The sequence below is a fragment of the Anguilla anguilla genome, chromosome 14 (assembly GCF_013347855.1).
Source record: "Anguilla anguilla isolate fAngAng1 chromosome 14, fAngAng1.pri, whole genome shotgun sequence".
NCBI lineage: Eukaryota > Metazoa > Chordata > Actinopteri > Anguilliformes > Anguillidae > Anguilla > Anguilla anguilla.
This window is the reverse complement of record NC_049214.1, coordinates 30,170,026-30,242,114: the sequence shown is the minus strand read 5'-3', so window position 1 is coordinate 30,242,114 and position 72,089 is coordinate 30,170,026. Positions and strand designations below refer to the sequence as shown.

General features: G+C 43.3%; 3 protein-coding genes across 6 annotated transcripts in view; all 3 read left to right on the top strand.

Annotated features, from left to right (window-relative positions):
* Window positions 1-33,518: 33,518 nt before the first annotated feature.
* zbtb43 (zinc finger and BTB domain containing 43) lies at window positions 33,519-43,792 on the top strand. Of its 2 annotated transcripts, none has more exons than XM_035391721.1 (2): window positions 33,519-33,721; window positions 36,706-43,792. In XM_035391721.1, exon 2 carries the CDS (start codon window positions 36,724-36,726, stop codon window positions 38,032-38,034), a length of 1,311 nt encoding a protein of 436 aa, XP_035247612.1. In that variant the 5' UTR covers window positions 33,519-33,721; window positions 36,706-36,723; the 3' UTR covers window positions 38,035-43,792. The 2 variants fall into 2 exon arrangements, with proteins under 2 accessions (XP_035247612.1, XP_035247613.1); XM_035391722.1 differs by lacking the exon at window positions 33,519-33,721 and adding an exon at window positions 33,738-34,168.
* A 2,092-nt stretch (window positions 43,793-45,884) lies between these two features.
* Window positions 45,885-55,098, top strand: LOC118213277 (zinc finger and BTB domain-containing protein 34-like). Its single transcript, XM_035392126.1, has 2 exons — window positions 45,885-46,015; window positions 53,449-55,098. The coding sequence occupies exon 2, from the start codon at window positions 53,495-53,497 to the stop codon at window positions 54,947-54,949; it is 1,455 nt and encodes a 484-aa protein (XP_035248017.1). The 5' UTR covers window positions 45,885-46,015; window positions 53,449-53,494; the 3' UTR covers window positions 54,950-55,098.
* Window positions 55,099-62,353: 7,255 nt separating this feature from the next.
* Window positions 62,354-72,089, top strand: part of LOC118212335 (ras-specific guanine nucleotide-releasing factor RalGPS1-like) — a 123,065-nt gene continuing 113,329 nt past the window's right edge. Inside the window, exons 1-2 of one of the 3 annotated variants that reach the window (XM_035390099.1) lie at window positions 62,354-62,663; window positions 62,909-62,976. The gene's annotated coding sequence lies outside the window, so the exon portion shown is untranslated. The remainder of the gene's footprint in view (window positions 62,664-62,908; window positions 62,977-72,089) is intronic. The other 2 variants (XM_035390100.1, XM_035390098.1) reach the window with 2 other exon arrangements.

Sequence of the window (72,089 nt, the reverse complement as noted above, 5' to 3'; positions counted from 1 at the left end):
TACCGCGTGCCGCCTGATTAAAACAAAAGCTTTTCGCCGTGAGCAAATAAGCGCAATGAAAAAACGAATCCCACGCCTTCACTCGCCAGGACTTTGATGGGGGCTCTTGTTTGTTTGTTTGTTTGTTTGTTTGTTTGTTTGTTTGTTTTTTACGGAGGCGGGGGTTCCCCACATAGTAGGATAATTACCGAGCAAAGGCGGAGTAAATTAAGCACCATGTCTTTTAGGACTGCGTTTCCGTACCCGCTCAACACGATCTAAAATAACGTTCTGGTTGCACTCATGGGGTGGTGCTGAACTCGGCTGTGCCAGCTACCGTCAAGTATGCGATCAGTTTGATGTTGGAAACCCAGTTCATCAAAAAGCAGGTCAATGCATCCCGTCTGCTTGCGATATTAACCGCAATGGCCTTGGAACAGCAGATGGAACTGCTTCTGCAAAAAGCTTCTTTTAAGCCCAGTAAAAGAAAGTTATCCCAGAAGTGTTTTAAGAGTTAGTTCTTTTTCTCCAGTAGACCTCTTCATAATAATCGTCAGATTCATCCACAGTGTATTTGTATTATTAGGTATTCAGTTACTTTTGATTTGTTCAGATTTGATTTTCCTTTCCCTTTATAAAAAAGGGCTTTAAAATCCACACAACACATCTAAAACCCAATGAAATTTAACTGCTAAGCAGTGGCTCAGGCAAATTCCCATCGACAGCCATATAATACTTATCAGACAAATGGTGGGTGCTATAACAGTGAGTTTGAATTTAAATTGTCAACTTATTACTGTTATTGCTGTTATTCTTTTTACTGTGGTGGGAGAAATGATGATGGAGAGAGACTTACAACTCATCTAAAGATATTTAAAGTTAAAACAAATTATGGAGTGGCAGATTAAATTATTTAGAAGTATTTGATATGTAAATTGAGACAGGAATATTATCTCATGGGTCATTTTGAGTGCTGTGCAACTCATGTGAGGAGCAATCTGACAGGAGCAGGAGCAATGGTCCTTTCTGGGGAGCACTGAACACAAGGGTTTTATTTTGGGGAATCATAAAGGGAGGGAGGTTGTCCCTCCCCAGGGAAGGCCACTTTGGCTGTGCACACCTGGGGCAGTGGGGGGGTAGCGAATACCTCGCCCCATCCAATTGATGCAAAGCAGTAAAAAAAAAAAAACAGCCCTGTGCTGGGGCTACTTGGACTCCCTGTGGAATAGCTGCTAAACTGCCTTGCGGGAGACAGAGATATTAAAATCTTCTCAGACAGAGAAATGAAAACTCGCCCTGCGATGGTCTGGACCCTCTGCGCAACGCCTTGACCTCCGACTGGCCTGAGGGCCACACCACACATCACAGGGGATAACACACTTACACTACATTACATTCAGAGCAGACACACACGCACACACACACACACGCACACACACACACACACACACACACACACAAGCACACACAGACACACACACAGACACACGCACACACACACGCACGCACACGCACACACACACACACAAGCACACACAGACACACACACAGACACACACACACGTACGCACACACACACGTACGCACACACACGCACACACACACACAGCAGACACACACGCACTCGCACACACACACGTACGCACACACGCACACACACACACAGCAGACACACACACACGCACTCGCACACACACACGTACGCACACACACACACACAAGCACACACAGACACACACACACACACACGCACACACACACACACGTACGCACACACACACACACACGCACACACAGACACACACAGACACACACGCACGCACACACACACACACACGTACGCACACACACACACACACGCACACACAGACACACACAGACACACACGCACGCACACACACACGTACGCACACACACACACACACACACGCACGCACACACACACGTACACACATGCACACACACACACACACGTACGCACACACACGCACACACAGACACACACACACACACACACACACATGCTCACAGACAGGCACGCGCACACACACACACACACACACACATATGCTCACAGACACACACGCGCACACACACGTACACACACTCGCACACACACACATACACATGCTCACAGACACACACACGCACACACACACGTACACACACGTACGCACACACACACACGCATATGCTCACAGACAGACATGCACGCACACGTGTGCACACACACACCCACGCACGAACATGCACACACACACACATGCGTGCACACATGCACACACACCCACATGCACACACACACACACACACACACATGCATGCACACACATATACACACGTACACACACGCACACACACACATATGCCCACAGACAAAACACATACACACACACTATATGACCAAAAGTATCTGGACACCTCTTGGTCTGGAGCTGTTTTTCATTCTTTGGACTAGGCCCCTCAGTTCCTTTGAAAGCAAATTTTAATGACACAGCATACAATCACATTCTAAATGATTCTGTGCTTCCCCAACAATTCTGGATGAGATGTTGGATGTCAGGTGTCCGCATACATGTGGTGCGTATATAATACATATGCATATATACAGTGGAAATATATACATTGCGATATGTTTTCTGATATACTTCAATGCATTGGCAGCATCAATCCATTAATTCCATTTTTGCAAAGGAGTCAGCTGTGTGCGGAAGCTTGGAGAGCAAGAGGGAGGGGCATTAGAGCAGCCGGCAGTTCCGCTGCATTTGTGTGTTCCTGTGCAGCAGCAGGCATGACCAGTAACAACACAGCGCTCGCTAAATATCAGAGTTTACTCAGTGTAGGTTATCAAGGAGGGAGGAAACAGGAGCCTCTGGAATTTCCCAGTGCTCTGGAACATTCAGGTATGAAGTGGCCCATTCAGGAGTGTGTACTTAGGTCGGAATCAGTTAGTGCACACACTTACTTCTAATAATTAAGAAAATAAGAGGAGAAAATATGAATAAAAGGAAATTGTGAAAGAGGCTGTGTGCAGCTCTAGAATGCAGCTTCTATTTAGAATTCAAATTTCCTGGCGGTATCGTTATGTGTAACAGCGTGCCTACAGTTAGGGTGACTGTGGAATGATGTTGGTATTAGATCTATCTCTCTTATGCGTCTTTTGCAATATCATAATACATTTTATCTATTTTCCGTACGTAAAAGCATATTCAAATTGGAATGACATTTGCCTCCACCGTTGTAGCCTATGCTTATTTTTCTTTACTAAAAGCTTGGCCTACATTTACTGTATATTTTTAAAAAACTGAACATCATTACCTATTTTTATTATTTACTTTTAGCCTTATTTGTAGTATAATTTACACAGCTGCATCATATTATAACAACTACTCCAACAACTACGTCACAGACGTTTGGGACTTCGACGTCCTTTCCTTGCACCACTATTAGAAACGTTTTTTATTGTTTTTTCTGGTCGCTAGGCAACGACAGAAACGCGTCACTCGTCGATCGTGAGCACCGCACTTTGTCGGTTTTTCTGCGGCCAATAACTACCGTGCCAGCGGAGAAGGAGATGAGAAACGTTTCTCAGGCGAATTTCATTTTAGTAACCGCGGCAACAGTAACAACTGCGGTAAGCACCGAGGTTTGAAAGTTAATCATGCTACATGCGCAAAAGACTGGGACTGAGACTGCCTGTACAGGTGTCAGCCATCTTTAATATTTACGACCCTTTCCCTTCTGAATAATGTCATCAGGGTAATAGTTGAATAAATGCCTGGGTACTCCTGGCTGACCGCTGGGTGAGTTGGGACTGAAACGATCCAAAGGAGTCTTAACGAGTCCCGTAAGAGGGGTTTCTCTAAAACAATAAACTAATCAGCGCTGGAAACCGATGGGCAACTCGCGTTACCCGCAACCGGGGAGCCAAACAGGCGGCGCGCGATGACTGACGTTTGATTCTTTTTTCCAATTAAGAATCGGACCGCACGCGTTTGGAATAAACCCGTCTCCGGAGGGTCAGTCAGAGGGCGTTTAACAGGAGACAACTGTGTCTCTGTGTGCCTGTGAACGCTGATTGGAATAAGGAGTTTAAGCCGCGGTTTAAAAGTTTGTCTGTCTGTCTGCCTGTCCTCCTTCTCCTTGCAACCACAGATATACTGGGAAACCTGGTGGTTTCACTCAACACTGAAAGGGTAGTTGTAGATATTTGGCTAGGGCTACCATAACTGATCAGATGCTCAGCTCCTTAACACTTGCTGGAACTTTCTGTTTCACATCTGTTAACATTGAGACATTCCAGTTTGATGCATCTGCTGAAAATTAATTGAGGGACATGACAGTTTAATACAATTTCACTGGATGTTTGGAAACACTAGAAACTCCTGTAGTTAAGAAGAGGAGAGGACAGAAACCCTGCAGGAGCTCAACTGGTTTGTCTGTAACAATCTCTATGATGCTACCTCATCTAAAATTTTCCTGTTGATAATAAGGTTTAAAAAACGCACACAGATTTGTAATCTTTTTTTGTATTTTCTTTTTGTATTTTTCTGATTTCATTTTAGCTGCCGCCCAAAGTTTTTGTTCTTGCCTTTCTCAAGGGTCTGAACATTGGGTGTCAGCTAAAATGAAATGCAGGAAGTGTACTGCTGAAGTATTGGGGTGCAGTGGTGTTTTTTTATTTATTTTATTTTTATAGCTCAGTTGGTAATGAAGGCCTTTCCAGTTCTGTCTGTGATGCTGTGCTGGCGGTGGGTATTACTTCTTTGGCTACAACCCTTCATTAGCATTCTGAAAGCACTTTGCACAAATAGAGAATGACTCTAGAGAATGACTGGGATTCAATAGAGATTGAATCCCAGTTTTGCAGACATCTGAAAAGCTGCCACCCTCCTGTCTGCCATTGGTCAATTTTCGCGGCCAGCAGCTGTGGTCGCTGCAGCGATAATAAAACAGGGAAGGGATGCTGGCGTTACTTTTCTCTCTGAAACCAGGAAGGAGCTCTACACCAATTATGGTTTACATTGGCAAAAACAAATGGAACGAAGCCAATGGTAATTGGTGCATACCTTCTGGTTATGGCCCCTTCAATGATAAATAGCTTCCAGAAGTAAAGTCAGAAAGTATGCTCCACCTCACCGGTTTCTATGCAAAAAGTTATGACACCAAAGTCTACCCCTCTTTTAGTATCCCTGAATCACTGGAGGCCTTGAGGTTGGCATCGTGCCGCCGGAGCAGCCTGCTTCAGGGTCATGAAGCATTGTGAGCTTCGCTGCCTTAAAAGGAGAAACCAAAGTCCCAAGGCCTCTGCTCTTGACTTTTTTTTTGGCTATTTTTAGAATTCAATTATGCCATTGTGACAACTGTCATGGGCGTATCAGTGCTATCCCAGAAAAGTCTGCTTGCTGGGCGAGGTGACTCGGTGAACAGGGTCCCCATCCCCTCCCCTTGGACTGGCAGTGAACCCCCACATTCAGACCCACATCTCCAGTTACGCTGCGGGGATTAACACTGTCTGCTCAGGTCTGGGCAAATTCCTTCGGTTTGGGTATTTTTAATTCCTTTATTTATTTAGGTCTTCTCTTTCCCTGTCACTCCCTCCCCTCAGGGGGGCGCTGTGACTCCTGTGCGGTTTGTGGCTGCTTACCTGGGGCAGCTGTACCAATAGTTAGATTTGTTAGCATTGCCCTTGCTTTCTGTGTGTGCTCCTCGGGTGGGGATAAGTACATGATACACACTCATACATATGTGCACACACACACACATATACACACACACGCACGTACATGCACGCACTCAGAAAATGAATCTTGTACACAGGTGCACATATGTACACACACACACACACACACACACGCACACGTTTCACTCCTCATTTCCCAGTATGAGGGTAAAAGGAGGAGCAGAAGATTCAGATGGATCAGTATGTGTGGTACCGCCAGGGTTTATTCAGAAAATAAAACTGGTATAACTCCCCGAGTATCCTGAAGGCACAATGCACAGAAGAAACAATTTCATAGCGAGACAGAGAGGGGGAGATGGAGGGAGGGGGGGAGAAAGGGAATGAGAGAAAGGGCCTGGGAAAAGGGGACAGAGTTGGGGTGGGGGGTAGGGGGCGGGTGTTCCAGAGAGGTGAGGCATGCTTCAGGGGTGGGGGTTATGTAGCAGTCAGCTGAGAGAGCATGCGATAGTCACCAGTGTCCAGACCGGACTTGAATGAGGGTTGGGGAGGTTTTGGGGAGGGGTGGGGTCATATTGATCAGTTGAGGAGACGCCTCATGCTGGGGCGGGGCGGGGCGGGGCGGGGCGGGATGTGGCCGCCATGGCAATGCACCGCAGGCGTGGCTCCCCCAATGTCAGACGAACTGCACAAAAGGCAGGGGAGTGGCCCATTATTTCACGGTCCTCCCCGATCCTCCACGGTCTCCGTCCCACCTCCCGCTGCCCCTCGGCAGGTGCCACTGCCGCAGCAGGGGGCTGGCCACAGCATCCCACCCCATTAGGACCAGGAAGGGGGAGTGAGACTGGTGTGCATGAGGAAGCTGGGAGGAAGGGGGGTGGTTATTCTGGAGACATCCTTTACACCAGGAGGGTAGGGTAGTTGACAAGTTGTCAGTTGTGTGTGGGCTGGTTGCACTTGTCTGTTTTGGGATTGTACTAGGAATTACTGCACTTCAGTCCCTGATCATTGCACTTGTTTGCATTGTAATTGCACTTGTTTGTGAATCCTTATTTGAATTAATGATAAATTGACTAATTCAATAATTAAGAGCAGAAGTTAGCTTGAAATCCAGGAACAGATATGGTCCTCCAGGAGTCCTCCGGAACCTTCCTCCAGGAAGGTTCCCCATGCATGCTACAGGGCTTGCAGTAATGACATCCAGCTAGGTCATATTGGTGAAACAGTGCCATCATTTCTGCTTGGTAGATTCTAGACGTTCACTCAATCAGCAACCCTAGTAACAGCAGATTGTCCCACAACCATTATATTCGCTGAACGATGAACCTCCTTGAATCTAATGACTTAGCTCGAGGTTAGCCAGTAACTTCAACTCTAAATTGAAAACATGCCTTCTCACACAATAGAAGGTAAAGTGGGCTGCAACGTCCTCAGTGTGCATTTAAATAGATTAGTTACAGTCGTTCACTTTTGTACAGTACAGTACACTCATCACCAGCTTTTTGGTGTATAAATTAGACTGCAAGTAAATCTGCCAGTATAAAAAATGAGCACATTATTCCATGGAGTTATTTCCTTACATAGAAGCTCACATAATACCCCTGGGAAAAAGCATTCACACTGGTTGCCAAACCATGTTTGATATCATATGTACAAATATATACACATTTTTTTTTGCTGTCATGAAAGATAAAATAACAAAAAATAATTATTTTTAAGTTTGTTTATATTTAGTAAAATGTTTTTCACAAGGGGTCCTGTGTTCTGTCATCCTCTAGAATTGTAGAACTCCCCCTGTTCTGTACATTATGTGTGCTTGCCAGAACATTTTCCAACACATTAATGACTGGGTTGATCAGAAGATTTTCAGCCAAGCCAACTCACTTTTTTTAACTTGACCAAAATGCATTTACTTGTCTACACTTCTTTTTATTGCTAATCAGCAGTTGCGAAGTCATATAAACTACATTTTTTTGCAGTATTGCTTCATATTGATTATCAATGAGCTTGTGTGCCCTGTTGAAATATTTCATGGTACACTGATTTAATTAAATTAGGCTGCGCCAAGCTGTCTAGACTCTTTCGTTGTTGTAGGAGATCCCATCAAGTAGAAGGTCTTGAATGAATACCTCCATATTTTTATTGTCCTTCTCTCTACATTTTTTAAAAACACACAGACAAATCGCATACATTTTTCTCAGTGATATGCAGCAATAATTAACCATATTAATATTTTCTCCATTGATGATATTACTTATCAGTTTATTTCCCACGATTATCAATGAATGGAATAGCTTACCAGCATTCACAGAGGGACCAGAGACCTTTTACAATATTCAGGACTAGTCTTAGGTGCACTCTGTGGGCAAAGTGAAAAGGTTAGTTCAGCTGAACGGGAAAAGCATTATTTTTTCAGGTGCAAACTAACAATGTCCTTGGGTACTAAATTCAATCACAGTTTTTCAAAAGGCTGCATACCATGAAATAAAACATTGTACTATATTAACAACAGCAAAATACCAGTAAAAAGTAAAATGAATAAACAATTCATAAAAACCATGCCAACGGCTAGAATAATCTATAAAGCCTCAATTATGGAGAGATTAAAATTTGATTCTTCATATAAGCTTCGGAAACAAGTCTGACTGAAGATGGTCAGAATTACATTACAGGCATTTAGCAGACGCTCTTATCCAGAGCGACTTACACAACTTTTACATAACATTTTACATTGTATCCATTTATACAGCTGGATATATACTGAAGCAATTTCGGTTAAGTACCTTGCTCAAGGGTACAACGGCAGTGTCCTACCCGGGAATCGAACCTGCGACCATTCGGTTACCATCCCAGTTCCTTACCCACTGTGCTACACTCCGTCCTAACTGTTAACCGAATTAACTGTTGTCTTTGATTTCTTTGCACTTGCATACTTTTTTGTACTCTTACAATTGATTCTGTGCATAGGAAAATAAAGTACACCAAGCATCAAAGTAAACAGGCCTCATGTTTGTGTGTGTGTGTGAGTCCACTGCTTTTATGAACAAGTGACTATTTAATTTGTGCTTGCAGACCTGGCACATTCATTCAACATGGACTAGATTAAGAAGCAAACCTCTGGGGCATTTAGTGAGATTTTAATTTAAACGCTGCATGTAGGTTCTTTCTCAGTGTGTGTTCACCTGCCCTCACACGCACGGAGACACTCACACAGAACTATAGCTGGTAGTGTGCGAAATCAGAGAGGGTTATCTGACACGCTAATCTGAAAAGCCAGAGGCTACTCGCACATAATCATTTTCTGTAGGCTTCACAGAATGTCAGAAACTCTCTATGATGTCTCCTCCTCCTCCTCCTCCTCCTCCTCCTCCCCCTGCTCCTGCTCCTGCTCCTCCTCCTGCTCTCTCACACTGTTGTACATATATACTGCAGAATATCTGCAGATGCAGAGTGGTGCAGTGCTTCAGACAGGGTCGATTGGTGGCATGGACAATATAAATGATCACCTCAGGCACCATACATTTGGAGGGGGCACCAAATAAAGAGGGAAAAGAAAATAATTTTAAAATGTGTTGCACCCATTATAGTCGGCGTCCCACCCAGTCTGCAACTGCATCTCATCCCCCCCCCCCCCATGCCACAATCGTAAAGCCCACCCAGCCCCCATCCCTCCCATACAGTTATGAGCGATATGAGTATGTAAGTCTTCCCGAATAGGGTGTCTTGACAGAAAATGTTGTATTTAAATAAACTACTAAATAAAAGTAATTAATAAGGACAGGGGAGCATTCCTGTCTGACAGAATGGCTGCTTTGCCAAACTCATGTCATTCATATCTATTCATAAAGCAAAATGCTAGGGAATGCTACAAAGGTTATTTTTCAAGCTCCGTGAACAAAACTCTCAGTGAGGCACTGAAGTCACTGCCAATTCCTGAAAAGGCAGGATTGTTGTTTGCTGGGTTACTGGTGCCCGAGCAAAAAAATACACAACCCTTATTGGTCGAAATTGGAATATAGAAGTTGAGGAAGAGTACAAGGAAAGGGGGGAAGTTCCAACAGGTTCCAGAATCTTGGATGAATTACCGAGGGTAGACTTTTTTTTTGGGGGGGGGGGGGTGGGGGGGGGGTTAGGAGCTGTGGCAAAGTGAGAAGATGTTTTCTCACAGCATTTTGTCCTCAGGGATAAGGTTAGCAGTGATCTTTGATGGTTCACCCGGGGTGACCCCTCAGTCTTAAGGCCGCCCCGGCTCCCACACCGTCGACCCGCTGTTTCTCATTACTGACCATTTAGCCCCAATCACCCGGAACCCTGTGACCGTGGTGCGGTCATCACATTCACACTCGACCTAGGGTTGACCTAGACCCAAGCCCACTTCAGACCTTACATGCAGGCCCGGATTCCTGTGAGGTGACTGAGACTTCCAGTGGGCAAACTTTTTTGGACTTTGAAGCCATTTCTTTAAAAACTTGCATCATGTTTGTTATTCTGGTGACAGCAAATTACAGATTTAATCATCCGAAATTTTGAAGGTGGTGACAACTTGCGACAGCATCCTGTAAACGTGGACCCACCCCAATCCCTGCCCTCCAGTCCTGCCCCAAAGCCTTGCCCCAAGGCCTTGCCCCAAGGCCCCACACCACCCTGCAGGTTATTAATGAGACAGTGTTGATCCCGTCTGGGTATGGTGCAAGTTCTAAATGTATCTTTGAGTTGCAGTCTGGACAGTTAGTTAACAAGTTCAGCACTAAGATTAGTGTTGGATTAGAATCACGTTCTATTGTTTAATTCCCCTGGCTCAGATGCCATGTTCTTTTAGAAACATCTAAAATACAGAGAGCCTGGTGGCACCGGTGGTTTAGGAAAATAATTAGTTGATGAGAATTTTTTTTTATTTTTTATTTTTTATTTATTTATTTTTTTTATCATTTTTTTTTTTTGGGGATGGGGGGGGGGGGGGGCGGAGATAATGTCTCCAGTGAAACCAACAGCAGCTGTCAGAGGTTGTTATATTTTCAAAGAGCTCAAAGCCTGGCGATCACTAATCACCCAGGGCTGTGCACACTCAATTGAACATTACATTGACACACGATAAAAATGTTTCTATACAGATTTGCCTCTAAACAGATTCAATGTGATCACTTTCTTTTCTGTTGCTGCTCCAGTCTTGTGTGATTAAAAAAAATATATACAATTCTAGTGAATTTGTTCCACTTTCATAAAAAATGAAAAAAGGATTGTGAAATTATCTTTTTTATTTATTTATTTATTTATTTTTGTTACATTTAATTACATTCACTTATACAAACCAATTTTTAAGTGGAGATCATTGTGTAATAGATATTAATTAAAAGACATTGACTTTCATAATGTCTTTTGTAATTTCTTTCAGAATTACGCCTGGAAAATTGCAGTAATACTTTGCACTTAATTTAGGGCTCATCTTTCTGATTCAGTGCTCCTTCCGCATTTGTATGACAGTCACTATGATCAGGGTTTCTCAGAGTGCTTTAGTCCATGGGCCAGACGCCCTGATTTTCATCATCAGAACCATCTTCACAACGTCTCATAGTTTTTATTTTGTTTGTTTGTTTATTTGTTTGGACAGTCTATGTCCCTAAAATTGTAATATTTGCGATAGCATTGCCATATTGGCAGCTTTCTCTGTTAACACTCTTTCTTTCATCTCTCCGTCCCATTCTTTCTTTTCATGCGTATTAATCCTTGACGCGAAATGTCAATATAGAGCAATATGTTACACTGGAAATTCCGTTATATTCCTCCATTTAATTGCTGTTTGTCTGTTTTGCTGTAATAAACATTCATTTATATATTTTAAGACGAATGTTGTGACATAACCCGCAACGCATTGTTTTATCTTTTTTTTTTAATGTTAAATGCTTTACAAATTAAAGCTATACAGTCGTATACAGGACCAGCGTTCACATTAATAAAAGGGAATTTTATATTATTATTTTAAATAATTATATTATTATTATATTGTCTATGTTATTCACATTATTAGAATAATTAGGAGACTGTTATTGGGTTTCAGTTTTGAAGTCTCTCCAGTTGTTTCTATTTCCGAACAGGATTCCTGAATATTCTCTTGTGTTTTTTTATTTTTTATTTTTGAACTGTAGCCTAAATCAATCAGCAGTCAGGAAAATGTAACAATGACTCGCTAATAAAATGATGGTCTTCACTGCGTAAAACAGTGTCGGTGATAACAAAGCTAGAGTAATTTACGATTATAACCTACATATAACATATAACCTACGTAGATTGTTTAAAAATAAAAAGGCGATGAGACAGATAGAAACACTCATTATTTATAGTTTGTCTCAATAATGTGCGTTTAAGAAAAATAAAGGATTTATGTCCGTGTTATCTTAGCGTTCTCCAGATTTAATTTGTCGTTAAAACAAAATTTAATAAAATTGAATTATGTGGACACAAACAGATCTGTTATATTGCCATTGTTCAGTAAGCTATTTTTTCCGATTTAACTGAAAAATTAAATCAACTTTCAATTTACACATTTTTATTAATTTTTTTATTTTTTATTTTTTACATTCTAAAAACCGCAGACTAAGTGCACTCAGTAGGCTACAACCTGTATTCGAGAACTCCCTTCAGTCAAAGAAGCTGGCGCCGCCAGCTCGGCATGTGTGCGACCCGAACTGTGCGTTCCAATGCCGTCCGCCGCCGACGCCACGCCAATCAAAATCCTCATTAGACCCGGTAATGTTAGTAACTCAGTTCCAAATGATAGGTTTCTCAAAAGCTTTTCGTTAAAGTTCTGATTCTATTTTGGCACTATCGAATGGTACCATCAGAAAAAGAAGGCTAATTACGACTTCGAAGATGAGTAGGCTAAGATTTGAAGATGCGTGACTTAAAAATTATGTGTAGGCTAATATTGACAGTAGCATTAATCTCACTGAAGGCCTCCAGTCAGAATCTTAATTAAAAGACGACCAGGTGAGTGAAGGTGGACGGTTGTAGCACGGGTTCCTCGAGGTACAAACGTGCTCTTACGCATAGCTTTATGTGTAACTATCTGCATACAAACACCATGTTTTCCATATTTGGCCATTTGCATTTTACCTCCGTCGTTCATTTTTCAGAAAGTTCAACTGAAGGAACATTTTATTATGAAACTGTGCTGATGAGCAGGCTACCATATGAATTTTTAATTCACTGTCATCCCATTTTAAGCTCACATTGACAGATATGTAGCTAATTATGTCCTCCTTTTCAAAGAATGTCCTGTGTAAACAATTTTTTATTTTTTTATTTTAATTTTCCGCTTAAGCGGTATTGGGCCTATGCGTTTTCTAGAAAATATACAGTTGGAGTCTGTGACAAATATGCAACGGTTTGGGGCCTGTCATTTGAACCATTTTAAAGAATTTATATTCTGAGTTCCGACAGAATGATCTGAGCGCCACTTGTTCTTACATTTATTATATAAATTTAGAATAGGCTAAAACAAGATGAATACTTAGAGGGTTTTGCGAGCGTATATGTTCCTATTTTTTTTAAAAGGCTCATAGCGAACCAACGCACAGGAACGGAGCAGAAAGTCTAGCAGCGACGCGTGCCCGTGTAGCCTCTCCTGGTGTACTCGCGCCCTCTATAGTTCAGTTTTTACATTGACCTACATCGAATGGAATTCATTGCTCGATTTTGTGACATTTTCACCATAATTATTTTGAAATGGCAAATTGTGTGCTTATCTCATTAACGTTCACGTTTTACCGTGGCCTATCCAATCGCTCTTAATGGCATATTTAGTAATAAATACATAAAAAATGTTATTCCCAGTTGTAGGCAATGAAGTAGCACGAGATTCTGGCCCCTGTGCATATGCATGTGATTTTCTGTGGCCCTCCTTAAAATTGTAGACTAAATCAATCGTTTTATTCTAGGGCCTTTGAGTTGGCTAGATAAAGGAGAATAGTCGCTTTTCATTTGTCTCATAAAGCATTGCCTTTTATCTGAAATGTTATTATCTCAAAGGGAATGTCGGCCTGTCGGTTGCGAGTATACTCGCAACCGTCTCTCCGCAGTCAAGGTGAACGCCACTCCTTAGCATTAAATTTCTCAACGACACCTGCTGAATATCTGCTCGGCAATCTGTGATTGTCAACGTGTCCTGTCATTGTTACGTTAAAAACGCGTTGACAGTGAATGAATGAGGTCCAATTGGGTTGGAAGATATGCACAACACCATCGGAGGAACTGTCTGATATTATCTTTCGCCGCACTGTAAGGCAGGTGTAGTTGCAAGTCATGGCAAACTTCACGGAGACGACTTTCAAAAGGGTGAGTAAGATTTCGGTAGAACTTTGTTTTGACGAAATGATGTAACCGAGGCGATAGTTGTTGTTGATGATGATGATGATGATGACGATGATGATGTTGAATGATGACAAATTAATTTGTTTATTATTATTATTCGTTGCCAGCGCAACAGTTTTAATATATTTTGCTGAATCGGATATGGATCGCATGTTACGCAGGCTATATGTAACCTATCCCTTATTTATATTAATATGGTTTAGCTCGATTAGTCGAAATTCCCTTCTGGTAAATTAGTTTTAAGATAAAGTTAAAATAAAGGAAGCCAATTTTTGCGGCATATTAATTGGTGCAATAAACTATTGAGAGGATTTGTTTTCGTTGGTTTGTGGCGCATATTGGAAGTACAGCAACTGTCTTTTATCCAAGCTGAGTTTCCGCTTTTAGTCACCGCCGCCCTTCTTGGGGCCTGCGGGGCTGCGGTGGAAACTTATGCGAGAGGTGTGTGTGTGTGTGTGTGTGTGTGTGTGCGCGTCTGTGTGTGTGTGTGTGTGTGTGTGTGTGTGTGTGTGTGTGTGTGTGTGTGTGTGTGTGTGTCTGTGTGTCTGTGTGTGTCTGTGTGTGTCTGTGTGTGTCTGTGTTTGCTGGAGCCTTGTCTGTCTGTCTGTTTAGAGGTCAGGAAGGGGTGCGTGCCATGGAAACCATGTGATATTTCAGCAGTTGTGAAACCAACCTCCCCACCCCCATCCCCACCATGTCAAGGGGCAGGGGTTCAGACATTCAGGACGGCACCCCCCCTCACCCACACCTCACCAGTGTCTCTCCCCCATGTTTGTGCCGTGGGTCATGTGAAAATTACTGTGGGTGTGCTATGCCCTCCGGCGTACACAGACCCAATATCAGCTGTCCCGGGGCTCCCTGAACCCCACTGGGACAGGACTTAACAGACTGACAGGGCCTAGCAGTGTTGGGAGGGGTGGAACTGGGGGGGCTGGAACATATGGCTTCTTATTGTCAGTCTGGGGTCATATCCTCCTGGCTGGGTCACAGACAGTAATCAAACATTTGAAATACGTTGCAACTACAGTGGCACATCAGACATCAGTACAAACTCACTGAGACCTAGTTTAGTGTTAAATCCGCTTTGATGGAGTTCATTTTACTATATTGCAGTACATTGCCAAAAGTACATTTTAGAGCACATTTTGTATTCTGGTGGAATACAATTGTGATCCCTCTTGAACTTGTATAAACTCTGTTAGCTGAATTAGCACTGAGCATTTTAAATGTGGACTTCATATTTGAATGTACAAAGGAGATGCAATGTGATGGGTGATGTGGCAAGCATGCTTATAAATACATTCACATACATGCTTGCACGCACACGCAACCACATACACACACGCACACGCACACGCACACACAAACACACACATGCACGCTTGGGTGAGCCTTCCAGGTAACTGAAGACTGACACATAATTAACATTTTTTTAAAATCCTTATCTAAGAAAGAAAGGTATCACAGAAGTAAATATCTTCTTGTATCTTTGCCTGACTGGAGTTTCCTGACAGCTGTCCATCATCTGACCCAAGCCAATCACAAACGAGGGATGTGCTCCGGTGAACCTACAGGGGGAGTAGGATGGGCTTTTGTGGCGAGGATGCGGGTTCTCTCTGATCTCTCTGCAAGGTGGTCACTGGGGTGTGCAATGTCAGAAAGAAGATATGTGACCTCTGACCTCTCCGTTCCCCACCCCTGCACCCACATCCACCCACCCCTCCCTCATAGGGAATCATCCACTTTCTTTAGAGAGCAACAAAAAAAGAAAAGAAGAAAAAGAATGAGAGGAGAACGATCAAAGATTTCTCCTGAAATGGCTACTGTTACTGTCTGAACAGCACAATTACAAAGTCCTGCATCTCAAACTATCGGGTGGGGGTGGGTGGGGCAAAATGGCCCAGTTTAAATCAAAGGAGAGGGAGACAGAGAGCAACACGGTGTGTGTGTGTGGTGGGGGGTGGGGGGTGAGGGGGGGGTCCCTTTCTTGTGTGTGGAATAAGCTTGGTCTGAATGGCTGCTGTCGGTTTCGGACTCTTTAAAGTGCTCGTTGGACTGTGGGGGAATGGGGCGGGAGACATCGCCAAGGAAACGAAAGACCGGCGCACGAAACAGAGGGGTGTGGCCCACCAATGATAAGAACCTCAGATCGGGAGCAGGCAGGATGAGGGGGACACGAGCAGGAGTCTGTCGGGGTGCAAACCCCGCAGAATTTAGGCCTTGAACATTACTCAGCTTCTCAGCTCGCCGTGGTCGCTTCTCTGAGTTCTGAGACTGTGGGTGAATTATGATCACATCACCACGGTTACGGTTGCCACAGTCACACACAAAAGCTGAGATGTGCTCTTGCCTTGACAGATACGGTGCTTGTGGCCTGTAAAATCACTGTGACTCTCCCTGTTTTACGGTTGTTGTTGCTCTGAACTGTACTTTATGTTGTGTGATTGTGTATGCTGCTGTCTTATGGCCAGGGCCCCCTTGTAAAAGAGAGTTGTTGACTCACCTGGAGAAATAAAGGACTAAAAAATTAAATAAATGTAAGCATTGTGCTCAGAGTGCTGTGGGGTTAGGATACAGCTGTGCTCACAGTGCTGTGGGGTTAGGATACAGCTGTGCTCACAGTGCTGTGGGGTTAGGATACAGCTGTGCTCACAGTGCTGTGGGGTTAGGATACAGCTGCGCTCACAGTGCTGTGGGGTTGGGATACAGCTGTGCTCACAGTGCTGTGGGGTTAGGATACAGCTGTGCTCACAGTGCTGTGGGGTTAGGATACAGCTGTGCTCACAGTGCTGTGGGGTTAGGATACAGCTGTGCTCACAGTGCTGTGGGGTTAGGATACAGCTGCGCTCACAGTGCTGTGGGGTTAGGATACAGCTGCGCTCACAGTGCTGTGGGGTTAGGATACAGCTGTGCTCAGAGTGCTGTGGGGTTAGGATACAGCTGTGCTCACAGTGCTGTGGGGTTAGGATACAGCTGCGCTCACAGTGCTGTGGGGTTAGGATACAGCTGTGCTCACAGTGCTGTGGGGTTGGGATACAGTTGTGCTCACAGTGCTGTGGGGTTAGGATACAGCTGTGCTCACAGTGCTGTGGGGTTGGGATACAGCTGTGCTCACAGTGCTGTGGGGTTAGGATGCAGCTGTGCTCACAGTGCTGTGGGGTTAGGATACAGCTGTGCTCACAGTGCTGTGGGGTTGGGATACAGCTGTGCTCACAGTGCTGTGGGGTTAGGATACAGCTGTGCTCACAGTGCTGTGGGGTTGGGATACAGCTGCGCTCACAGTGCTGTGGGGTTAGGATACAGCTGTGCTCACAGTGCTGTGGGGTTGGGATACAGCTGTGCTCACAGTGCTGTGGGGTTAGGATACAGCTGTGCTCACAGTGCTGTGGGGTTAGGATACAGCTGTGCTCACAGTACTGGGCTGCATACAGTGTTGTGCTCACAGAGCTGGATTACTGTGTGCGAGCATAAGGGTTATGCAAATGCTGTGCTCACAGCGTTGATATTATATGTTTTGTGCTCATAGCGTTGTGCTTACAGTCATGGTGTTATGCAGACCTGGGTCAAATACTTATTTGTTTTGGATTCAAATACTTTTCTATGCTTTACTGATCTTGTCTGGTGTATTGGAACCAATAAAGTACTCTGAAGAAGCGCAAACCGCACCTTCAGGTCATATTGGCAGGCTCAACTGCAAGATCAACAGAGGCAAGATCAATAGAGCACAGAAAAGTATTTGAATCCAAAACAAATACGCATTTGACCCAGTTCTGGTGTTATGTGAGTAGTGTGCTCACAGTGCTGTGGTTACTGTGTGTAAGTGCTGTGCTGACAGTGCTGTGGTTACTGTGTGTAAGTGCTGTGCTCACAGGGCTGGTGTTGTGTAAGTACAGTGTTCTCTGCTCGTGTTTATGTGAGTGCTGTCAGATGTTCTCAGTGCTGAAGAATGGCACTGAGAAGGATGACTTGGTCTTCTGTGTGTAAAGTTACTTGAAAGTAATTTTTCTTTACATAGGTGCCACTTTGTGAATGTTCTAACAGAAAGAGAATTAATTAGCATTGTGCACCTATCAGAAATGGCATATTTTTTGCATTATTGTGTTACTTCTCCCTGTGTTTAGCTTATTGTTATTTTATTTGCTGTAATTCTACTACCCCTGATAATTTATAGGTTTATTTGCATTTTTTGCAATTATTTGCTTGAGAGCTTATCGTTCCCTACCAAAACTTTTATTATGGTGATACATCCCAATTACTGACAAGCTTAGGCTAAGTCAATAAACTGTACGCGCTTATCACGTAATTGCGTTATTCTATTAAACTCTTTTCATTTTTATTTTTGCTTCTTATTTTCCATCTTTTCATTCTATTTTGAAAGGGCCGAAGCTGGCATTGCTGCACATCAACCCTGTCCAATCTGCTTCCGTGTTTCCATGACTACCAGCTCGGAGACAGCATCCAGTAGCCACCTGTGGGGTCCCAGCGGTGCCAAAGGTAGAAAAACTCATATTCAAATAGGTAAGGGACAGAGCAGAGAGACACGTGACCAGTGAACTCACCCGTGGGAATAAAATCTAAAAACCCCAGCAGACAACGGGGTCTGTTGTAGTGAGGAACTGCAGCGAGGTCAGAGGTGCGACACCTGCAGAGGTATGTTCAGGTGTGTTCAGGTACGCAGAACTGCACATTGCTAACATTCACAGCATTCCAGTGTGCCTGTGATGAACACGGTAATTGTGGCTTGTGAATAAACTGCTCCATTACCTTAATCAACACAGGCACTGAGACACAATGAGGTTACTGTCTCTGTTTGTCAGAATTCTGGTGTGCTTCAGTCACTCGACTATGCGTTTTGTAGTACTGCCAGTACAAATTGTTAAAGCCCAAAGGAAAGAAACATAAACATGATAACCATGATAACTCATGAATTGGAATAATGATATAATCATAACTGTCTCTCTTTCTCTCTCTTTCTTTCTCCTCCTCTCTACCACTGTCATACTCCCTCTTTTTTCTCTGTCTCTCTCTCTTTCTCTCTTTCTCCCTTGCTTACACAGACACACAGACACAAGGTCGCACATGTTATCAACTGCACCTGTTTTACAAAAACCGAAAATTATTACGATTTGTCATTTAAACAATAATTGTGCTCATTGTTGATATTTAAGCTTTGTGTTGTCCTCTGATTTTTGTAGAGGCTGATAGTCATTAACCCTGTGAGATGAATGCACTAATCTCTCGTTCAGCTCCTGGTGACTGTCTCCCAGACTAACACAGAAACAGCCTGTATTTTAAACTCACAGATCACAAAATAATACTAACCAGTCCTAGCTCTAAATCAAAACTAAAATGTTTTTAGATCTAAGTTGTAAATCATTTGTACCAACTGAAACTCAGTTCAAGCACCTCATCATGCAGTTAACTCATCTCACTTATGTTGCTGAGTCTTAACCCATTGTTGAATTTAATGGAATTTAATGTGAAAACAAAACCAGCAGAACACATTAGCTCTCCAGCATCAGGATTGAGGATAACTGTCCTAAATCATCATGATCATATGTGTATCAGGTACTGTGAGGTAAACAAGAATTACTGAACAAACATAGAAACTGTGGAACATCCAAGTTTATGTCCTGAACATCAACATATTCCCAGAACACTGATCCTAAAGTCATATTCATGCCATAACAGGCTTCCTGGCCTGTTTACCTCTTACCCTGGGACAGTGCACATACCGACTGCGAATGAGGCACAAATATATGTGTACATGTGCTTTAATATTTTAAATGTTTGCCATTTCAGTGGTGAGCATGCACACATCCTACAGAACTACTGTAAGGTGCTGAGTACATTTTCAAAAATGAAAAAAGAGAGGAGCATTTATTTATAAAACAAGGGCAACATATATCCAGACCATTTTTAGGTGTTTATCCAGTAAAAGACTGAAACTCTGTCTTCTCCACTGTCCTCATAAAATGAGTTTATAGGGGCTAAGAGAAAGACTTTATGACTTTTAAAATGTTTGTTTGAGCACGATAAATGATCTAGCACCAATACTAGCATGACTCAGATGCAGTGATTCAGAATGTGTGGGCAGGGCATCAATATCCACTAGGCATCCCGTATAAATTCCTCATGTTTCCCAAGGGGGTTTGACACACAGATTTAGGGCAAATATATTACTAACGATTTTTACTATAATTTTATTTAGGTGTCAGGTTATATGGTAAATCCTGAATATGATGAAGTTGGCTTCCCTTTTGTTAGCTCCCGAAGGTCATAGCATCACACCAAAGTGTCGTCTTTTTCTCTCTCTCTTTTCGATTAGAATCCCTCAGTGAGTGGCCAGATAAGGTCACGGCCCGGGGGTAGGCCCTGCCTATGAAGACATTAAATTCTGTGTTTCTATTGATTGGTTTATTATTAGTTTGGGAGATGACATGAACTCTGGAGAGAAGGGAGATGGAAGTTCGATAAAAAGGCAGGCCCGAAAGAGCGTTTAGCAATAAAGTCAGGATTTGAGAAAGGCAACTTTGCCGGAGGAAAAAAAACCAATTCTTTTATACAAGGGTGAAAGATATACAGAACTTTCAGGAAGAGTTTGAAAAAAGGGGCGTAAATATTAATAATAACATTGGCATATCAATTTAGAAAAAACCTCTGTTCACAGGACTTCCTTTCTCTGCCCTCCAAAAGTATGGAAATGGTTGAGTGAAATGTGTTATTTTTGCTGTGTACTTAAGACATTTGGATTTGAGATCAAAAGATGAATATTAGACAAAGGCACAGTCAATCAGCTTTTATTTCCTGGTATTTATATGCATATATGTTTACTAGTAGACAAAATCACCTCTAAACACAAAGTGCAGCACCAAGGTAAGAAGGTACCCAGGCACTTCTGGCGACACTATAGGTCTTCGTCAAGTTTTGTTTTGGACAGATTTTTTTTTAAATTGTACATTTAAAAAAAATATTGGTTAAGGATATATGTTATAATAAAATATGGCATTTTCCTCTTTTGCCTTTCAGGCAAATAACCTCTCCTGGTAGCTGTGATGTTCACTATGAAAATATATGTAAGACCATTAGAGTGCATATTTTACTAGGTTTTAGGAATCACTTTAGATTGTGGTGCAGTTATAACTGGTTAATAAAACCTTAACTGCATTTCACTTTGTTACATTTTTTAAAAATGTGTTGTATTTTATGATGTATAATGCGGTTATTAACGATGTATTAAGCGTTTACAATGCCCTAGACTCAATCAACATTTGTTCTTTAACCTCAACTTACAAATAAAACCAAAGGTGTCTTATTTTGTATTTGCAAAGTTTAAAAAGTTGTATTTGTAAAGTTAGAAAACATTCTAATTAATTAGTGATGAACGGTTATGGGAAGTTTATTGAATCCAGGACAATGTTTTGAAAGTGTATGAGATTATTAGCAAATGTTACCCTGTTGATTAGGCTTTTTGGTCACATCTGGACACAGCATTTTACTGCCCTGCGCTGTAAATGTAAAGACAATAAGGTAATCGAATCTTTCCTAACTGTACATTTATAGTAAAAAATTCCATAGTTTGGTGCTACGCTATGAAATTGGCTCTTGATATTAGGCTACTTTCACTGAAGGTCGAGAGACAATTGCACTCCTGTGTTTGTAGATTTGGGATTGTTTGGCCCTAGTGAAAATGCACTGCTTTGATTGGGGACAGCGGGTAATGTGTCGCCTCTGGGATGCCATTAGAGGGAAGCAGAAAGCAGAAAGACTCGTTCTTTGTTGTCACTCGTGGCACAGAAAAGAAAGGCAGTCATTCTACTGAGTCTGTTCTCATAGTGCCACTACGGTCCCTTAGTGCCAGCATGGTGCCACAGATACCGGCCCGTTGATGCTGACAGTATGAGTCAAGCTTTATGATACAATCGACTAATAAACTTTGAAAGTTTCAGGTCTGTGTCAAATCAGACAAGCTTTATGATATGGTCACCCATTAAACCTCGAAAGTTACAAGTTTGTGGAGAATCAGACAAGCTTTATGATACGATTGACCATTAAACTTCAAAAGTTACAAGTTTGTGGTCAAAGGCAGTCTTTATGGTCAAGTGTTTTGTTCAAAGGGGAGTTTTATATGCCCTGCAGGGAACCCAGATAGCGTAACCCCTTCATAGTGGATTAATTTTACTGGCTGACCATGGGTTGCACAGGTCTCGCAAATGCATACCTGTCAAATGTATGCTTCCCTGAAGGAATACATTTCAGCAATTTGTGTTGTGTGGTATTGTCAGTTATGAACTGGAGAAAGCAACAGTATAGTCTAATTCCATTTGCATCTATAGGTTGTCATCTGACTATAGTGAGACCACGATAGTTTCGACCACATCGCAGGTTTGGACTGAGATGGGTGTGCCCCCAACATGCCAGTACCCCCTCCCACCAGAGCAGGCTTCAGAAGAAACTAGTTCCACACTTTCTTATTTCTCCTCAGAGAGAGAGAGAGAGAGAGAGAGAGTGTGAGAGAGAGAGATAGTGTGAGAGAGATATAGTGTGTGTGTGTGAGAGAGTGAGTGAGTGGTGTTTAAGAGAGAGAGTGATAGTGAGAGAGAGAGAGAGATAGTGTGTGTGTGAGAGAGAGAGAGGAAGAGAGAGAGAGAGAGTGTGTGTGTGTGTGTGTGAGAGAGAGAGAGAGAGAGAGAGAGGGAGAGAGAGAGGGAGAGAGATAGTGTGTGTGTGTGTGAGAGAGAGAGAGAGAGAGGTGTGAGTAAATCCTGTGGCATATTGCCCGTGGCACGCCCGCAGTTTCCCGTGAGATGGATAATGCGAGCTGGAGAACAATACTTTTAATAATTCAGAGAGGCTGGGCTGCGGTCAGCGAGTGTCAGCGGCTAATAATCGCTGACAGTCTTCCCTCTCAGATTGCTGTTTGCCGTTATATCTCTCCTCACGGGCAGCGCCGGATATTTTCACATTGATTCGCCCCTCCGTGCGGCTATTGATTTCTTGGCCGCGGTTGCTCTTCTCAGTATTGTTTTAATGATTAGTGCGGTATGAAAACTGTGACCAGCTTCAGGAGGCGAGATTCACAATACGACCGGTCGCATCGATCCGCGGCGTGGTGCTGTGTATTTACCTCTTCATAATGTCAGGTGTCGAATGTCAAAGCCCCCCGTGGCCAGCGATTCAGGTTCGTAAACAGCGAGCGAGGAGCGAGGAGGCTCGTGCATAGCCCCTGGCCTTCCGCAAATGTCCAATTCACAATTAACCAACCTGCCCGTTAATTGGATTCATATTGGAAATACCGATTCGCATTTAAGCGATCCACAACAACATACAAAAACTTAAGCAGAAATTATATTACGATTGTAACAGTGACACTGTCGGTTTACCATACTCATTTGATAGGGCATTATTATGGTTCAACTGCAAAGCAGAGAAAACCTGTTGTATTTTCTGAAATTATTATTCATGTATTTTAATAATAATTTCAGAATTTCATTGGTAACTGTTTGTCTTTTGGGCACACAGATATTACAGGCCACACATAACCTGGACAAAAAAACAGAATGAATTGGCCATTAGGGTGCACTATAATCAGATCCCAAAGTCAAATTCTCAGCCCTGCCATCCCATTTGATCTAGACTTGCAAACTTGGGCCTTAGGTGTATCTCCCCATGCTTGATATTTTTGTCTCTAGAACCCATAAATTCTGCCTTTAAATTTTGGCTGCTATTTTTTCAAAAGATACCTTGTGCACCACTAAGTCATAAAGATGCCAGTTTTGTAAGTGTTGTCAGTTAATGTGTCTGAACATAGATTGCAAAATAAAAATAAGCAACCAGGCACAACATGAATGCATTATTAAACAATGTTTTTATATTTTCTCCAAAAATTCAATCTACTGTCAACTGAAGGCTGAAATTCATTATATTCATTGTTATCGTAATCAGTTAGTGCTCCACCAAGCCGTAAGTTGGTAGCTTTGAGGATGACAAAATGGCGGCCATTTCAATTTGCGGCTGACGTCCGTAGGCCTGCATTGTTCTCGAACTTTTCCCTCTCAGTGCCTCCATGCCGTTTCTCCTGGAATTGTGCCACTTGGTGCATAAGTTTATCTCCTTTATAAAGTTCTCACTCTGGGGAAGAAACTACATCAAGAGCTAAATGCTAGAAAAACTATATAAGCCTATGTTTCATATTGAAAATAATTCATAAACACATTTTTAAATAATGTTTTAACATAAATAAATAAATAAATAAAAAGATATGCCGGAAGGCAGGATTTAGGAGCACATGGTTTGTGTTTTCCTAAATCCCGTCGCAATGTCTCTCAGACGGAGAAGAAGAGGCGTCCGCCGGTCAGCCAGGAGACGGAAATCCGGATTTAGAAGCAGCAGGAGAACCGCAACCCGTCCGGGAATCTCTGGGACCAGGTTATTACTGAAACATTAAGTGCTCACGGCAGCCTGAGTTTTTCAAAAGAAACCGTCGCATTGGAAATTAAAAATGACGTGCCCCCCCCCCCCCCCCCGGGGGAGGGAACGCGGGAGCACAACTGTCCAAACAGAACAGGGTTTTAGGGGCGCAGATGTCTCCACTGGGGAGGGGAGGGGGGGAGATAAGACCTCTAAAAACTCATTCCTTGAATAGGCCTAACACACAAATGCATGCTGTTATTGTAGCTTTTGATAAGATCAGGAGTCAGCTATGTTGTAGTTTTTCATTTACTGTTTGTGTATCTTTTTCTTTACATTTTCTATTTTTTTCTCTGGGGGTTGGAATGTGGCTTTTTTGATTCTTGGCTAACCCGGCCATCACACTTGCACATGAATGCCTTTTGTTAAGTCCTTCAAACCTCCCCAAAGCATACAAATACCTCAGCAGAAAGGAAACAGATAATGAAATGTTTTTGTTGCCTGATATTTTAAATCTGTGGACAAACCCTTTACCCCCGTTAGAATCCTGAAGCTATTTGTAGCCTACTGACAGCATGTGTAGTTATCAGATGGTATAGAAACTAAACCTTGAACCAGTTACTTGATTTTGAAGTGATCATTGCCCTCTACCTGCCTTTGGTTTTTTTGAGTGACTTAATTATAAACAATGTCAGGATCTACCGGAATATTCCACCTTTTCTTTACTGCATATAATGTGATAGTCTTGTCTTTCTGCACATAATTCAAAATTTTATGTTGAGATGATTTCAGATGTGTGTCACAGTCAGAATGATTTGTTGCCTCCCAGTCACACTGTTAAAATGAATATTGCTTTTTATATTCCTTATATCAACTTATTTTCCTTGTAATTGATGTGCAATCCTTCTACTTTAAGGGTAAGACAGTAATACTATGACATTTGGCGCACGTTACCCTGTACAAATGAAAAAAGCTAATCAGGTTTGGATGAGAGATCTGAATTTAAACTAGTGCAACTGTGTCACACTAGAAAAGAGCATAACTCATCATTATTGATCATCTCCATCACCACTACAAGCATTATTATTGTCAGGTTTTGGGTTTAGAAGCCCAGCCCAGTTTGCCTCTCCCCTCACGTCCTATCTGACCTCTGACCTTTTGGCTCTGACCTCCACCAGCTAACTGAATTACAGCGCTAATCCCACCAGCAGATAAAGTCAATGTTGTTGTAAAGTCGCTAAGATTATATTCTCCCAGGGCAGATCAAATCAGTGCATGACGGTCAGTCTTGAATTGACGAAAAACCATCATGAAGACCCAAGGGCTGGTCAATGGAATTCAAACCCATTTTCTTTCATTCATTTACTTATTATATGATAATGAATCCATAGTTCAACAATGAAATAACAAAGAATGTCTGAATAATGTGGATAACTGGACCTACAAGGTGTCTGTAGCCTGCAGATGTCTGAAAGGTGTAGCTAGTACGTGTCTTTAGATGTAGGAATCTGTGACCTATATTAAGTTAGTGTTCGTTTATTAAGTCATGGTTCAACTTTTGGAGATGCTTGAAGTGTATTTAATTGCTTTATACCACCAATACCACTACATCAGCCCGTGTAAAGCCGGTAAAAAAAAAAAAAAAACATACAATAAAACTTAAGTGATTAGAAAATTTAACTATCCCTTTACCTTTGCGCTATATCACAAACAATGTGATCTGAAACATTCAAGATAAGAATTAGTCTTTGATTTACATTCTAGTTCTTTTACTGCAATTCATTTGAAGGTACTTTTTTAAGTTTTTAAAAGTTTTAGTTCTTTCTCTAGTAAGTTTATGTAGCGGGTAGATGTCAGATTTATGTCTAGGGAGTCAAATGATGCTGGTTAAAATGGCGGATATGCTTCTCTCCCTAACTCTCCTTCACCTGCATGGACCTTCCACATTTATGAACCTGCAGCCCCAGGTGCCCTGCACACTCAATCCAAATCCTCACCCCCCCCCCCCCCCCCGCCTCCCCATGGGTCCTGGTCCACTTGCAGGGGGCATTCATTCGGGTAGTAGGATCACAGGTGCGTATATACAAAATTATCATTCCTGCTCTCCAACAAACCATTACACCCACCCCCCTGATGGCATTACTGGAATCTTTAATGAGAACGCTGTGTTCTGGCCACCCCCCCCCCCCCCCCCCCCCACCGAGCCCCATCCCGGCAGCCGCATTAGAGGCCAGATAGGCGGGGCTGAGATTCTTCCTCTTGGGTCAAAGAAAGGCCAGTTGATGGAATTGAGATTAAAAATGTTCTTGGGTGGGAGATACATAAACCTTTGTTCAAGAGATTATTTTATTTTATTTTATTTTGCTTCTCTGTTGTTTTATTTTTTATTTGTTGCAGTCAAAATCATACTCCAAGTCACACATGGTTGCTTTTGGTACATTTCTAGGCTCTGACTGGCAGGAATACATTGTGTCTTGTCTTGTGTTGATATGAGAGTGTTGGTGGTGAATTGATATTAGAAAGTTAGGTATAAATTCATTCATAATTTAATGCCACCTCTTAAATTTTCATTTGCTTGTTTCATAAAAATGTGCATAGCCTATATTTGCTACTATGAATTCTTCTTTTGTTACAACCAACAAATTTAAACAGTGTTTGTTGTTGTGGAAAAAGAACCACCTATCAGTACCTTTCCTAAATATGCTAGCTATATGTAGATGAGACTATTTCCTATCATATTTAGATGAAACTATTTCCTGGCATATGTAGATGAGACTATTTCCTGGCATATGTAGATGAGACTATTTTCCAAAAGCACTCAGATGGAATGACAAGTGTCTGCTGATCCCAGGTCAGTAGCAGTCATCCACAGATTCACCAGCACACATGATGTGCCTCGGTGCTCACTGACAGTGGGTCAGTAGTAATCGGTCGCAGTACCGCCATCCGGCATGTGTGTTTCTCAGAGCTAACTGATCCCTGGCTGGCAGTGATCATGCACAGTTCCACCGGCGCACGTGCTGTTATTTTTGGCTGAACGATCCCAGGTCAGATGCTTCTGCCAGTAAACACGTGCAAATACTCGGGATTAACTGGTCCCAGGTCAGTTCCACCATTGCATGCGTGCTGTCGGTGACCGTGAGAGCGTTCTCCGGTTCAGCCTAAGACCCTGAGCTCCCTGGATAAGCTGCGGTTTCTGCTCTGAGCCTCGCAGATGCTCCAGATGCAGTAGCGACTGAACTCCCTCCAAATGGCCCGGTCTCCAGATGAGTCCCGGGGGCCCTTGCTCTTCCTCTCCTTTCTCCTCTCCCTCTTCTCTTCCTCCTCCTCTGCCCAGGTCTTCTCCGTACGCATTCTCCTTTTTCATTTTCTAGATCAGTTCATTGCTGTTCTTTAATTTCTTCTGTTTTCAGCTGTCATCTTTTCTAATTATTATTATTTATTTATTATTATTTTCATCATCTTGTTTTTTCTCCCGGTTTAAGTGTCTGTTTTAGGCAGTTTGTGTACCATTGCCTTTGAAGAGCCACTGGGTCTATTTGTTTTTCTTTCACCCTAAAATCAAGAAACATCCAGATCCTAGAAACCAGGTGAGTTCTTTGTGCGATCAATTGCTTTAATTGATCAATTAAACACTGAGTATCATCAGTAACCAGTAACATCCTGTGCCTGTCCAGGACCAGAGCCGGGACCCCAGCAGACCCTGCGGCTCTCCAGGACCAGGGCTGGGGACCCCAGCAGACCCTGCGGCTCTCCAGGACCAGGGCTGGGACCCCAGCAGACCCTGTAGCTCTCCAGGACCAGGGCTGGGGACCCCAGTCCCTGCAGCTCTCCAGGACCAGGGTTGTAGACCACAGCAGACCCTGCTGCTCTTCAGGACCTGGGCCGGGGCCGGGGACCCCAGCAGACCCTGCTGCTATCCAGGAATAGTGCTGTGGGGAACCATGGTATGGAGGTAAGGGTCTTGTCTATGTCCAGCTCTCTAGTCCTTTGACACACACACGGCTGACATTCATAAAACAGCCGTTTGGTAAATACAGGGAATGTTGGGAGCTGTTGAAATGGCAGGCCGTAGCAATGCTTTGGTCTGCAAACGTGGTATGTTGACTCATGGGAGCCCAGAAAAAACTTTCTGAAGAAGGAGAAGAAGACATATGTACATATAACAGTCTCCTCCTCATACTCTCTGACCTGACTCTTAGAATTGATTGACCCTTCAGGACAATGCCTGAGGCAGAGAACCAAAATATTTCTTGTTGTTGCCACAGTAACCCAGTTACCCATATTTGGGCCAATCAAATTATGGGTTTGAGGAAACGTAGAATGTTGAGGGATAAAACGAAAACAAAAAACAAAACATTGCAGACAGTTGTGTTGAAACAGAAGAATTATCTTTGTGAATGTTGTAAAAAAAAATCCTTTCATCTATATGCAAAATAATTCTGTTTCTTCTCATATAGACCCAATATAAAAGCAAATTAGTGCTTTATTGATCACCTCTATAAAATAACTAATCACAAAATCAGTGAATGACTGCCCTGATGAGTACTCCGGTATCCTCCATTGTGGGGGATGTAATTTCAGCTATTTGAAAATCATTAAAAAGAGATCACATGAGATAACTCCTCTGGGGACAGAGAGTGAGCGAGAGAGGAGACATTTGACATTTGAAAGATCGGTGTAAAAAACAGTTCAGTTGGAAAGACGATCGATTTCCTCAGAAACGGTCACAAATGGCCTCGCCATTGCCCACTCCTGCTTAATGTCCACCAGGTTAAAGTTCAGTTTATGGAAGCCATGCTCAAGAGAAGGAGAGAGAGAGCTTAAAAAGTGGGAGAGGGGACAGAACGAGAGGAGCACGCATTACATTACATTACATTAGAGGCATTTAGCAGACGCTCTTATCCAGAGCGACTTACACAACTTTTTACATAGCATTTTACATTGTATCCATTTATACAGCTGGATATATACTGAAGCAATGCAGGTTAAGTACCTTGCTCAAGGGTACAACGGCAGTGTCCTTACCTGGGAATCGAACCTGCGACCTTTCGGTTACAAGCCCAGTTCCTTACCCACTGTGCTACACTCCGACCTCCACCCACGCAGTATGAGTGAAGGAAGCTGGAGGTTAGTCAGAGGCAGTCCCCTGGGCTGTCCACCTGTGTGTGTGTGGCTGGGGGAGAAGGGGCTCCTGTTAATCCACCGATGAAACGTCTATGAACCCAGTCGCTCGAAGCCCCTTCATTTCAGATAACCCCCCTCCCCCCCAACCCCACCACACACATGGCCATGACCTTTGACCTTTAGCTTTTCTGTGACTTCTCAGGATGCGGTGAGTCAAAATTGGAACAATTGCCCATTTCAGGTGAGGTGGGAGCGAAGCGGGGCGAGCGAAGCTGTAAAAGAGGCCTTTGTTCCCCCCCCCCACCCCCAGTTACAGGCTCCCCAGCCCCTGCTGAAGGGGGAAGAAACACAGTTAATAGTTCCTAATCATCACCTGCCATTGCTGCTCTTGGCTGAGATGACGGTCCCATCAATAACTATGAACCCTATACTCTAGCTTTAAACCACTAATCCGCTAACTCCCCTGCATGTGAAGCTGGCCTGTCATCAGAAACGTCTGTAAGCGTCTAAAATATCCTTCATTGCATAGAAATCTGCCTGGGCTAAGCGAAAACGTACACTCTAACTGAAATAATATTTTAAAAACTCAAGAAAGTGAACTATCCCTTTAATCTTTCCAGCAAATGTGCTGACATCACATCACTGAAAAGAGAGGATTTGGGAATTAGGATTTGTCCAATAAATAAATCAATAAATTAATAAATAAATAAAACAGCGTCAACACTGCATGGCAAATGTACAAAAGGACTGCAATGCCCCCCCCCCCCTCCCCCCGCTCCCCAATATCATCAGTACATTTGGGAATGCGGCAGCCAAGCATGCACCCACTGAGTCATCCCCTCACCTCGCCTCGTGTGCGTGCCATGAATAACCCTTTCTCCAAGCATCTCAAATACCCCTGGGAAGCAGAAGTTTCTATTGCCTTCAATTGATATCCTTTTGATCTGCAGCCAATTTAGGTTAATTGACTCCTTAGACAATCAGAGACTTTAAATAAGCACTAAAGTGCTGAAACACGCCAAAAACTAGCAGGCACTATAGCCCTGCAGGTCAGGACTGGAATCTAACATCCCTGGTTTACAACAGTGCAACTGCACCCATTCTGACATTCATTTTTCATCCACAAGGTGGCAGACAAGAACATAGCAATCAAGCTTTGTTTAAGGACAAATGATAGACTATAATTCTTCAGCATGACAAACATCGCAAAGCTGGATTTTTAATAACTTCTGACCAACACTGGTGACCCCTCCCCCAAGTTCCTGCCCTTTTTTGAACATAGAAATACATATTTTTATACATGTAATACAAAAAAGTGTGTGCTTGCTGGGATTATATAGGTTTGGGTTTTTTTCTAGTTTGTAATTTATATTAGCGATAAATATTTTACTGTATTATTTTGGCTTGCAAACACATTGTAACTGCTTTAAGCAATATACATTTATTTTTTTCATTTTCTGTTCCTCATCTAATTTCATACGAATTTGACTGTAAAGCCCTTTGTAAATGTGTTGGAGTTAAAGACTGTATGCAATTAAATATGTATAAATTTTATGATGATGATAGTGATAATGATGATGACCCTGGATAATATCTTAATATTGCATCTGTTGTGATTACAATTATCATCATCTGCTGGCAATACTGCTCGTGATTTTTTTTGTTTATTAATAAAAACATTTCCATCCTCCGTTGTTGTATGTAAACCAAATTTAGCCCCCCCCCCCCCCCCCCATCTACAACCTGATCCAGTAGACTGTATATATAACTACATTAAATATATTGCTCCTGCACACTTAACACAATTATCTCAAAGACTGTCTGTGTCTTCTGTGCGTTAAAAACAGTATAATTAGAGGACCATTATATGCAACAGCTGAGACAGTCACATTAAGGGACTATGTGTAATTTAAAAGACGGATGAAAAGAATAAAAGAGCCAGAGCTAAACGCCTCAATGAGCAGCTAAATCGCTGCTGGCATGTACGGTCAGCTACGCTTGAATGGAACGGCTGCACTTTTAGGACAGTGCCCAGCATTGTTTCAGTTCATTTTTGCTAATGGCACATTTATTTTGAGCTCATTTTTAAAGAAAAAAAAAATGCTTAAACAAATATATCATGGCATTGATTACTGTCCCACTTCTGCCAATCTCTGTCTTATCTTTCATCATCTATTGAAAATGTGCAGATCTGTAAATGCACGTTTAAAAAAAAAATTGCATTACATTACATTAATCTATTGGCAATGTTGGAGAAACACAAGTGGATTCACTTGAATGCACTTGTATTTTATATTCATCTTTGCTCTTGCATGCGTAGTTTGGCTACGTTTCTTACATCCATTCAGTGTGCAACTGAAATATATTTTCTTAAATGTTTAATTTTTAAAAATTAACTCATTTTAATAAAGTATAATAAAACATAAGTATTTAAGTTTGGTGCCTGGGGGAATTTGTCACATCCTTTTTTTCCCCACACTTGAGTATCTGGGAAATCTCTCTTAAATGGCACATTGTCATTCTTTACACTGCACTACAAACTGAATTCTATCCTCCCACTTCCCTGGCCAAACACTACCCCCACCTCACCCCCAATACACACACACATACACACACCTTGACCCATACATCTGTGCTGACACAGACCACTAATCAGATTGATGGTGTTCATTAACAAAACTCTGTTTAAGCAAAGAATGCCATGATGACAGCAAAAGCGAAACTTCATCTTGAATTGTCACATGCAAAAAAAAAAAAAACTGACAAGTATTTTAGCACTTTTGCTATAACGTAGGGGTATTTTTAGTTTCTATTAAAAAATTTCAGTCGTGGTGAATGGATATTAAAAAATGTATCTAGGAATATGCAAGGGAAAAAGAAACTGAAAATATCAAACCGTCATCGCTGTTTTTTAAACAGAAACCGAAACTCCTGAACTTCTAATATTATTATTCATTCCCCGCTGTGGATATTCATAGTAATGTAAAACAAAACCAATTTCGTGGACGACTCGGCGTCCTGGAATCATTGAAATAATTTGCCACTTCGTACTGATGTTCAGAACGTGATCTTAATGACATCGTTCGCTCTCCTATTCTCTGCGGTACAGTAATTCTAGTGCGTGTCAGATTATCTCCAGCACAGCACACAATGTGAAATGAACCATTCACACAGTTGACGGTTCATTGCAGTTTTTCACAACAGCTGCTTATAGCCCACACATAGCGCCCAATGCACTGCGTTGAATATGGTAGATGTAGACTATTGTTGTTTCCGGATATCCTTATACGTAGGCTACCCTACTGAACAGAGTACTCATCTCAAAACATTTGCGCAGCCCCTGTTCCACCAGACCTGAAGGTTGACCATTTTTGAGCACTTGCAGGACTTCTATGTCTAATTCTGGCTCTCTCACCTTGACCGGGCTAGGCAGTACGTTCTTCTAGCCTATAGCGCCCCTTGCTGTCAGAACAGAAAAGATATAATAATAAAATAAATTATGGATAACCATATACTCGGTTTTATTAAAGGATATGTAGATGAATGAACGTGAATAATAAATTTGCATAATCGTGTCTGCCTTAATTGTTCTTTGTTTCTGTCTTCTCTTTTTTATCTACAGTAGGCCCTATTGTTTCTCCAGAAAATCGGCGATCTCCCCCGTTTTCCCTCATTTCTCCTTTTCTATAAATTTTTTAAATGTCAGCTTCCTTCTTTTCTCAGCCGAAAAAATCAGGCGAAACTCCAGGCATCGCGTGCAACGTTACACGAACCTCATTTACAGTAAAGCACCCGGCTCTCGGAGCATCCTTGGCATAGCCTACCACGATTTGGCAACCATGTTAGGGAGGGAGGGTTTGTTTACAGTGTACGCCGTGTGGCATGCGGGGGACTGGATTCGTTTTTGGGTCAACATTGCGTAGACGCTGCGCAGATGTAGTAATCAGTAAGTCAACTCGCCGATTCTTTATTCCGTTCGCTGACATCACCAGCCCATCCGCGTACTATGAGCATCGGTCAAACTGCGCATCTGAAGGGAGGGCAAGCCCACATCTGCGCAGTGACGTCACGCTTTCAGAGCGAAATCCGGTGGAACTCGGAAGACAATCAGCCTGCTGGCCGTGGATTCCACGACAAATTATGAAAATGATCATGCAGGTGAGGCGAAACGGTCTGTTCCTCAGGTCCAAAACACGTTCAGACACCGTTGGTTGTTTTCAGGTCTTCCACAGCGCAAGAAAACGAGCCGAAACGCCGCCCCGTCTAAGCTAACATGCTAACAAGCTAGCTAACCAGCGAGCTGTGTAAATATAGCTAACTGGTTAGCGTGTTAAGAATTATCGCCAGCTGAATTGATTCGAATTAGGTTAACAAGCTATGCATTCATTGCTTTGCATTTGGCCAAATTAATACACGCCTGTAAATATTCGTCGTTTAGGGAGTAAGCCGCTAAGTATTGTGTTCGATAGGAAAATAATATCTAGTTATCAGTGTTCCCGTATCTGTTATGGCTTCTCTCAACAATAGCTATCGATAGCTCGCAACAAGCGAAAAAGCCTAAATATGACTGGGGATATTTACTCGTAAGTTAAATGTAAATGAAAGGTAAGCATTTACCGTTTTCTCGTATATATTGACAAGAGTTTATTCTAACGATCTATCTACTTTAATAGCTAATTATAATTCTGCTTATTTCTAGTTGACGCTTGCTAACGTTACCAGTTAGCAGGCTGCTGAGCTCTAGAAAGGGAGGAGCTAGTAAGGTTAAACGAATATGTTAAGGCAAGTGGGCTATGTTTAGCCAAAACATGTATTTGTAAATCGAAAAATATTGTGTGCGTGTTTGTGTGTGACTTAATCACGCCTTTGTGTGAAGAAAATGCACGTCCGTCTTCTTCACTGTGGCACTTGTGTGTGACAGTGTTTATTGTAGCATTGTTTTATACAATGATGCTTTGTTTCGATTACACAATAGACAATTTATGTATATTGGAGTTCATGTATCTAAAGCCTTTTTGTAAAGTTATACACTATCCCTGCTAAGGATGACTGCTAAATTAATGCGGACATAAATCCGGCAATATAATGTGATATTCGATAGGAATTTTCGGACAACCTTCTCAACACTCTAAAAGACGCTCAAGAATTCCAGAGCCATATCAGAAATCTCAAAAACACCCTGGGTCAGTGGTTCCAAAATTGTGGATCGTGGGAGGGATTGAGTTGTGTCGTGAGATAATGTAACCTCTGAGGAAATAATGAACAGATTATTATACACGCTGTAGGTTCATACCAGTCAAATTAAACTCTGGTTACACGCAGTGCTTTAGCTTAGGCGGTGCGCGCAGATGTTTTGACGTATTAATGATACGTTCATTTTTAATAGTTTGGGTCGTGGGATCTGCAAGTTTGGGAACCACTCACCTGGGCTACCAGTTATGTGTGTATTGGGGGTAGGGGTGAACTTTACACTAGGAAGTAAATAAACGCAGAACAGATGGCAGCTGGGCATTGTGTTCCTCCATGATCAATTTGTTCTTCTTGCACAGACTGGGTGAAACATTCTGTCAGAACTGTGAGCGTATACTACACAAGTCCTGAAGCATGCTAATTTATGCTAATTTATCCCCGGAAGTGGAAAGCCCATCTAATTGGAAGCCATTGGCTCTGCATGCACTGGGCCTTAAGAGCCACCCTGGTAACAGTGTGTTGTGGGACCCCCCCCCCGGAATTTGTTTGAGCTACCAGCAGTGTGAATTGTTAAGCTAAATTGCTAATGTAAATATGATCAACTGCACGTGACCTGTAAACCATAAAATCAACCCTAGGTTTTGAGGTGAAAATGTAGATCAACAATTGCAGTTTTGTACTTCTTGCAGTTTTTCCAGTAAACAATTGGAATAAAAAAAATGATAGGTTCGCACTCAAAATGAGAATGGGATGCAATGATTTATTGACCATTTAAAACCCAGGAGCAGCACAAATGTTTTGGCTATTCACCACCTTTGTTGTTTGTCCACTTAGTGCCTGTGGAGGTGCACTCAAATAATCATTAATCATAATTCAGTTAAGTGATTACTTCCTAAAGAGTAGATAAGCCTTCTTAACATGAATAAGTGCTAGTACAAACGACATGAAATTACATTTGTATTAAGTATGTCAGCCAATAAGCCATCATGAATGGAGGGTCAACCCATAGAAGGGTCAACCCATATTTGAATCCCCCATGTGGCCAGGGGTTCAGGTTCTTGCCATGGCCCTTTCTGTGCTGTGATCCCCTTTTGTCTGCTTTCACCCTTCTGAATCAAGTGGAAAAAATGGAGGTCAGATTGCTGTCCCTTTAAAAAAGGACAAGTGAGCAGTGTTCTGTGTGTGTGTGTGAGAATGTAGACCGGTACATGCCTGTCAGATGTCACCTCATCAGCTGTTCCACACTCCCCTGGTCCAGCTGCGTAGTGTGTCAAGGGCGGCAGTAATTATGGATCTGGGCTTGTTACTCAAAATTTGTGGGTTTGATTCCCAGCTGCAGATTGTACTCTTGAGCAAGGTACTTAACCTGAATTTAGTAAAATATTAAGCTGTGTAAATGGATTGCATGTGAAAGTGGAACCTGTGTCAGTCTGGATAAGGTCGTCTGCTAATTTCCGAAAATGTAATGTCAGGGGTTTGTACGAGAAGACTTTATCGGTGCAGGCTCATTGCGGTAGTCGCTCTTGTAATTGTAAGCCCCTTAATGACTTTTGTGAAGGTGCATCAAATTGGAAGGTTTTGGCTTTAATGGTAGGGAGACAGAACTTCAGTGTAAAGAATACAGAGCTGAGTATCTGGTGAATGTAGAAAATCTGTGCTGGCGTGACACTCCAGGCAATAATGCACCACTCTGCAGGGCTGCTGACCACAGTCAGCACTGGCAAGATCACTGTTCCATACATGAGCACAGGGCACCTCACTTCACCGCTAGTGTTCCAGCAGGACGGGTCACCTGGCAGTTCTGCAGGCACATATAGTGTTTATGTGGCTCTGTTCTTAACTAAAGTTCTAATGGAAGCCACCACTGTTACCCCTGCTTTCCTCTGAATCTCTTTCTTGCAGAATTGCTGTACTCGTTATTTATGTTTTCTCTTTGCTCCCTGCCACCAAAGGTCTAGAACACCGTCGCCATGGAGTCTGAGACCAACTCATTCCGCGTGGAATTCCCAGACTTCTCGTGTTCCATCCTGCAGAAGCTGAACCAGCAGCGGCAGCTGGGCCAGCTGTGCGACATCACCGTGGTGATCCAGGGCCGGCACTACCGGGCGCACCGGGCCGTGCTGGCGGCCAGCTCGCCGTACTTCTGCGACCAGGTGCTGCTGAAGAACAGCATGCGCGTGGTGCTGCCCGACGTCATGCACCACTGCGTGTTCGAGGGCCTGCTCCAGTCCTGCTACACGGGGAGCCTGCAGCTGCCCGCGGGCGAGGTGGTGGGGTACCTGACGGCCGCCAGCTTCCTGCAGATGTGGCACGTGGTGGACAAGTGCACCGAGCTGCTGGGTGGCCAGCGGTCCTGCTCCGGCAGCGACCGCGACCGCCTGTCCCCCGGCGACGGCAACGACGACGACAGCGCCAGCGAGGGCCTGGAGGCGGAGCCGCACGGGGAGTTCCTCCCCGACCCCAGAGACGGCGGGGGGGAGACGGACCGGCCCACGGAGAACGGCTCGCCCGCGACGTCGTCGGAGCAGGGGGGCGGGGAGGACGGCGAAGGGGGCGGGGCCGGGGCGGGGTTCCAGTACGCCCGGCCTGCTTACATCCAGCCCAGCATCATGTCCCACCGCAGGTGGATCCAGGTGAAGGCGGAGCGGCTGGAGCAGGAGGGCTGCCAGGGCTTCTCAGGGGCGGGGGACCCTGAGGGAGCTCACGATCCAGACTCGGGGGACCTGAGCCAGGCCTCCCCCGCCTTCGGTGCTGACCTGGAGGAGAAACTGGGCGGCAGGCCGGAGGAGCCCCTGGACTTCTATGGAGCCTCCATGGAGGAGTTCGGCGGCGACCAGGCCGGGGGTCCCCTAGACGTTGACGCCCTCGAAGACGACCCGGATGGAGACGGGGGCGGAGGAGCAGGAAGCGGGGTGGACGACGGGGCGGATCCCGCGGCCGGCCTCCACGGGGAGGCCTCGCACCAGGGCCTGGGCTCGGTCTACAAGCTGTACCCGTGCCAGTGCGGGAAGAGCTTCACCCACAAGAGCCAGCGGGACCGGCACATGAGCATGCACCTGGGGCTGCGGCCCTACGGCTGCGCCGTCTGCGGCAAGCGCTTCAAGATGAAGCACCACCTGGTCGGCCACGTCAAGATCCACACGGGCATCAAGCCCTACGAGTGCAGCGTCTGCAGCAAGAGGTTCATGTGGCGGGACAGCTTCAACCGCCACGTGTCCTCGTGCACCCGAGCGCACCAGGCCCGACGTGCCTCCGGCGAGCAGCCCAACCAGATCTGCTGATCCAGGGACCCGGGGAACAGCCTAACCACCTGATCTGCTGTGTCCACATGGAACAGTTAAACCAGATCTGCTGATCCAGGAAATCTTGTGTACAGCTCAACCCAAGCAGATCCGTCGATCCAGGAACCCAAGGAACAGCCTAACCACCTGATCTGCTGATCCGTGTGTCCACATGGAACAGTTAAACCAGATCTGCTGATCCAGGAAACCTGTGGAACAGCGTAACAATGAGATCTGCTCATCCAGGACTGTGGGAAACGGCTCAACAACCTGATCTGCTGGTCTAGGAAATCTGGGGAATAGCATAATAATGGAATCTGCTGATTCTGGACCCTGGGGAACAGCTTAAAGCCAGATCTGATGGTCCAGGTATCCCTAGGAAACCATTAAACCAGGTTTGCTGATCTAGGAAACGTTGGGAACAGCCTAACAGTACGATCTGTAAATCCAGGACCCCGGGGGAACAGCTCAACAGCTGTTCCCCGTAAATCCAGGACCCCGGGGAACAGCTCAACAGCATGATACGCTGATCTAGGCTGATCCTCTCAGATTCCGCATCACCAGACTGACCAACACACTGACCTCCACTGCATTAACTTTTTAACCTCGGGCACAGGGACCTCAATGTGTGCAAGTGCTAGCTGTGCAAGTATGGTAGTGCTGGGAGAGAGAGGTTTCCTCAATACTATTATGGGCGAAGCAACAGTGAATCCACAACTTATTTTCAAGCAATCAAAAAGATTTTTTTTTTCCCTCCATGGCAACACGCAATGATTGGTGGAAAGCAGCGATGCTGATTGTGTGTAGTTCTTCTGCCCACTTTTGGTTTCACGGAGCCTCGGTCTGCTGTCACTACAGAAGCAAAGATATGGAGATTTGTACAAAACTGCAATATGGCACCTCTTTGAAATTTGTGTCTGGGCCTTTCTTCCTTTGTGTATTTCCTGGTGACATACTTGTTTTGTTTTTTGTTTGTTTTGTTTTTATCTCTGCTTTTCCAAATGCATTTTTTCCTGATCAAAACTTCATCATTCTGCTCTAAGACCCCACTTAAAGTTCACACAGTAGGTCTTGATTGTTAAGGTCAGCTCTTTAGAACAGATGGAATTTATTTCTTACTACCTTTTTATATTTAACAGGTGACTTCCACAAAGGAAACAAGAAATTCATACATCTTTCCTTCTATAATTTTTTTTTATTTTAAGTTATTTTGGGTTTGGGTGATGTTCTAAAAAAATATTTCAATAATAAATTAAAAATGTACAGTTGCATGGTCTGATCTTCATCTAAGTCACAATAGACAAACACATTCTGCTTAATAACACACAATCTAAACATTCTCCATTCAGACTGGAAAAAGTACGTGAACCCCTTTATCTAGTAACTGGCAGGACTTTAGCAGCAGTAACCCCCAACAAATGTTTCCTATAGCTGCCGATCAGACTTGCACATTGGTTAGGAGAAAGTTTAGACCATTCCTCCTTACAAAACTGCTTGAATAGCTCTCTTTAGGCCATGCCACAACATCTCAATTGGGTTAAGGTCTGGACTGCGACGTGGTCATTCTAAAACATGATTTTTATTGTTTAAATCATTCTGTTGTTGATTTAGTCATGTGTTTTTGGTCATTGCCAACTTCTGTTAAGCTTCAGGTGATGGACCGCTACCCTGACATTCTCCTGTAAAATTTCTTAATTTAATTTTGAATTCTTTGTTGCATCAGTGCTTGCAATCTGTTTAGGCCCTGAAGCAGAGCAGTCCCTAACCATGATGCTCTCTCCACCATGCTTCACATTTGGGATGAGGTTTTGGTGTTGGCGAGCAGTTCCCTCCAAACATAGCATTGTGCATTTCTGCAAAAAAAGTTCCACTTTTTTCCTCATCCGTCCATAGAACATTGTCACAGAAGCGTTGTGGAACATCCAGGTGGTCTTTCAGAAACTTGACACGTGCAACAAAAAAAAAACATTTTCAGCATTGCACGCTGCTGTCTTTTTGTGATCTTTGCAGTATGCCCACTCCTAGGGAGAGTAGCAACAGTACTGAATTTCCTCCATTTGTAGACAGTTTGTCTTATTGTGGATTGATGAACACCCAGACCTTTAGAAAGGCCTTTGTTGTCTTTTCCAGCTTTATGCATCTCTACCATTCTTCTTCTAAGGTCCTCTGAAAATTGTTTTGTTCAGGGGGTGGTTCATCTGAACATGTGTGAGAAGAACAGAGTCTGTCAGTAACCAAATTTTGTGTGCCTTTTTCATAGGGCAGGGCTCTTCCAGACCACACCTCGAATCTCATCTCATTGATTGGAACACCTGACTCCAATAACGTTTTGGGGTAGTCATTAGCCTCACATACTTTTTCCAACCTAGACTGTGAATGTTTGAATGATGCATTCAGTATTGACAAGAAGAAGTACAGTTATTCATTTGGAATTAGTATAAGCTGATTGTGTTAGTCTATCATTGTGACTTAGATGAAGATCAGACTACATTTAATGAGTAATTAATGCAAAAATCCAGGTAATTCCAAAGGGATCACAAACTTTTTCTTGCAGTTATACAGCTGCGAAAGTAAGACTGGGCACTTAGAGTGCTGACATAACATGGTCAGATGTGCATTAAGGCCAAGGGAATTCAAAGGATACGTATGTATTAATTTTGTATTTGGTAGTTGATGGAAATTTCTGAGTACATGGAGATTTCAGTATTTTTTGGTTCTCACCAGGGTTAAAAAGCTCGGAATAAGGCAGCTGTGATGCTATCTTACACAAACAAACAAAAAACAGAGGAGCTGTACCAATCATGGAGTACATTGATAAGAACTAGTACAACAACCCCAGTGGTGATTGGTTGATACTTTCTGGCTGCTCCTGACAATTCATACAGGGATCTTGGAAGTATAGCCAGGAAGTATCCACAAATCATATTTGGTGTTGTTCTGCTCATCGTTAAGAGTAAGGTGACATCACAGCCATCTTACTCCTATTTCATTATCTCTGGTTTTCACTAGAGTTAGCTGGACACCGGGGAGTGTCATTCACACTCCTCAAAAGGATATTACCTCGTATGTACACCTGCAGTTCTCCTGCAGTGTTTCTATTTACAGGGTTTACACTGAAATCAAGTTTATAAATTCCATGACTTTCCATGTCATTTAAATTTTAAGGACAAATGTTATGATTTTCAGGGATTTATTATTGGGCCAATAGTTAGGGCTGCTTTGAGCTATAGGGCTACTTTTTCAAGTTGGGCAGAAATAGCTAAGCACATCACTACTGCCAAGACCCACCAGTAACCGATCACTTCTGTTTGTGGATTTTTTTTTTGCTTGTTAATGTACAGACTGTTTGGCCTCCCGGTAACATTGCAGGACTAGATATTAAGTGACGTCAAGCTAGTGAGCTAGCAGAAAAGAATGATTTGCATGTTTTAATTGAGTTTCTTTATTTGCCTGATTTCTGTGTTTTAAGGACAGTAGAATATTTGAGCACTTTTCGTTGACTTTTACATGACTTCTGGGCCGAACATATTTTCAAGGATTTTCAAGGACTGTGGGAACCCTGTATTTAACTTAAGTAATATGAAAGAGTTATATATTTTAGCTTATAATAATAGTGTTTATATTGGAGATTTCATGTGGTTAAATCACTATTTCAGGATAAATCAAGCATACCCTTTACATGGGTATGTGACCAGTGGTTCATTTTTGTGCCAGGAAGCAATTGAAATAATGTTTGCTTTTGGCAGTACTTAATGGTGTAAGATCTCTTGACTGAGGTTTTCTATCAGTAATCGGTTACAGGTATTAAACCTCATTGTTTGTCTTTGAATGAGGTGACTAGATATTTGCAGTATCTTGAAAAGTGTATAGCTGAATATGTAGTCATATAGGACACGTCCTTAATACGTATATATATTTTTGGGTAGTTACCATAAAACATCTGAAAAGGGACATTCTGTAAATAAGAGTTTTGGGAAACAAATACATTTCTTTTTATACAGATATATAGCCAATATACACTGAAACATGTTTACATTTCATCTTCGCTGATGACTGTTTTATACGATTGATTTTGTCACTCTTTCTTACATTTTAGGGAAACTCTTTCTGCTGGTGTTTAAATGGAGCCTTTAAAGGCCTTTACAGGCTGAAGGGTGGATGAAACTTGATTCAATCTACAGGTTCACCTCTAAAACAAAGCCGCGCCTGCTACAGTTAATCCGAAAGGATGGTTTCTTTAAAATAAAATCAAAATAAACTTCTCAGGTGATCAACCCAAAGCCAACCTTACAGTGCTAAACTGACAGTGCGGAAACGCACAGAGTATAATGATCCTGCCTTCGACACGCAAAAGCTTCTACGCATGCATGTTTAAACATGTAGCGTATCTGATAGCCTGCTTCTGCCATGAAGATCTTTTACATAGTTTTCAGCTCAGCTGGTTATGGGTAACAGTTCCAAGGTTTAGACATTTAGTCTGCGTTCACAGACCATTACTGATGTTAATATTTTAAAATTCTGAGTATTCTTTGGGTCCCAAGATCAAATGTACAAGTTAACAAAATCCTATTTCTTTCTTCCAAAAGCAACTATGAAACTAGTTTTTTTACCTAATATCTCTACTTCTTAGTCTCTATCTCTGTCTGCCTCATTCACTCACACTTGATTTCCTAGGCAGAAGCATTAATAATTATTTTAACAGCATGAAAAGCAATTATAAGGCTACAATCTTATTGTTCTTCCGTTTTGTGTACAAGCTTGGATATGCTGATCCAAGCGGTTGAGTATTGATATTCCAATAGCCGAATTGATATTTGGCCTCAAGTGATTATGTTGGAATTTTTTTAATGTCATAATCGGCAGTAGAGGAAAGTGCTTTGATTTATTTTTTTTAAGTCTCACTTTTTATTAAGTTCAAAACTACTCTTCATGGACTGCTTAATGGAATGGTTTGGTTTTTCTGTAGGTACGTTAAAAAACAGACAATCTTGTAAAGGTGAATTTTGGGAGCTCGGTTTTGATTTTAGGAAAATGTTGGTATAAAAAAAATCTAATTTTAAACTGTGCACTTAAGTTGTTAAAAGCACTGCAAATATTGTCTGTTGTGAGGTATAGTGAGAGGGTGGTTAATTATCCAGAAGGAAGTGATATCAGGCTGGTCAGATATTGTTTGCATGGATTTTGTTTAATGTATGTTCCCTTTTTTGTCATCCTTCACTTGTACCGTTGTCCACAAATCTGTTAATGTTTAAATTAGATACTTGTACGTTTCACAGGGATTCTTGAACACGTAATGTGTGGTTTAAAATCATGAGCAGACCGTTGTAAGAAGTTCCAGCTGGGGAGTTCATTTAGATTACATTAAAATATGAATAAAAAAACTATTTTGATTCTGTCAGTGTGACAGAAATAGTTGACTATATAAATGAAGGGTGTCATGGAAAATACAAGATGACCCACAAAAAGCTAATTGTTTATTAAAAAAAAAGGTTAAATGAATACATTGAGGAGCATGGAGAAGCAGGTTTGCAGTGCTGTCCTGTAAGGTCAATGGCATTAAAACTACCTCAAAATGATCTTTGTCTGTCCTTTGTTAAAATGGAGTCAATAAAAAAGAAAAAAATGGTTTGGCTTATCGAGTTTTTCCAGGATACTCCTCACACTGTGGCCGTTTAGAACCTTCTTCTTATAGAAGAAAATTGTTACGTTTTGTGCAAATGTGAGTTTCAGCAATAAATGTGTCCTTGTTTCACCCTCAGATCAGCTTCATTGGGTTATGTTATTTCTTCAATAGGCACTCTTGCCCCTGGAGCAGCAAAAATATCTGAAATATTATGTAACCTATTTCACAAGTTAGATGTCTTTTGGTGCTAAAGCACCTTTATCATTGATAAAATGGTGTTTACCTGGAATTCAAACCACATACTTCCCTGGCACAGCAACTCAACTGCTTCATCAATAAATAGAACAGAATTTATTTATATGGTGGGTTTTACAGAGTAGTTGTCACAGTTTGCTTCAAAGTCTACCTTGGCTGAAAGTCCAGTGAAGCAAGCCAGAGGCAACAATGACAAGGAAAAACTTCCCAGAAGACATGTACGAAAAAAACGTTGGAAAGAACCAGAAGTGGTAGGGGAGCATCCACCACTGGCCAACTCAGGTTGTGAAGGTTAGGGTTGGGGTTTAGAAGGGGTAGGGGACTTGGAACTTCAGACTAGATAACCTGCATCTAGAGAATTAATAAATATTCCAGGCTTGTAAGGTTGAAGCATATCTGATAAATCCAGAATCCATATCTGATAAGTCCAGAATGGCCATTGACCTACTGTAAATGTAATATGCTGGCTAAATAAATGCATTTATACCAGACATGGTCTTAACAGTATTGGGAAAACTTCTTTACTAAGGAATTCACAAGCGGACGTTTGAGTTGTGATGTCTTGTGATGTCCCCTATCAAGGATGATTTTTGAATCACTGATAGGAATGCATAATGCCTGCAGAACTTACCTGGATATAGGGGGTTCTAATCTTGTGCAAACATCTTAAAATGGCTCGTCATACATGTCCTAATGAGCCTATTGTACAGAAAGTACGATGTCTGCCTACATCATAACAAATTAAAAAGAGGAATGAGAAACAATTTTATACCCTCAAAAAAGATTGAAACATGAATTAAAGAGCCCCCAAAAATACCAGCGAAAAGAGAAATTTACTTTTGTTCTCAAAAATATTTAGATTCTGTTTGGGGTTGCAGTGCACCTTTCCACATAACATAAAACCAGAAAAACATCTGGGCTAGCAGTTTCCCAAAAGTTGACAGATTCATGGGAGCAGTCAAAAAGATTTTCAAGCGTTGTCCAAGTGGAAACTCTGCTTCATGGCAATTTTTAGGAACAGAAATCAAGGTTCAAACTGGACAATTGCACTGGATTCCAGCATTTCACAGGTACTGTACTTCCAAATTAGTCAATTACAAATTATTGTCATGTGAATGAGGTAGTGCAGTGACATTTGTGGAATTCTGCCTGTCCCAAGCAAATCCATCCATCCAACCATTATCTATACTGGCTTATCCTAGGCAGGGTCACGGCGGGTTCTGGAGCCCATCCCAGCGTACATTTGGCAAGAGGCGGGAATACACCCTGGACAGGTTGCCAAGCTACCGCAGGGCACACATACCATTTACTCACACTCATACCTATGGGCAATTTAGAGTCGCAAATTCATTGATGCAGAATCATATGTATCTTCGTCTAGGCAAATTAACACAAAACACTTTCAAAGAATGACAGATGGGACAGTAACGACAAAACATGATCAAACGAAATTGCAAGGTTTAAAACTCGCATTTGAGTTCACCTTCCGTATAAGCGTACTGCTGTAAACAATTTCCTTGTCATAATCAGTCTTATTTAACGATTTTAATGCAGGTAATGTAACTACATTTTTATGCCAACTTCCCACTGCTTAGAAAAAATAAAATAAATCACCGTCCGATGCTATAAAAATGTATGCATCATGCGAGATCTATCCATTGAAAGCAGCAAATAACAGTGTGGCATCATTGCTGTCAATCATCGCCTGGGCTTAATTAGTGGCAGTTGATTACATAGATTACTGGAAAGAGGCCGGTGAATGATCTACTGACAGGAAAGTTCTACCGACCTATTGCTGAGGGATGACTGAATTTCAGGTGAGGGCCCGAGATAAACTGGTTTCCCCCGTTGTGAGATTGGCTTGCGTTATCTACACAAAAACTTCCCCTCCAGAATCTGGCAACTTCACACTTTCGACACGGAAGCTAGCGCTCACGAGAGTTGACACATTCACTTCCGGTGGAGAAGTGAGGTGGACAACGAGGAAAAATTGCAACAGAGAGCCGCACAGACCGGTGGAGCGGAGTCGCTAGCGCCGTGCATAGTAGTTGGAAGTCTGGAGCGAAGCGCTCGGGGGAATGGGTGACATTTAATTAGGAAAAGGTGAGATTTAATTCATTAATTTTTTTACTTTTTTATACTGCATTTCCCGAGCCCAGTGTGCATTTAGACTGCCACAGTGTTGTTGCTTTTTGACGTCCTAGCAAGCTAGCTAACACATTTAGCTAGACGAATTAAGGAAGATGGCAAGCTAACGCTAGCTGAATAGCCAGGTCGTGGTCATTTTCATGACCCTAAAATATCCAACTCTTTCATGTCGTGTTAGCGAGCATAAGTTAGGTAACTGTTAGTTGGCATGGAACCAATGGCGACGAAACTGTTTCGTCTGCTTAGAAGAAACAGATAATTGTATGAATTTGGCTAATTAACGTAATGTATTGTAAGAATTTATATTTGACGTTACAGTTGGTAGCTAGGCAATAATATAACTTGGGTGGTTAACTGGCGAACCAGCTAACTGTTGTCATGGCCTTTTCAAATTTTGATTTTAACATTTTGTAGCTTTTGCTTTGTACTAGGTGTCAGAAAGTTGCTGACTAAAGATACTGTGTGTTTTTCAATTGCTAGCGCTCACAAAGGTTAGCCATCGATAGATAGCAAATGCACACACCTAGCTGAATGTGAAATATTTAGCCTTGCTGTTTATTTATTGCTGGAGTTTTCTTATTGGCAAATAGAAAGCAAGTTAATGCTAGCGCTAGTGTACATCCTAGCCAGCTAGTTGGCGAGCTAACACACTTATACTTCTAATTACAAAGTGTTCCAAAACAATGTTGTCGTTAATAATCGGACAGTGTGTGATTGCAGCAACTAATTTAGTGTTAGCTAATGTTATTGTAAAATATGTCGCATGACATATTTAGTCATGTAATGATGTCTGAATTTGTTAAATAGCAGTCTAGTTAACTTAGCTAACATTAGTTGGTAGGTAGATGACAATAGTAGTTAGTTAGCTAGCTAGCTAGCTAGCTATCGTTAGCCATATGCTTCATTTGGAATTGAATGATTTACCCCCCCCCCCCCATTTCGTATTTACAACTGAAATGACGTATCGACAACGCCTGTAGCAATTTTTAAATTTACAAGGCAGCTGGCTAGTCGAAGAGCTACGACCTAATATCTCTATGTTTGTGTATAGTTAATGCAGCAAGCTAACTATTAACACGTGGATGTCCGTTCCAAAACGGGTTTTAACAGGACAACTTGGTTTTGTTCCAAGTTCGGTTGTCTGGTTCTAAAGATATACACTCCTCTGTTCTGCTTATTAGCTAACGTTCGTTAGTCCGTGGTACGCTTTTATCATTCAGTGTGCCCGAGGCCAGACTGAGCGTGTAGGTTGTGGTCTAAATGCGCTCGTAGTGCCTGTACGGCTGTCACCTCGCGCACCCTTTGTCCTAGTGTGGGGCCTCTTCTCATATTTATAGTTACAGCCTCTTGAGTCTTTGTTTTATATACTCCAAACAGTGAGGCAAGCGTATTAAAATTGGCTATATCCTGAAAAAACGCGTGGGTTGTAATTCTCTACACCTAGTTGTAAAGTTGGCTACCTTTGAAAGCATAAATCTGCTGTGAACTTAAAGGCACATGCTGGTGACTTCTTCCCACTGGGGTAATTCCGGTCATTCAGAGCCTTTGCTCTATCAACCTGAATCCTACGTGCTGGTGACTGCCCGACCCTTAACCATTTCCCTGAAAACAGCAGTCAGTATTGGAATGAAAACCTGTTTGTACCGGTTGTCTTTTAATGCGTTCCACGAAAATGGCCGTTGATTGTAGACGTTGCCGTGACAAGATTTTGCTAGTCGCAAAAGCAGTCTGAAGAGACTAACACGTACATCACACAGTGGCATATTTTATATTTGTGTCCATAATAGTCTCCAGACCTATGCACACGGGGGCTGTGTACCTCGGTGTACAGATGCTGCAACTCCTCTATGGTAAGTGCTTAGTACTGTACACTAACATTTTTTCCAAGGAGTACATGTGCTCCTATTTTAAAAACGAATGCACTAATGCATCCCAGTAGGTAGATGTGCTCCTAAGTTATTTTTTCCAGTTAGCACACATCAATGTTGAGGAGCAAATGCTCCTAAAATGGGAGCGCTGTCAAGCCCTGTTATCAATATCCAGTTAAAATACAAGGTAGTAATATTAACATTAAACACATTAAGTGAAATTGTAAAAATTAAAAGGAAATGATACCAAACAACCAACACATGGGGTAGTGCAAAACCATAAATTAAATGGCCCATCTGGGGTGGGCTGCAGGTGCCCCTCTTTGGGATAATTTGTTTGAACATGTTTTCTGGGCGTGGGTTGCCACTGGATCATGAGTTACCTGTCTGTGTTGCCAGTGTGAGAACCATGAGTTGCTTGGGTTTTGGTTGCCAGTGTGAGGTAGAGGGTCAGGATTTCATGTTGAATCTTCCTTCTGGCAGAGTGCGACAGGCTTAGCTCAGTGGGGTTGAAATGGAAGAGAACAGTATGCTTTGTCCAATTTCTCATTGCGTTGTGGGTAATGGAGTGCTATATTTATTAGCTCATGATTATGGCAGTTGAATGAGAAGTCATCTTAACTTACTTTCTTTTAAAAATTTGGCACCCAGAATGGAGCTGAGCATGTCAAATTCCCACCTTAATTTGGAATTGGCAACTGTCTACAGCCGCGTTCATGTACAAACCCCATTGCTAAATTGGGATAGTGTCGACAAGCACTGTTCCCCTCTGAAACATGTTGTCGCCAGTCTGCTTCTTATCACAAATCGGACTACAGCTGAGCTAGCACAGAGTGGAGTCTGAGGATGACCTTTCATATGAGGCTTTAACTTGCCGTCCTTGAGAGCGCCCAATCCACCAGAGGGGGTCGCTTGATAGCGATGAATTTCGGACCCCTAGCCATCCCATGCTCTGGGCGCCGCTATTGGCAATTGCATGTTGCCCTGTGGAGCAACCAACCACAGTAAGGTCTAGCACAGTCTGGATTAAATGTGAGACCGTGGGGCTCGTCCATGCAAGAAACCTTCATTTCTCCCCATCCAATTTGACTGTAGCTGTTTTTAATTAAATAAAAACCTTTTTTTTCAGGCAGAGATAGTTCATCATACTGTATTGTGAATCCAAGACATGGATAGATCTAAAACTGTCATGTAATGGGGACAAGGCTAGCAGAAACCATTCAATGAAATAAAAAAAGAACAGAAACCTCCCCTCATCCCCTCCCGCTGCCACCGCTGAGCTGTTTATTAGGAGGCTAGCCATTGTAGGAAGTCTGGCATGAGATGATTGCGCTTCTGGCCATTTCCATAGTAACAGAGTGATGTTCAGATTTTGAATTGTATGAAAAACAAAAACCTGAGGACAAATTTTTAATTTGGCTTGAAAAGCCAATGTTGAAATATGCCTGTTTACTTGCAATAATTATAACTAACAGAAAACTAACTAATATTAGTTTGGGTTGAGCTTGCATTGATGTTGCTAACATTACTCGCCATGCCAGAGATTTTGTCAGTTTGAAGCTTTGGAAGAGAGATGGTCTGTATCTGTGACAACTGCAGCAGCTGATTTGTGATGTCCGCTGCAAGTGTGTTCTTGTATGTCGCTTTGGATAAGCACCTGCCAAATATATGTAATGCAATGTAATGTAATGTTTCGCTTCAGAAAGTTTCATCATTGTTAATTAATTGGAAATTTTCAATATAACAATCATAAATATCTCAAAAAAATATTTGAGGTATTGACAGAAAAAGCACATGTAATTCAATTCGATACTAGGGGACGCCACTGGCCAAATTTGGTCGGTCTGGCTGAGAAACTGGGGGAGGAATATAATACAGAAAATTGAAGAAATAATAATTAGCAGGACAGTAAGTCAGCTTTTTCAAGCCAACTTAATTAACAAATTATACAAGTCTGTGCTTATGACTACTTTCAAACATTTCGATTTAGAAATCGCCTTGAGGAAAAGTTCTTTTGGGATTCAAGGTAAAACATATTAGGCATTAGTCGGTTGCAGCAGGTTCCCCCACTACAGTGTGGAAAGTGGTTATGAAAAGCCTGCCTGGTTTCAGCTGTACAGTGGAGAAAAGAGTAGAAGATATTGCCCACAGGGAATTTATCTCCTTTGGTTTTTTTTGTGAAAGATTTATTTTGAAGTTGTGGGATCTGTATCGTTAGTGAAGTGTGGAGTGATGCTGCCCCGATGTACGTTCATGTGGAAATGTAGGCCATGGTTTTGGCCTTATTTCCCAAATGGCTGGTGTCATGTCCTTGGACGCCCTAGGTGCTGGTGAATTTGGTGAGTCTTTCCCACGGTTGGCTTCATAAAAACTGACTGGTTTCTGACAGGGCTTCTGTGTCACTGCCAAGATGGGCTGATAAGTAAGGGTGTGGTGCAGTGGTGCGTGACACGCCACCTGGGCTGTGGCGGCACGCTGCTCCGCTCACGCAGCGAGGGTGACGAGGAGCCAGCCGGATCCAGCCGGTTCTGGAACTCCTGGGGAAGGAAGATTGTTTGGCGACGTTATCTTGAGGGATTATTTGTTCAGAAAGTGACACTCAAGAAATCTGAAGGCGCTGGAGAAACAGTGTCAGTGAGGACTGCTGTGAATGTGTGTGTGTGTGTGTGTGTATGTGAAAGAGAGTGAGTGTTAGAATGCATTTGAGAGTCCTCTGTGTGTTGTCTCCCAGGCCAGGGGGTTCCTGCTCCCAGTGCTCCTGTGCTGTTATGGGGGTGTCATTGGGGGGTGTTATTGTCTCAAAAATAAAGAAATAAATGTAAGTAACTGATCCACATATAAATGTAGCCGCATGTATTTGTGGATCAGCTGAAATTTATGATGTGTGCAGTGTGGGGAGGAAGGGTGGTTTTACGCGTAGAGATATTGCTTTCAAGATCGGACAATCAGTTTGTTAAATATACACACATTTGTGACGCCAGGGTACCTTCCGAAATAGAACCTTCTGAGAAATGCACTTGCAGTGAAGGTTTTTTTCATCGTGAGGTTGTTGCAGTGTTTCCCGTACGTTGACTTTATTTGGGCAGCCCGTCTGAATAGATTTGCCCTCGTCCAAAAATATGTTTTTGTACGTAATGTTTATTTCTGTGAGCAACAACCACTAAGTGCTGAACCCCCCCCCCCCCCCCTTCCCGTCAACAGTTTCTAGTTTACCGCAATGCAAATGCAGTTCAAAATGAAAATGCGTATGTGCAATAAAATTATTGTGGTGAACCGTGGTGGACGGCCCAACACGTTTTAAATTAAGTATTCTTTCCCCTGTGGACTGTTTTGCATTCCTTGCAATTTAAAGGCTAGTTCAGACCAAAGATTCGCGACGCGACAAGTTCCAACTGGCGACTGTTGGGTTTGCAGCATTCTAAAACCGTAAAACTGACCTGTTCCCATTAAAGCGCGGAGGCGAGGTGTTGCTTACGGTTACCGTAGCAACGATTCTATCCTCTTCCTTGAATATCGCTCGCTTCCTTGTTGATTGCAATATTCATCTGACAGATATCCATAGGTCAATACAGTGAAAATGGATGAAAGTAGCGGCGACAGTGCGATGCTTGCTGTAGCAGCGGTGCTGTTAATAAGAGCAAGGCTCAGTCAGAGCCGGACGTCCAGTGCTTGGAGGCGGCCATGCGTGCTTCAGCACCCGGCACACTGAGAGTACGCTTAGGCTAGCTGAGCAAGGCTCTAGATTTACTGTCATTTCTTAAAGGGGAATTTCACTTTATAACACTTCTGGGGTCATTTTCACAGCTACCTGGGTGCACAGAAAAGGCCAGGTAGGTGTGAAAATGACCCCAGAAGTGTTATAAAGTGAAATTCCCCTTTAATTTCCCCATTTCTCCGAGCAGTGTGCTCCCCGAAGAGGTGTCACCGTCGATCGGGACGAGACTATTCGTGTAACCGTGCGCTCTTTAATTACCACAGTGATTTTTTTTTTAAATGTAAAGTTGTTGCCAGTGCAAACGCCACTACCTGCTACACACACCTGTCACCCTCCCCAAAACCCATCCCACAACCCCCCCCCCCAAGTCCGCGCCTCCACCGACTACTAAAATGTTTTTATCGGAAGCATCAGAAACATCGGCATCGTTGTTGCTTTTGGTTCCTTTGCAGTGTTGTCTGCCTTCTTTTTGACTCCCACCCTCTTGGAGGCCGCCAGCGTAATGTACATTTTCCGCTGTCAATCAACACTATTTTAAAATTATTATTGGAATGTTACATATTCAAGTCAATGGCAGTCAGCCAAACGTGTTCAGGAGTGGTGGAGAAAAAACCTCACAAACTAGTTCTGTTACGCTGTATGGTACAGAGAGGCACACCAGGTTATCTGGGGTGTGTGACCCGAAGTGATGTAAACCCCCTATCTAAATAACTGTAGAAATTGGATTATTGCAATTGTCCTCACAAATAATGTGTTAGTGAATTAGTGTTCAGTTGTGACCCACATAAAAACAATCCTTGCCCATTTAGGCCAAAGCCTTTTTTTCCTAATGGAATTAGATTTTTGTATGCAGTTTTTACGCAGGTAATGACGTTGCATGTCTTTTCTACTTGCCATTGCCTCAGGGGAGGTCACTGACCCAAGACTAAAATAATAATAATAATTTGGCAGTTCTGTGTGACCACGTGGGAACACTCTCCATCACCATGTGCGTTTAACCAGTGTGATAAATGACTGACAAGAGGGCTCTATCGATATATGCATGTTTCTGTGTACATGGGTGAAGGTGCTGTCCTGTCAAGCAAGACATTACATGATTAGTGCTCTTGTTATTAGTAACCATGAGAAACCATATATTGAGCATGTTAAAGTACATCAAGTATATCGAACATCTCGCACTGAGAAGCAGAAAGCGGATCAATCCACACTGATCGCAGTCTCGCTCTCACTGTTGGGCGGATGACATGGAAAATGTAACCCGGGAGTCTGATTAGAAATTACGTGACTAAAAAAATAATTGGTATCATAATCTGTAGGATTACTCAAAAACTGTAATCTGATCTGATTACTTCCACTGTCATTAGCCAAGTCAGAGGTCATGATCACGCAAGATTCTGCATCAAAAAATGCTCTGCGTTCTGTAAAGACCGATATTCCCAGGTGTTTTTTAAGATTACGGTGGGCGATGACCCAGACTTCAACCACAACAAAATAATTACACCTGTTTCTCTGAGCCAGTCATCCAGCCAAGCACGGCGTAGAAGGTGGCCAACTGTCAGCCCGCGTATGTCTGCTCTCTTGTGGCTGGAGGTTCGATCCCCTCCGTGGCACTGCGTACACTGTGAGCCTGTTTCTGTGCGTTTCTGGCCTGTTTCTTCCTGTCTGCTTTGCCTCCTCTGAATAAAGTGAACAGCATAAGAAGGGCGGCCTGGCCGCTGTGCTTTGCTCAGAGATTATGTAAATAATTAGAAGACGGAAGCGGTGCCTTGATGGTAACGCTGTGGGTGTCTGTGCTCGTTCTCCAGGGCTGCGCGCGGGACGAGAGGACGCCAGAGCAGGGGGGGGAGCAGGATGGACGAGGCGGGCGGCCTGGTGGAGTTCGACGTGCCCGAGTTCAGCAGCGGCGTGCTGAGGCAGCTGAACGAGCTGCGGCTGCAGGGCAAGCTGTGCGACATCGTGGTGCACATCCAGGGCCGGCCCTTCCGCGCCCACAAGGCCGTGCTGGCCGCCAGCTCGCCCTACTTCCGCGACCACTCGGCGCTGGGCACCATGAGCGGCCTCTCCATCTCCGTCATCAAGAGCCCCGAGGTGTTCGAGCGGCTGCTGGCCTTCTGCTACACGGGCCGCATGTCGCTGCGCCTCCGCGACGTGGTCAGCTTCCTGACCGCCGCCAGCTTCCTGCAGATGCAGGACGTCATCGACCGCTGCACGCGCATCCTGGAGGGCCTGCACTCCAAGATCAGCCTGCCCCCCGGGGCCGGCCCGGGCAGGGCGGGGGCGGCGCACGGGGCGGGGCACAACGGCGTGGGGGAGGGGGGGGAGGAGGAGGATGAGGAGGAGGAGGGCGACGTGTTGGGAGACCCGAGCCCCGCCCACTTCCCGCGCGAGGAGGTGGCGGGGAGGGGCCGGGGGCGGCGCCCGGCGGAGGAGGAGCGCCGCTCGGATCGCGGGAGCAGCGACGGGGAGGCGGAGCTGGAGCAGGTGGAGCTGATTGGCCGGGACGGGCAGGTGACGGACGTGCGGGTGAAGCTGGAGAGGGAAGGCGGCGACGTCGATGGCGGTGGCGACGTTGGCGGCTACCCCATGGAGACGGCGGACGGGGAGCAAGTGCTGGCGGTGAGCGTGGGGTCCTCGGTCCTGCGGCCCGTCGTGTACCCCTACCCCCAGCCGGCCCCCGCCCACTCCCCCGCCGGCCACGCCCGCCATGGCAGGCCCAGCCCTTCCCGCTCCCTGCTGGGCGGTTACTACGGCAACCGAGGGAGACCCAAGCGGGCGTCGGCTCTGGCGGCGGGGGTGGGGGCGGGAGAGGGGACGGGCGTCGCCCAGAAGGAGGGGCTGGAGAACGACGTGCGGGTGCGCAGCCTGCGGGCCCAGTGGGGGTCGCCCGGCGACCCTTACGGTCCCCACGGCGACCGGCTGGTCTGCGTTTACTGCGGCAAGTCCTTCAACCAGAAGGGCAGCCTGGACCGGCACATGCGGCTGCACATGGGCATCACGCCCTTCGCCTGCATCTACTGCGGCAAGCGCTACACGCGCAAGGACCAGCTGGAGTACCACATCCGCGGCCACACGGACAACAAGCCCTTCAGCTGCCACCTCTGCGGCAAGAGCTTCCCCTTCCAGGGCACGCTCAACCAGCACCTGCGCAAGAAGCACCTGACCGCCGCCCCCAGCGACTCCCCCGAGGCCCCGGTCCACGAGCCCGACGACGCCCCGCCCCCCAAGCCCCGCCCCCACCTGCCCTACGAGCCGCCGCCCCCGACCGGCAGCAACAACGGCAAGGAGAGTCCCAACGCCAGCCCCTAGGGGGCGCCAAATCTTCACCTCCTCCCCCCCTGTGTTCTCAAGGGTTACTTTATATTGGGTTCTTGTTTCTTTGTTCTCATGTCTGAAGCTTTAAGGTTGTGTGTGTGTGTTTGTGTATACAAACACAATCATTAATAGTTAGAATTTTATTTCATTTGTCTCTTTGGATTTTTATTACTTCATTTTATTTTTTTATTTGACCTGGTGTTAGGATTTTCATACCTCTTGTCCGTGTTGCAAAGGTCAAAGGTCACGAGGGGGGGGGGGAGAAATTACCAACAATCTTTTTAAAAAGGAAATCACGTACTCTGAAGAAATTTGAGTAAAAAGGGAAGGTGCAAGTGAAATTTTTAGGGTCTAGAGTGTAGGATGAGGGGGCCTAGTAATCAGGGCAGCCTTCCCGAACCCTTTATAAATATGTGTATATATTTTATATATGAGAAACTTCTTTGCGTATGTAGAACGTGATCAAGGCAAGTTGCAATAAGAAAACTCTCAGATCTCTGCCGTATCTTAACACAGGCTCCTTCACACACACGCCTGTGCTTCAGGAGGAGAAAACACACTTTTCAGCCATGAAAAGCTATCTTTATCAGGTAATACCTCATGCCACACAAAAAACACAGAACAGTGTTCACTCTACTGGTTCTACCTCATATTACAATAACTTGACAGGAAAGAAATATATGTATCAACCACAGTTCTTAAGACCTTGTTTTTTTTTTTTACAGGGAATTTGCATTTTCATCGTCGGGCTTTTAGCAAACCGTTTGTGAAACTGCTCTGAATAGATAAAGAAACAGGCTTCATGAATCGGAGGCGGGGGGGGGGGGTGTTAGTGCTTGCTTGTTTAGGCAGGAATTGCTGTTAGCTGCTGGGGGCTGCAGTGAGCTAGCTGGCTAACTTCAGGGGTGAAGAGGGCTGTTGTGGGGTAGGGCACGTATGCCTCAGACACACAGACCTTAGAGGATGAGTTTCTGCTCCAGTCCATCGTTTAAAACCGCAGTATTGTGTTTCTGTCACCAGTGAGCCTTTTACAGGAAGGAATGAGTATGATTTTTATTGTTGATGTGGGTTGGGTTTTTAAAAAAAAAACATTTTCCTTTTTAAAAATTTTTTAAAGTGGTGAAAGCTTGTGCTGTCCAGATTTGGGGATTGAACGTTGATTTGAAAACTCATTTTGGATGAGCAGGTTCATTTTTGATCTGGATGTATAAATAAGCTTAAAGCTTAAAATATGCAAATTTTGCCCCCCCCCCCCGCCACCGTGGTGTGCTGCTTCTCCGTCCGTAGCGCTTTCAGTTCGGCCCCCCCCCCCCGTGCTTCAGCACACACCACGCGCTCTGTCTGTCTTCTGTTCAACCCCCCCTCCACCAGTGCCCATCCACATCCTGGGGGCGGACCTGGGGACTGGATCTGTCGTTTTAGTTAAAGTCAGTTTCGTTTTGGATGGTTGAAGTGGGACAGGAAGCTTCTAGATTAAGAATAAGCGAGAAGGCTCCGGAACACCTCTGCTCTGTTGAAGAGTGGATTTCTCAGACCTCAGACCTTTAGAAAGACCTGCAATACCTCTGGAACGTGTTCATCCTCAGTGTGCTTCTTTCCCTTATTTTTAGGCAAAATGAGAAAAATGCATATTTTACACATTTTCAGTTTGGCTCTCAGGAAGGATTGAGGACAGACTGGGCGGGGCGGGGTGCTGTGTTGTCAGAGACGGGGGTCCACAGAGCTGGATATCGCATTTTTGTGGGAATTTCAACCGGTCGATGCGCGCCTGCTCATTAGAGGGACCCAAGTTATGGCAAACCTTTCGTCACGTTGCGGAGGAGAGTTTAGTGTGTGGGGGAATTACCGCTATGCAGCGGCATGTCTAGACTGGGACCTGCAGAATCGCACACAGTGGGGTTTTCAGAGGACAGAGTAAACCCTGCTGTGCCTCCCCCCCCCCCCCCCCCCCCCCCCCCCCCATGTACATGTACATGTACATTATGTTCTGTTATGAGCCACTGCAGTGTGTTTTTTAGAACAACCTGCCCAGCCTAGAGGCCTGGAAGTGGGGGTAAATAGACCTCCTGTGGACATGAAGAACGCCCAGGGTGTTAATATTTTACACTGCAGGATGTAGAGCAGTCGCTGGCACAGCGAGACTCGAGAGGTGCACCGCTTCCGAATTTGGAGAAAAGAAAAAGGTGTGCTGCAGATGTATTTAATACAGTCTCAGCTGGTCAGTCAGGGCTGCTTAATGTTCTTTTTTTAAACAGGTGCTTCTTTTAGCACAAGCCTTCTCCCTAACACCACAGGCCGTAGTCATTTTTTCCCCTTCAAAAAGAAAATAAATAAACAAAAACTCCCAGCTCTTTGATTATGGGATTATTTGGGCTGCTTTTGCAACATTTTGTTTGCCACTATGGCCAGGGTCGTTGCTCGTGGGGTGAAAGGTGGTGACTGTTCTAGGGGCCCACAGCTGGAGAGGGCCCACAAAAATTCCAGTAGCTTGGGGCCCACAGCATTATTCCTTCTGGGGGCCCAGTATTCCTAGATACGCGCCCCTGACTATTGCATTAACGTTCACTGTTTGGCAGCCGTTTTGCTGATACTTTTAACGTTCAGTTTGGGTTTTTAAATATTGTTATTCCCTGTTCATCAGGAAGTCATGATAAATGTTTGGTGTACAGCCAAAACAAATCTTACAGTACATTTTGACCTGTCTTAATGGTTTTAGTGTATTTGTTCTGTAGAAAATGTTTCTACAGAGTTACTTATGTCCAGTGCTTTATCGCAGCATGCGCTTTGAATAATTAGAATTACTTTATAATCATTGTGTGCAGCACATGCTCCTATTTTACGTTGACGTTACGTTTCCACGAACTGTTCTGTGCCTATCTGGTATCCAGAAACACTTTACTGTGTATGCAGCTCAACAGGCAAACTCGCGGGCACCCAGTCGACCAGCAGGGGTCAGCGGTGTGTAATGAGACTCACCCATCCTGACCAATAGAAACCCTCCCCTCCCTGGGCAGTGCTAGAGCCAATTTTGTGTCTGAAGAACAGTGCTTTAGCAGGATGATCCACCCAGTGCCCCAATGGGAGAGAGCCTTGTCAGCTTGTGAGCCAAGCAGCCTTTCTTCCCCAAAAACAAACAAAAAAAAACCATCATAAATTGATCATATTTTTTATCTGCTGTAAATCCTACACTGATATATAACAGTTTACTTATTCATTTATATGTGAACCCCGATTCGGTGCAGAATCCCTGCTGCTGCGTCTCGAGGCCTGGTGTTGAATTGACATGGCACAGTCGGGTAGTTCCATGCGTGCTGCAAACCCGCTTTTTTGCCCCTTTTCCACACTTTCACTCCAAGGACGTGTTCAGCTCAGTCAGGACATTACATGTTATACAAACAATGTGAATTTTTTTTCTTTTTTTTTGTTTTGTTGCTATGATTGCTTTGGAATCTGCTCGTATATGATTGTCCCTGCTGGCGTTTAGAGGCCGAACTGATAGTCCCTGTTACCGTGGTGGAAACTGCCTTGCCTGTTAGCCGCAGTTTAGCGTTAGCGGCTACGCGTCTGAGTATGGAAACGAACGCCGCGGCACCTGAGCGTAAGGCGTGGCCACCTGTGGGTCCACCTGTGCTCATACTGGGTGGGTGGGTGGGGGGGGGGGTTCTGAGAGTGTCCCAGCTGTTTCCACCAATAGCGATGTCCCGAGAACGCTCTCATCGAACAGTGGCAGCTCTGAGCCGCGCTTAACCTGCTGAGATGCAGAACTGTTTGGCTTCGATTGGGTTTCTTTCGAAAGCTCGCGCTGCTTCACCCACAGTGGACTGGAACCAGCTGCGTGCTTGAGATTATTATTATTATTATTCTTATTGCTGTTACATTTTCTCATTTGATTCTGCTGTCAGTCAAAGCGGATTTTAATTTCAAAGCCTGGCTCTGTGTTGGGGTCATACCTCCACAAGGGGGCTCTTTGAACATGGCAGACTCGCCCTGAAAGGGATTTAGCTATGAAATGCCTTCTAGTTTTTTTCCCCTTTATAGGGGGGATGTACACAAGTGGTGCAAGTAAGATTATGTTTATTGACTCCACATAGTAAGCGGGAAGCGGGGAGGGGCTTTGAACACTTTTTCTTTATTATTGCAGGATATACTTTTACACGCTGTTGACTTGAATTGTTCAAGACTCCACAGTAGGATTGGGGTGGGCGGGGACAGCTGCATAAGGACCTGGAACTATTCTGATGGGATTGTGGTCAGACTATGTTTGAGTGACAGCCCAGCCCTGTTTTTACTGTCAGGCTTGAGGTAGTGTACAGACACTGGTGCAGACCTTCAGCAACTACAACTGGTGCAGTCTTCCAATACATTCTTGATTGAATATTTAAGTACTGCGTCTGCAACAGAAGCAATAACTTTTTTTTCTTTAAACTGGGCGTGCTGTTACTAACAGACAAGGGTCGTGAAACTGGTTGTTGCATATTTAACAAAATGGAAACATGTTCTTAAAGTTGTCAGGGAGCTATTTGAAGTTTTTTTTTTTTTTAAGCAAGGGTTTTTTTGGGGGTGGGGATTAATATATTGCTTTATATTTTTATATGTTTTTGTGAATGTCTGGACAGGTTGAGTGACAGTGCAAACAAAGGTGCAGTTTTTAACCACACACTTGGCACTCGTGCCTGTCAGCTTGTAACTTGTGGCTCTGCAGACTGTCCAGCAGAGGGAGCTATTGTCCATTTTAGTGCTCCAAGGTCAGTGGGTTAAAAATTGCACCTCCATCTCTTGTGTCAAATGTAAACAGAGGGCGAGGGAGAGGGGCACACCCGTTTCAGAACGAGTTTTTGAAGACCGAAAAGGGGACCGACTTGCCCGTTCCCCGTTTAATTTACTCCAAGGCTAATGCTTAACCATCATAACGGACATCTAGAGCGAGAGACAATGACATTTAAACGAACAAAGGGCTAGAGATCATGCACTTACGGCTGCTGAAGAATAAAATAAATGATAAACGTTTTAAAGGGCTATAATTGTGTGAAATCATTACGTCGCGACCGTATTGTAGTGTAACATAATGAACAATGGTGGTGCGATTTCTGCCGCCACAAGTCGAATTTCCCGCGTCCAGCACCGCGAGCCAACATTAATCGCTGTATTTCTCCGGCTTGCTGGCCTAGTGACGCGGAATTAAGCCGCCGATCTCAGGGTCTGCGTGGGAGCTATGAGAAGTCTGCTTTGGCTGTGTAACGTCTCGAAAAAATTGTGCTCTTATTCTCCAGTAGGGAAGACACGTTATCATCTGCCGCTGTATGCAGGACTGGTATTCCCCACTCTTTTTGTAATTCTTAAAAATTTTTATTTTAATAAATTTTATTAAGAAAAGTCCCCCATCATCTTTGTAATCACTAACTGAAATAAAATGGCCCTTTTCATTCAGAATGTTCAGATATTTTCAGCATCCTTTCAGGTTAGTCTCATTTCTTGTAGCCTACACATTACAGTTTTCTGGTATAATATTTTTTTTCTACCTCTGTTCATGACTATGCTGCATATATTACAGGATGCATTGGTGAAATTTCAGCCGTGGGACATATTAATTCAACAAATTTTTCTAGATTCTTTACCGTTTCATAATTCTGAAGCGATGCGTGCCCTTTCTCACCCTTTTATTATTCTGCAACCGGAAATGTCCTTTGCAGGAGCTGCATGTTTTTGAGTACTGCATTCAAAGGGGAAAAGAGAGAAGTACCAACAAAATATCATAGTAAAGGTTTTACATTCACTATTTACCATATTTAGCCACGGCCTGACATGACCACACTGCAAGCTGAAAGCGTCCTTGCTGTACCTGACAAGCAGAGAATGTATCATCAGGACAGATATGTGCCCGTCTCCCTCCAACTCCACTATACCGGTAACCTCACAATTCAACAACAAACCTCAGAACTACATTTTTTTTTTTTTTTTTTTGTATTCTGTTTTTGTTTTATATACATCTATGAAACAAGTTAAGCTAGCTAGAGTTGTTTGTTGCTGTATCGATAACTTGCTATTTGTGTTTTATAGCATGAAATTTAAAAATATATATTCAAATGATATATTTTGCGCATAACCATTCTACAGTTTTTTTTCTTTTGTGAGAAAACATTGTGCTGCTTTTTTTTTCTAATGAATTTTGTTCTAAAGCTTGTAACTTGCTTTTTTATGACAGAAAAATAACAATGGAGAAAATTGCATTTGTAAAATAAAAATGCTCAACAAGCGATGTTTGTGTCCTGATATCTGACTAGAATTAAGTACTGCTTTAGAATTTATTTTTTAAAGATTGCATTAATGTAAAGGGGCAGCAGGTGGACTAATGTTACAGCTATGAATGCACAATTGTGTTGTATTGCGAATGTTTTAACAGCAGAGGGCAGCAAGGAGCAATTTACGGATGCTCATTTCAGTGTTTCCAGATTACAAATAAATTGGAGGTTTTCTGAAATAGCTGCTTTTGCTTTTCAGAACGTAGGCTATTCAGTTTTAGTTATTCTTTTACTTTCCCCAAAGCTGGTACCTTAAGCTAGAGCTGTAATTTGGGGATTTTCAAGGTCATAACCCCCCCTCCTCCCTCAAAAAAAAAAAAAAAAAAAAACTAGATTGTACATTGTGTCATCATCAGCAGCAGGTGCTGTCCCTGTTGAAGTCGACATATGGAGCGGTCACCTTTTTTGGAGTCTCAGCTGCAGCAGATGTGGGAAGGCCATTCTAATTATTTAATGTACCCTTCAGCCTTAGATGATGGCCCGGGCGCAGTCTTTATTCGTGTGGCGCATTGCTCTCCTTAAAAAATACGTAGTGTTACATTTCTCAATTTGTTTCGCACAGATCTGTAAATTCTAGTCATGGATGTGCATTAATACGAAAAAGGGTTGGCGTGCTGTGTCTAAGTCAAGTTAATATAACCAACACTAGCCTGGAAAAGACAAAAAACTATGAGCGCCTTTGTTTGACGTAGCCTACCGCAGACCTCATGCGACGTGTTTTCTGTTTGTTGCTGTTGATATTCAGTCATAAACTGTTTTGATTAGTCTTCATTTTAAACGGGCAAGTGACGCTTAATACGCCCTAGGAATTATAAAATGTATTTTCTTCCTCCATGAATACAATAGTATTATAATAAAATATGAAAATTTAAATCTTATTTTTAGGCGCATCAGTTTAAACTTCTGAATGTCCCTATTTGTTTTAAGATTTCGTCAGATTTTTTTTTTGGTCGGTATTTGGGTGCATCGTGTTTGTGTGATTTCAACCAGCCCCAAAAGAATTACTGCCAAGTAGATAAAATAGATCTACTTGGCTTCTCTCAAATTAGACGAAGTTATGCTGAATTGCGAGATGATGTCTACGTTGTCGTTTGTAAACCACACCGCCGCAGTATCTTTTGTGTTTTGAACATTTGTAAACAATGGTTTCAATTTGTTGTTTTCCTGTAAAAACATACACACAAGCATGTGCTTGCGGGCGCAACACGTTACGTGGGTAAATATTAGCATAAACGTCACTCAAGCACGGCAAGGCTGGTGTGACGCGAGAAGTGAGCACCTGCGCACTGATTGACACTTTACACGTTAGACCTGGATAATTAACTCCGCGGTTGGTTGTGCCTTCTCATGGGAAGGACTGTGTGAAGGCCGTCTGGGATTTGGCGGTACTGCCCACTTTAGGATTTAAGGTATCTATGTTTTCCTTATGTTTATTTTTTATATGCGTAACACCACAGTATCAAATGCGCAGTGTGGATGGAGCGTAGGCTATAACATGTCCCTGACTCGGATCGATTTTGCATCGGACTCGCTCTGATCGTTTACTTTAAGGAATACGTGTCTACTGAAATAGCTGTAATTTATGGAGCACAAATCACAGAATACAGCTTGATTATTCCGAGTGTCTTTCTTCCACCGGCTGTCACTGATCCAGACTTTGCTAGGCGGGCAGAGGTTCGTCCTGGCCGGTTTCTGGAAGGACTGACCCACGTTATTGGGAAGGTAATTGTGTAACCTTTGCTTCAGACACGTACAACAGCAGAAGCATTTTTGTGAAATCTATTTATGTTTTATGCGCACTAGGACACTACAAACATCTAGCGATTAGCCTGCGTCACTTTACGGGAGCGGTTCGGCAGGACACAAGTAGTACAGGGGTGGATTAACCTAATTTGCATTTGTATCACAGTCGCAGGGATTTACCTTTAGTCTTCCAGCCGTTAAATGAATACATCCCTGAAACTTAGTTTTGCTTTGTTTTACGATTATCTAGCCTATACATCAGCATGTCGCGTCTTTAAAAATTATGTATGTGTTAGCAATAATAGTCTATAATGCTACACGCATGTACAGTGGAATCTGACAAGATCCGGAACAGTATTTATTGCAAATGCAGCACGTTGCTAGTTGAAAATAGTAAAAAAAATATGCGGTTGTAACCTGATGAGCATGACAGTTTGTTTTTTTCTTGCGCATGCGAAATAATAGAACCGTGCAATTTTGAAATGTCTTATTTTCTTATTAAATATTTGACAAGATTTGGAACAGCCTCGCGTAGGGTGCATTTTAAGGCATGCCGTCTGCATTTTAAGGCGCGCGACATCCTACTCTGTCAGCTGTACCCATAGACCGTATAAAAATAGGCTGTGCCGTAGACTGCGCGAGATACATTGGACCGTGGGTCTACGTCTGTAGCCAGAAAGATGCGGACGAACGATGTACTCTTGGGCGTAATGGTGAAGTCCTGGGATTAAACCCTTGACAAAGAAATAATGATCAGATGAGAATGTTATTTTCCTCGGCAGAAGTGTGATGTGAATGGTTAGGTCCTGTTTTCGCAGGAATAGCCGCTGCTGCTTTGGCTGGCTTTGAACATCGGATAATCCGTGATGTAGAGATCTGTCGTCGTCTCAACTCATTTTCGTTCATTTTTTTTGGCACATTGACAGAAAATAAACTCTTCGGCCAGTTTTAGTTTCAGTTTTATTTAATGTATATGTTGATTTCGCCGGTTAGGCTTGTTTGTTTATGTCACTCTAAATATATATGAAGTTGTTTTGACCGCAGTTCCGTTACGATTGTTGCTTGACTTGAACAATTATGTAAAAAAATTTGATTAACCTAACAGCACAGATCCTGGAGTCTAGAATAGGCTACTAGTCATTCAATGGACCAGAGAACAGGCTCGTACAGGAGTTTTATACCAGTCATATGAGAAATCGGTCTCTGAATGGGTTTTTGGACAGCTGAATGTCTTATATTATTGTACTTTAGTGCACAATGGTGTGTCCAGTGAGCTATTTCATAGTACCTGAACCGTATCCACCTACCCCCTCCCCTCTTTGGAATGTACTGTGCTGTTGTGTCTCTGCTATGCCAACTGCCATACTTTTGATTGACTGCACTGTAATTGAATGATTTCCCTTTTGATTGGATAATAGAATATTTAATTAGTGGACTGATTGGTTGATTGAGTGCATGATTGTTTGTCAGTGCTGTGAATATTATTCCTTTAGTCTTTATTTAACCAGGTCCCACTGAGATACAGAATCCATTTTACAACCCTTAAGTAGCCAAGAGGGCAGCTCAATGAATACGGGAAAGAATACAATAACGGACATTGATGATACAGAATGAAGACGAAGAATACCCATAGTTAAAACAATCATACACTTCCAGTATTGCTTCAGAAATTCTTGATTAAAATTCTATACAGTGAAATGAAGCCCTTTAGAAGGAGTGCTTTCTGAAGGCTTTGCCAGAGCCCTGGAGTCTTGACTCCTGTTACAATGGCACTCAATATATCTCGTATAAAAGGTGCGCCATAAATTGTTCAGAAAACCATACCTCAAATTATGAGTGTTAATGGCTTTACTTTAACCAGCATACTACTACAATTAGCATATATACAGATTATACCTTAGCTTTAGTGAAGCTGAAACTGGTTTCGCTTTAAAGTAGATACAGTAGGATGCATTAAGGATCTGTGTGTGGATTGTGAAGCAAGACCTTAGCATAATAAATGTTGAGAAAGGTTTAACTTTTTAAGGATGCGCAGTAAAATTTTGCAGAAAGCTTCTACGAATCACTTCTAAACAAATACCTCCGCATTAGGAAAACTGAAAAGGGTTTCACTTTAAAGCATGCTCAGTATAACAACACATAAAGCAGCTATGAATGATTTTGAAAGCGATACCCCAAAAAAAGAAAAAAAGGAGAGTTAGAGACACACCTTTGTGGGCAATTTTAGTTGTGCGTAACCTTCGTAGGAAAGCCTGTCGCAGGGGTGTCACTCAAGGCTGCATGCTTGACATGCACCGCAGTCCCAGGCCGCTGCATGGGAGACAGAGACACACGCGCTGCTCTCGGCCAGCCAGCCAGCTGAACTATGCGAGGCATGCCATTGATCGCCTCGAAACCGCTGAGTAACACCGGAGGAATTCCGCACGGTTTCCCGGTTCCTCCCCCTCGTGCCGTTCCGGCTGAATCTCAATTTCGCGGGGCGGGCAGAGGTCTGTCCTGCTGGGGCAGCATCTCCAGACTAGTGCTGTAGGAACTCCTCAGCCCCCTGGTGTCTATTTCTGTTGAATTTGCAATTGTATATCCTCTACGGGGTTACTGTTGAATGCTGGCATCACTTAACAAGTGTATGCTGTTCATTTCATTGTAAACCATGTGGGAGTTGTGTGCCTGCTGTAATGGACTGGAAAAAACATTTCTGTTTGTTATTTCTATTCAAGAATTTTATTTGGATTGTTAATGCGGCCAGTTATTAATAACCGGAAAACACCTATAACTACTTCACCAGAAACACCTGTAGCCTAAGTGGTTCACTGGAAAGCACCTTGAACTCCTGAGTGACTGGTGTTTGGTGAATGTGAGGTATGTAGAGCCAAGAATGTCCAGTTTTCATTTTTAAAACACTTACTGAATTACTTCAGAGAAACATTAAAAAGACCTTAAACTTGCTCTGATATCTGAAAGGACACATGCAGTGTTAGTCAGTGCAGACCAGGGCCAAATATGTAAAAACTGCTGTAGATCCCTGAGAATTTTTAGCGAGAGGTTGTTAACAACCCGCAATCACACGAAGGAATAATTCTTCTGAATTTTGGTGAAAATGTTGGTGAATAGTGGAAGGTGCTTTATTTTGAAAATATCTGTAATCAGTCAGCGTTTTATAAGAACTGCAGGGGTGGTTTATGCAGCCCTTGTCTTCCTGGGAATTTTCATTTGGCAGAACGTTCTGTTAACATTAGGTTGAACAACATATTGACAAAAACTATAATTTGGAGCACTCCTTGGGAGGTGTTTCCACACATGCACACACACATGCACACACGCACGCACACATGTATGCACACACAGTCAGGATGGTGTTTACTCACTACATGTGCCTGCAAGTGAAAGTGAAAACGCACACTGCCAAAGAAACTGGTGAGGCAAGAGCCCCCCCCCCCCCCCCCCCCCCCAAAGCACATCGCAGGAACGGTGTGCCTGAAACTCAGCACTGCAGTCTCCCTCACTTCCCTTTCAGCACCAGCCATCTGTGTACTGTGATCCTCTTTAACATTTACAGTCTGTCCTTGATGTGCAGCAGCATCATTTTAGCATTCATAGCATACCATGTCTGTCTTGGAGCACCCCCTTAGTTTCCTTTCGTGGGGGTGGGAGCTTCAGTATTTTGGAGGAGGACAAATTAAATGCTGTGTTCTGGCAACGTCTGTTCTGTTGGGTCGACACTGTGGGGTCAGGAGGGGAGCAGGCTGGCATTCCAGACTCCGCCCACAAACATGCAGGTCTCAGCTGAGTGGAGAGGCTCAACCTTATGCAACATGAGCTGCAGTACACACGCACGCATGCATGCACGCACGCACACACACACACACACACACACACACGTACATGTGTTTCTGTGTTTCTGTGTAAAGAGTGCATGCTCGAAACCGGAACCCGCTTTCGCCCACTGAATTCCAGAGAGGCATTGCTGTTCCCTGAGCATACCTGGAGAACTGACGCACTCTGAAAGAACACATTACGAGGCCTAAGACTGAGGGTGAGGCTGTCGCACAGTTCAGTCAGCTTCCTGTGGTGACAGATAGGTTCAGTGTGGCTGACACAGTTATGGACTGAGGGCATGACAGATACAGCTCTGGTATCACAGATATGTAGTGTTGGGGTTTATCTTGACATATGAGTTTCTTTGAATATGCAGGGGGAAAAAATAATATAGTATAATATAAAAAATTATTATACTATCACTAGAGATCTTTTTTGAGGCGTGATGCAAACCTTGTGGTTTATGAAAGAAAAAACAAAAATATACAAACCACAAAATACAGGCTTTTACAAAATGAGTGTTCTAGGATGGTCAGTTCAAACTGTGAGGAGTGAAAGGAGACTGGGACACTGAACAATGATGATGCTGAACTTTGTATTTGTATTTGTTGGCCAAGAAAAGATGCAGCACATTTTCAAATCACCTTTTCAAAAATAGCTATTTTTTCTAGCCCAATGTGGAAAAAAACTAGCCCATTTGGTGGAAAATTGCTGAGTCTGGCAACACTGCTGACTGGGTTCCTGCTCACTGTATCTATGACGACCCAATTGCCAGTTGGCCGACTGTGAAGAGCCACTTTCATAGTGACCACTTAACAACGCTCATGGCTGTTTGCTAAACACCTGCCTTCAAAGGGCTAATATTTACTGACCTGGGGACATCTAATTGGCTGACCTTTAGGTCTTCCGTGTCTTCTCCCTTTTTTGTAAAACCAAGTGTTGAATTCTTGGTTGGGAGAGCAAAAGCAAGTGCATGGAAGTTTAATTCAGCATATCTTATATCAAAGTGGCAGGAGCCTGGTTATAGTATTGTAAGGCTATTAGCTACCTGGGCAGGCTCATAGTGCTGTCAGGTTTTGAACAACCTGGTCAGGCTTATAATACTGTAAGAGTATGAGCCTGACAGGCCAGATGAGTCTGCTTTTCCGGCCGTGGGCTATTTGGAGCCTCTTTTCTGTGCAGTTGTTGGGCAACCTGTGCCAATTCAGCTCGATTTAGCTTGGTGACCCTCATAATAAATTATAATGGAAACAATAAACCCCCCTCCACAGAAAGCTCAATTACATCCAGTAGGGAGGTAATCTGTTTCATTCACTCCCAGGTACTCTGGCAGCGCCCTTAATCCCCCTTTCCCATTCACTGCCTGACAGACGGACAGATGGACCGCCTGAGGTACACAAAAACGTATCACCCTTCTGTCCCACATGGCCGTCCCACCCTGCCCTGTTCCAGCACCCCCCTTGTGTGTGCGTGTGACCACAGACAGCCTATCCTTGGCCACCAGTGGATGATAGCCTACTCCTTGATGTGCCCTCTGGTCTTTTTGGAGTCACAGGTATTCTTACACTAGTTGTGTGATCGGTCAAACCAGTTGGTTGATTTTGGTCGCACAAAAGAGCAGAACCTGAATATGAAAGTGGTAACCTGTGAACTTAAGGATAGGTACATTTCTGAACACTTGAGAGTTACAGAATGTGTACAAAGTGTAATTGTAAAGCTTGTGTATATTGATATGAGCTTATAGGCTAGTTCCTGTTTTAAAATATTTTGTGCCAATGCTTTCCAAAGTTTACTGTACATTATAATATGATTAGGCTTACCACTGCAGTTCTACTGAAAATAAGTACTATTCTTATAAAATGTAACATCTGTGTATCTACCGTGTGATATGAAGTCATTAATTTTGAGCAGGTTTCAGAGAGAAGTGTTTTTTTAAATGTGAAGTATAAAAATCTGAGAGAGAACAGAAAGAACACTAGCCTTATGTTTTGAGAACACACCTATATGAAATCGGTCCATACCGTGTGTGTCAAGAATGGTCGGTTGGCGGATTGTACAGTGAACTTTGGCGATGAGACTCAAACCTGTGCAACCCAAGTGGGATGTTTTATTTACAAAAGTGCCCCCAACTATAATAAAAACATTTATATACCAAACAGAAGAATCAGCACATTAATTGTACCTATGCAATTACACCCACCTACTGCCATCAGTCGCTACTTTATATCTAATAATCACATATCTAATTGGGGACTCGAAAATATTACCGAATACACTTAATGGTCTCCCCTCGTCTAAAATAGCCAATTCTTGTCCAGCGCTTCCAATAAAATTGCGCGGAATCGTGACGTTCGGATTACGTCATTACAGTTTGAACATTGTGTTTATTGGTGCTATACTAAAATAAATCAATTTAATGTTTGAAACCAGATGTGTAGTTTCAAGTTATTTGCAGTACATTATGGTGGTGAACAAATGTACTGTAGCGAATGTGTTTGAATTGACAAACCGGCAAACATAAATGGTGCACACCACACTTATGAAAGCAGCCGACTCACGTCGAACAACCGCTACCATAAGCGGATGCACAGTAAAAACCCGTTCCTTTTAAAAAATAGTGTCCTAGCAGGAACGGAGGGTTCGCTCCGTTACACGGCGTTCTATATTTCAAAAGTAGATTCATCAATTGGAAGAAGAAAACATTATTTTTGGCAGCCTGCTTTTGCTTGGCTCTCCAAAAACATCTGAAATAACTTCTAATGTTTTGAGAGGGATATTACATGCAGCCTCTGTGAAAGATTCATTATAGCTTTCTAGTCTTATCAGCAAAGCTTTTGTTTATGTTTCTTTGAAACAGAGCTACTTGCTCTAAATCCTAGCCCTTTAATGAAGACCAATGGAGACATGGTTGCTAGAGATGCAGTGCAGTATTAAGTAGATACCATCTGCAGTAACATGCATGTTGAGCCTTAACAGCTGTTATGTTGCTTTATGCTTCTGTTCATTCGAGATGTGAGCAAAAGTCCAAATAGTTGACGGTCAGTCGTTTCTGCTTTTAGAATTTGATGGCAGTTGGCTGTTCTTTTGTGAAGATCATAGTGTGTGTGAGAACCTCACTGGTGTGTTCCATTCAGTGCTGTTGTTTCCCCTTATAAAAATTGAAATTTAATATGATTATTATGCTCTCTATGGGAAGACTTTTGGAAGCTGCCACCTCAAAATAGTAGGTTGTGAATTAACGTTCTTCACCAAATTAGAGTCCCGTGAAGTGCAAGCTGTGGTCATTAGCCTCTCCCATTATTGGCACACCCTGGATCCTCCTGAGTGCCTCTCCAGCCTCAGGGTTGTTTTTAATGGGCCCCCTGTGACACGGCTGGGATCTTTGATCGCCGAATGGGCTTTAACTGCAATCGTAGGGCCACCAGTTTGATTCCCAGGTGGGACGCTTGGGTGCAGAAGTTCAATTTTATGCTGCTTTTCCTTGGAGAGACAGCGCGTTGCAGTCAAGTTGCTGTTATAGACTGATGCAGTCAAGCTACTGTTAAAGACTGGGAGACTGAGTTTTGCAGCATTACTGTTAAAGACTGAGAGACTGAGTATTGCAGCATTACTGTTGAAGGTTGGAGATGTAAGAGTTTAAGCACTGCAGAGAGACATGCAGGAGAGAGAGGGATGGAGAAAGGTGAAGGAAGAGGTGGTGGAGGAGAGGGTGATGTTGAAAGACATATGGAGAAGGACAGATGTGGAGCCAGATAAAAGTTAAATGATCTAGGAGGGACAGATGTTTGAAGAGTGTAGAATATTTAGGGCAGGGAGGAGGAGGGAAGAGGTAGATGCTGAGGAGAGGGAGAATGGCAGGATTGAGATGCCGAATAGAGCGAGAGAGAAATTCAGAGGAAAGGAGGTAGAGGAAAGAAAAGGAGAAAGGAGAGCAGAAGAGAGGGAGATTTTGGGGGGCCTAAGTTCCCCTGGTGCTCTAGCAGCTGTTCTTAGGAACTGGAGACAAAAGCATAAACAGAGCGTGCACCATTGCTACGGCAACTGCAGCACACAACCCTACTCTGATAATAGGGCTGAGAGAGAGAGTGTGTGAGTGTGCTTGTGTGTGTGTGTGCTCTTGTGCTAGTGGGTGAGGGGAGCTTCTTTATGATAAATGATGCTTTTTTCTTTACTTCACAAAAGGCCTGCATGATGATGATTGTGAAAATGATGATGCTTATGTTTCTGTGGTAGCAGTAAAAGTAGTGGCAGTTTTGTTGTTGCTGTCAGCGTTAGCACCATTGGCCCTAAATGGGATTCAGATATTTTCAAAGCCTCCTGTCTTTATTATGGATGCCGTGTTTCGATAATGGATCAGTTTATCATTAATATTGTTATATTATGTCCATTTCTTGAGGCTAGGCTAACTGCGCATGAATCAATTACCATCCCAATACTTCATTGCTTATTCATGAGGATCATGTGAATTAGGGTGTTGAGTGACCCAGCTGTTTCACTTAGCACGTGCTCAGCCCTGACCTGCGTGTTCTCACTGACCCCAGATCTGTTTCATGCTCCTCAATGACCAGGTGCATCTGTGCCAGACTGTATTCCCCTGTAACGGTTTCTGCTGAATTCGTTATTGAGGAAGTTGTTCAGTTCTTCAGACTTCAGGAACTCCAGTGCAGCGTAGCTGTGTACAGTTTTTTTGGGGAGGGAGAGTTCAAAACCAGTATGGGGATTTTCAGAAAATTTGTAAGGCAAGTGCTCTTCTTTGTCCTGTGTGTTCATCACTAACAGACTGAACATGTGGCACTATCCTCATGTGATTAAGACTAACTACAGATGTCCTTCCTGAGTCTTCCCTACAGACCACAGGTCAAAGGGCTTTGAATCAGTCTTTACCTTCACACTTCAGAGGTGTACGATAGGTTTCTAGGGACGTCATATTTTGTGTACTTTGACATTTCATTTACGGCAATCTCAGTCTGTAAAAAAAATAAGCTGAATGTTAGATAAACAAGAAATAGCTAAATCAGATTAGATTGCAGCCTTGAGGATTTTCTTAGTTTTGTCTGGCATTAGGTTTGATAACAGGACTTTTGGAAGCTCAGTTTTTAAGCAAGTGTTTTTTATTTTATTTTAAGGACTTACAGCCAACACCCAGTTTCAGTTTTTAAGGGAGGAAAAGCATTCCCTGAAATTTTCCAGATATTCCTTCAACAAAGCCCTTTCTTCAAAGTCTTCGAAAACTGCTGATGCGGTTTTCTCTTTCCTTAGCTTAGGCTAACCCTCTC

Bases quoted from the DNA above. Each gene is read 5' to 3' on its own strand.
- zbtb43 (XM_035391721.1), top strand. From the start codon at position 36,724: ATGGAGTCTGAGACCAACTCATTCCGCGTGGAATTCCCAGACTTCTCG.
- LOC118213277 (XM_035392126.1), top strand. From the start codon at position 53,495: ATGGACGAGGCGGGCGGCCTGGTGGAGTTCGACGTGCCCGAGTTCAGC.